Raw genomic sequence first — 72,089 nt, forward strand, 5'->3', positions numbered from 1 at the left:
ATATAATCGTCCTTCTTTAAGGGTCCCTTTCAAATCGATGATACTATATCTCTGTGTGTGTGTGAAACATATATATCTATCCATATCAATAGCTGGATGGCTCTTTGTCAGGAGGGCTTTGATTACGTTTTCCTGCCCTGGTGAAGGGAGTTGGACTAGATAGCCTTAAGTATGGTGGTTCTGTGTGGGAAGTTTGCCCCAATTCTGTCGTTGGTGGGGGTCGGCGTACTCTTTGATTGTAGGTGAACTATAAATCCCAGAAATTACAACTCCCAAATGTCAAGGTCAATTTCCCCCAAACTCCATCTGTGTTTATATTTGGGCATATGGAGTATTCGTGACAAGTTTTGTCCAGATCCGTCATTGTTTGAGTCCAAAGTGCTCTCTGGATGTAGGTGAGCTACAACTCCCAAACTCAAGGTCAATGCCCACCAAACCCTTCTAGTATTTTCTGTTGGTCATGCGAGTCATGTGTCCCAAGATTGGTTCAATTCCATCATTGGTGAAATTCAGAATGCTCTTTGTTTGCAGGTGTACTATAAATCCCAGCAACTACAACTCCCAAATGACAAAATCATTTTTTTTTTTAGTGAAGGACATACATTGGTACAGTGTATCGTGTCCAAATTTGATGTCAATTCGTCCAGTGGTTTCTGAGTTCTGTTAATCCCACAAACGGACATTACATTTTTATTTATATAGATTAAGGTATGAAAAGGTAATCTGTATGATGTAGCATCATCTCTCCAACTCTGTGAGTATGAATGACATACCCACTGGCTATAGTATGCAGCGACTAGCATCCAATTCATTCTTACTTCTCCATGTACCTTGTGGACTGACATTCCCTGACTGATGGCCTTTCCACACAGTCATATAAACCAGAATATCAAGGCAGATAATGCACAAAATCTGCTTTGAACTGGGTTATCTGAGTCCACATTGCCATATAATCCAGTTCAATGTGGATTTTATACATCTCATTGACAACTTAGCCACTGTGTCATCTCTACAGCCATTATATACCTTATAGGGACAATTTATGTATGTGTCAAAGAAGTATCTGACTAGGAACCTTATCACACAAATTTCCTAAAACAGGTTCTGCCATGGTAAATGTGTCATGGCTGAGATAGGATCATGCCTGTCAGCCCCTCCGCTTATCACACAAATCATTTCTGGACACACTTTGAAAAAGTTCAAAGTACATTGACCTTTTTGCAGTTGCAGGGATGTAACTCTTCCCAGTCCATTTGTTCATTGTCACAAATACTGGGGTTCGTTCCTGGTGTGCCAACTCCAATGTTTTCCAATTAAGACGTACAGAGATAAGGACAGAATCAGAAGTGTATTTCTTCATTGATCAAAGAAGGAAGCTAGGGAATAATCCCAGATCTGACATGCATCCCATTTACAGACATTCAGGATAGTAGACATTGGGTTGTTATAGGTTTTTTTCAGACAATATGGCAATGTTCTAGAGGCATTCTCTCCTGACATTTCGCCTGCATCTATGGCAAGCATCCTCAGAAGTAGTGAGGTCTGTTGGAACTAGAAAAATGGATTTATATATTTGTGAAAACCCATTTTCCTAGTTCCAACAGACCTCACTACCTCTGAGGATGCTTGCCATAGATGCAAGCGAAACGTCAGGAGAGAATGCCTCTAGAACATCGCCATATAGCCCGAAGAAACCTGCAACAACCCAGTGATTCTGGCCATGAAAGCCTTCGACAATACATAGCAGACATTGTTCAGTTTGGTACAAATTATAATCTGTTGCCTCATTGATTTGATGGCCAGGCTTTAGCACAGCTGGTTAATCACCAGCAGCAATAGATCACACCAATCGAAAGGTTGGCAGTTCGAAGCCCAAGTCAGGGTGAGTACCCAGCCTTCAGCCCAGCTCACTGTCTATCTAAGCAGCTCAAAAACAGCTTTGAAAAGAGAAATTAGGCACTGCTTAAACAGGGAGATATTTTATGGCACCATAAAAAGGAAATACCAGAAAATGCCAGCGATCAAAGAAATAGAGAAAGTCTGTGATCAAGGGCTTTTCGTCATAGAAGATGGAGCAACAGCACCCCCCTGTGGCTGGAATCAAGCACAACCTCCAGAATACCAAAGTTGGGGGGAAAGCCAACATATACTTCTATCTGTTGTCTGTCCTGTCTTTTTAATTGAATCTTCCTAGACTTGGATTTGGTTTTACCGGTATGTTTAATTTACTGTCTAATGTATTGTATAATGTGTTTTTAATTATTTTTAATGTTTTAGTCATATTTTGGATTGTTTTACATGTTAATAGCATCATATGGTGCTTTGGGGGGAGAAGGGTGGGGTAGAAATGTATGAAATAAAAAAATAATAATAAATAAGGGCATTGAATGTTTGGCATGTTTGTGTTCTGTGATCTGCCTTGAGTCCCCTTCGCAGTGAGAAGGACAGAATATAAATGCTGCAAATAAATAAACAAACAAACAATACATCCATTGTTGTCATAGAATCATAGAATCATAGAGTTGGAAGAGACTTCATGGACCATCCAGTCCAACTCTCTGTCAAGTTTGACACCAGTTTAACTGCCATGCCTCAATGTTGTGGAATCCTGGGTGTTGTAGTTTTACAAGGCCCTTAGCCTTCTCTGCCAAAGATGCCTGGTGTTTCACCAAACTACACACCCCAGGATTCCATAGCATTGAGCCATGGCAGTTAAAGTGGTATCAAACCACATTAATTCTTCAGTGGAGAAGCATCTGAGGCCCCTTCTATACTGGCATATAAAAAAATATCTGCTTTGAACAGATTATATGGCAGTTTAGACTCATATAATCCAGTTCAAAGCAGGTCATGTGGATTGTCGGTTTTGAATATCTGGATTATATGACAGTGTAGGCCTCTTCTACATCCCCATGTACAATCCAGATTATCTGTTTTGAACTGGATTATATGGCAGTATAGACTCATACAATCCAGTTCAAAGCAGATAATGTGGATTAGCTGCTTTGATAATCTGGATTATATGTCAATGTAGAAGGGGCTTATGATGGTGACTACTTTGGTGCAGTGTTTAAACAGTGATTACTTTTTCAAAGTAAATGTTTGGGCTATTTCCTAGAGTCGAATGTAGATCTGACTATATTTACAAACAAGATTCTTTATACATATTTTCTAAAACCAACAACCTGCTGCGGTAGTTCCAAACTGCTTTCGGTCTGGTTTATATTTATAAACAACATTCAGAGTAATTTTATATCATGAATGGAAAGAAAAGTATCACTGGGTGCATCTACAATATAGGATTAATGCAGTTTGACGCCACTTTAAGTGCCACAGCTCAGTGCTATGGAATCAGGGGAGCTGTACTTTGGTGAGGCCACAGCACTCTCTGACAGGGAAAGCTAAAGACCTTATAAAACTACAACTCCCAGGATTCTATAACACTGAGTCATGGAATGAATCTCCTCTTGAAAGAGAAGCCTGCATGATTCTGAATTGCAAGTACTGTAATAGAAGGCAGTTTGGAAGAATGAAAAACATGAGCATATGAAAATACGTGCTCTTGCTCACCACCTAGTGGCTGCAAAGTGTATTGTTGTTCATTCGTTCAGTCGTCTCCGACTCTTCGTGACCTCATGGACCAGCCTACGCCAGAGCTCCCTGTCGGCCGTTACCACCCCCAGCTCCTTCAAGGTCAGTCCAGTCACTTCAAGGATGCCATCCATCCATCTTGCCCTTGGTCGGCCCCTCTTCCTTTTGCCTTCCACTTTCCCCAGCATAATTGTCTTCTCTAGGCTTTCCTGTCTCCTCATGATGTGGCCAAAGTACTTCAACTTTGTCTCTAGTATCTTTCCCTCCAGTGAGCAGTCGGGCTTTATTTCCTGGAGGATGGACTGGTTGGATCTTCTCGCAGTCCAAGGCACTCTCAGCACTTTCCTCCAGCACCACAGCTCAAAAGCATCGATCTTCCTTCGCTCAGCCTTCCCTAAGGTCCAGCTCTCACATCCGTAGGTTACTACAGGGAATACCATGGCTTTGACTAGGTGGATCTTTGTTGCCAGTCTGATGTCTCTACTCTTCACTATTTTATCGAGACTGGACATTGCTCTCCTCCCAAGAAGTAAGCGTCTTCTGATTTCCTGGCTACAGTCTGCATCTGCAGTAATCTTTGCACCTAGAAATACAAAGTCTGTCACGGCCTCCACGGTTTCTCCCTCTATTTTCCAGTTGTCAATCATTCTTGTTGCCATAATCTTGGTTTTTTTGACGTTTAGCTGCAACCCGGCTTTTGCGCTTTCTTCTTTCACCTTGATTAGAAGGCTCCTCAGCTCCTCCTCGCTTTCGGCCATCAGAGTGGTGTCATCTGCATATCTGAGGTTGTTAATGTTTCTTCCAGCAATTTTCACCCCAGCTTTGCATTCATCCAGCCCCGCACATCGCATGATGTGTTCTGCGTACAAGTTAAAAAGGTTGGGTGAGAGGATGCAGCCTTGCCGTACGCCTTTTCCAATCTTGAACCAGTCTGTTGTTCCGTGGTCAGTTCTGACTGTTGCTACTTGGTCCTTGTACAGATTCCTCAGGAGAGAGACAAGGTGGCTTGGGATGCCCATCCCACCAAGAACTTGCCACAATTTATTATGATCCACACAGTCAAAGGCTTTAGAATAGTCAATGAAGCAGAAGTAGATGTTTTTCTGAAACTCCCTGCCTTTCTCCATTATCCAGCGGATATTGGCAATCTGGTCTCTGGTTCCTCTGCCTTTTCTAAACCCAGCTTGAACATCTGGCAACTCTCGCTCCATCACTAAAAAAAATTGTAAAGCAGGAGGCAAGGCTGTGTTTGTGGCCCCAAAAGCCATCCAGGGATTTTTAAAAAATGGTTTGAAAAAGTTTGGGAAAACTGCATTTTAACAGCCTTTTTAAAAACTAGAAGTTACTTCTGTTCATTTTCTGAGCCTAAAATGTCCCCTACAAATGGCAAAAACATTCTCCGCTTCTAGAGGGCATCAGAGAGCTTGGGACAAGAAATTGGATTTTTCTCTCTATTTTGCTGTGGGATGTATGCAGCCCCACAAACAAAAGTTGCCCAAAGGGCTAATATAGCCCTCTAACTTTCTACAATTTCCTACCCTGTAATGGAGAGTACAGTGTTATTTGTAAAGCATTTCAATATTATATAATAGAACTAAGACCCAACTCTTTTGGTCAGCATACCCAGTAAATGTTATTGTTATGCATGATTTTGATGTGATGTACTCTTAGGACTATGTCTTTTTAATATATGCTTTTCAATGGTCTTCTGTTTCTACATATTTCTTTTAACTATGATTTACCCTGCCTCAAGCCTTGAAGAGAGGTGGGTAACATTATTATTATTATTATTATTATTATTATTATTATTATTTTGCTGACACAAAAGCACAGTATATCACAGCAAACGAGATCTATATGCTGGATTTCGTATCACAAAATCACAAGTCGAACACTTCCCAAGCGTCTAGGACTGTGTGATGTATTTTCGGATGATGCGCACAGATCCAAGTAAGGTGGCCTTTTGCAGTTGACAGATTGTGATTTTGTCAATATTTATTGTTTCCAAATGCTGGCTGAGATCTTTTGGCACGACACTCAGTGTGCCGATGACCACTGGGACCACCCGTACTGGTTTATGCCAGAGTCTTTGCAGTTCGATTTTGAGGTCCTGATAATGGATGAGTTTTTCCTGTTGTCTTTCTTCAATGCGACTCTCACCTGGTATGGTGATATCAATAAATCTTTTTTTTTTTCTTTTCCACTATCCTGATGTCTAGTGTATTGTGTTCCAAAACTTTGTCAGTCTGGATTCGAAAGTCCCACTGTAATTTTGCATGTTCATTTTCCACTACCTTTGCAGGTTTATGATCCCACCAATTCTTTACTGCTGGCAGGTGGTACTTGTGACATAAGTTCCAGTTATTATTATTATTATTAATAATAATAATAATAATAATAATAATAACTGGAACGTATGTCACAAGTTATTAGGAGTGGCGCAGTGGGTTAAACCCCTGTGCTGGCAGGACTGACAGGTCGCAGGTTTGAATCCAGGGAGAGGCGGATGAGCTCCCTCTATCAGCTCCAGCCAGGCCCGTAGCCAGGATTTCGTTTCGAGGGGGGCTAAAAAAATTTCGGGAGGGGGTTGGGGGGGGCTGAGTTTCGGGGGGGGCTGAGTCTGAGTGAAAGAGGGTCTAGCCTAGCAAACCTTTTGTATCATTACCCCAATACCCCCATGCATATGGGATATATTGAGTATGGTGATCAGATCATGATATGAATAAACATGACAGTTTAAATAATGCACCAGTAAGGCCTTTTCGTGAACCACCATGAGAATGCCTGGCTCCAGCTCCTTATGTGGGGACATGAAAGAAGCCTCCCACAAGGATGCTAAAAACATCAATTCATCTGGGCATCCCCTGGGCAACATCCTTGCAGACGGCCAATTCTCTCACACCAGAAGCGACTTGCAATTTCTCAAGTCTCTCCTGACATGACAAAAAAAACCAGACCCATATGTAATTTTTGAGGTTTTTATCACACTGAGAGTAAAAGGGGCTACAAAGCTCTGCTTGGTAAGGGTCACTCGCGGAAGCCAGGCACAGTTGGTACCGGGTGCAGGGGCTCCACGCCAACAGAGGCAAAGGCAGACTGCCCAGATTAGAAGTTAAGGATTTCCCTATTAGCTAAAATACAGTTTATGAAGATAGTGCCTGTTCCTGTGGACAAGATTGATAGAGAGCCAATAGACTGTTAAGAAAGCATTAAAGTACTTGTTTGTTTTCATGAATAAAGAAATTGTTGAACCTTTAAGCAATCTAAAGACTCTGTTTAAGGAAATCCAAAGGCCTTTAATCTGAGGCAGCCCCGGCGTCCCGTTGGGCACACAGAATTTATGTCCTGTCTACAGTCTTATGCACAGGCCCAGCGTGCGACAGCATATATACAGTTGTTGTTGTGTTCATTCGTTCAGTCGTCTCCGACTCTTCGTGACCTCATGGACCAGCCCATGCCAGAGCTCCCTGTCGGCCGTCACCACCCCCAGTTCCTTCAAGGTCAAGCCAGTCACTTCAAGGATGCCATCCATCCACCTTGCCCTTGGTTGGCCCCTCTTCCTTTTTCCTTCCACTTTCCCCAGCATAATTGTCTTCTCTAGGCTTTGCTGTCTCCTCATGATGTGGCCAAAGTACTTCATCTTGGCCTCTAGTATCCTTCCCTCCAGTGAGCAGCCGGGCTTTATTTCCTGGAGGATGGACTGGCTGGATCTTCTCGCAGTCCAAGGCACTCTCAGAACTTTCCTCCAACACCACAGCTCAAAAGCATCGATCTTCCTTCGCTCAGCCTTCCCCAAGGTCCAGCTCTCACATCCGTAGGTTACTACAGGGAATACCATGGCTTTGACTAGGCGGATCTTTGTTGCCAGTCTGATGTCTCTACTCTTTACTATTTTATCGAGATTGGACATTGCTCTCCTCCCAAGAAGTAAGCGTCTTCTGATTTCCTGGCCACAGTCTGCATCTGCAGTAATCTTTGCACCTAGAAATACAAAGTCTGTCACGGCCTCCACATTTTCTCCCTCTATTTTCCAGTTGTCAATCATTCTTGTTGCCATAATCTTGGTTTTTTTGACGTTTAGCTGCAACCCGGCTTTTGCGCTTTCTTCTTTCACCTTGATTAGAAGGCTCCTCAGCTCCTCCCCGCTTTCGGCCATCAGAGTGGTGTCATCTGCATATCTGAGGTTGTTGATGTTTCTTCCAGCAATTTTCACCCCAGCTTTGCATTCATCCAGCCCCGCACATCGCATGATGTGTTCTGCATACAAGTTAAAAAGGTTGGGTGAGAGGATGCAGCCTTGCCGTACGCCTTTCCCAATCTTGAACCAGTCTGTTGTTCCGTGGTCAGTTCTGACTGTTGCTACTTGGTCCTTGTACAGATTCCTCAGGAGAGAGACAAGGTGGCTTGGAATGCCCATCCCACCAAGAACTTGCCACAATTTATTATGATCCACACAGTCAAGGGCTTTAGAATAGTCAATGAAGCAGAAATAGATGTTTTTCTGAAACTCCCTGCCTTTCTCCATTATCCAGCGGATATTGGCAATCTGGTCTCTCGTTCCTCTGCCTTTTCTAAACCCAGCTTGAACATCTGGCAACTCTTGCTCCATGTATTGCTGGAGTCTTCCTTGCAGGATCTTGAGCATTACCTTACTGGCATGAGAAATAAGGGCCACTGTACGGAAGTTGGAGCAGTCTTTCGCATTTCCATATACAGTATATGTCTGTAACTAAAGGACTGCCTGTATACAGCTTTGCCTTGGGGGGGGGGGGAATCCCCTTGGAGGGTGCAATATGAGGAAGCGGCCAGCAGGTGGCGCGGCGCCTGGGCTTGCATTGACTCTCATAGCTGAGTATTGGGAACATGGGAAGGGGAAGGTAACGGGGCCGAGGGCTGATGGGAAAGCCTTGGTGTCAGAGACGGGAAGGGAGTGTCTTCTCAGAGCAGGAAGAAACACACCGAAGAGGAGGAGGAAGAGGAGGAGGAGGGCCATCGAGGGATCTTACGGCTTCGGGTACAGAGTAAGTGGGGAGGGGGTGAGTGGGAAATATAATATAAATAATGGGGGCCAATGAGCAAGGGCTTTGCCTGTTTCCAAATTGCACAGTGTCTGCTTGCATTGCAAACCTATTGCTTCCTCCTCTTTGCAACCTTCTGGAGCTGCCTCTAAGGAGAACAGGGCTAGTGCTTTGGCACTGATTTATCCTGGGCTGCATCTAGGATAGAAGCAATACCCTGGCTCAATACTATGGGATCCTGGGATGTGTAGTTTTCACAAGGTCTTGAGCCTTCCCTGCATCAGCAAACTACAAATCCCAGGGGTTCCAAGAGCAATGAGTCATGGCAATTGGAAGTGATGCCAAGCAGTGTAGAGATGCACCTTCAGGCCCCTTCTACACTACATTATCAAAGCAGATAATCCACATTATCTGCTTTGAACTGGATTATGTGAGTCCACACTGCCATAAAATCCAGTTCAAATCAGATAATCTGGATTTTATACTGCAGTGTAGAAGGGGAATCCGAGTTTCCCTCCATGTTCTATATTTGTGCATCCACACTATGCATTTAATCCAGTTTGGGACCCTGGGATCTGTAGTTTTCCCTTTTGGGCAGAGGTTAAATACCTTTAAAACTACACTTCCCAGGATAATATAGTGCCCTGTTCAGTTAAGATTGGTGTCAAACTGTATTAATTCTACAGTGTAGATGCACCCTATACTGTAAAATCTGTAGTTTGTAGTTTGGTGAGGCACAAGCCCTCTTTGGCTGAGAAGGTTAAAGAACTACATTTCCCATGATAATATTGAGCCCTGTTCAGTTAAGATTGGTGTCAAACTGTATTAATTCTACAGTGTAGATGCACCCTGTGCTATGAAATCTTAGGATCTGTAGTTTGGTGAGGCACAAACCCTCTTTGGCTGAGAAGGTTAAAGACCTTTGAAAACTACACTTCCCAGGATAATATTGAGCCCTGGCAGTTAAGATTGGTGTCAAACTGTATTAATTCTAGTGTAGATGCACCCTATACTGTGAAATCTTGGGATCTGTAGTTTGGTGAGGCACAAGCCCTCTGTAACAGAAAAGGTTAAAGACCTTTGAAAACTACACTTCCCAGGATAACATGGAATCATGGCACATACAATCGGCATCAAACTATGCTAATTCGACAGTTCATATGCACCCTGTACTATGAAATCTTAGGATCTGTAGTGTGGTGAGGCGCAAGGCCTTTCTGGCAGAGATGGTTAAAGACCTTTGAAAACTACACTTCCCAGGATAATACTAAGCCATGGCAGTTAAGATTGGTGTCAAACTATGTTAATTTGACAGTGCAGATGCACACTGTACTATGAAATCTTGGGATTTGTAGTTTGGCAAGTTTCTTGTATCTTACTTAAGACCAGAAATTGATCTACACTAAGCAAAGAATACAGTTTGCACCACTTTAATGCTATGGGATCCTGGGATTTGTAGTTTGGTGAGGCACCAGCACTCTTTGGCAGAGGAGGCTCAAGACCTTGTAGAACTACAACTCCTATTATTCCATAGCATTGAGCCATGGCAGTCAAAGCAGTATCATACTGAATTCATTCTCCATTGCAGGGAGTGCTCATTTCATAGAATTGAAATGAGATAAGAGATAGGAGGGGTCCCCAAAGGCCATCCAGTCCAACCCGATTCTGCCATGCAGGAGAACACAATCAAAGCACTCCCGAAAGATGGCTATCCTGCCTTTGTTTAAAATCCTCCAGAGAAGGGGACTCCACCACATTTGAAAACTAGCTGGGGAGGTAAATAATAGGTTGTGCAGGATTTCAATGTGCCGAGCATTGATCCACAAGTAAGGTTACTAAATGCCCCTTAGTACGTATATAAATGATGCCTCTTATTAGATAGCCATAAAAGTTGTCTTTTTTAAAAGACTGAAAAGCGTACTTTCGTATTGTCGAAGGCTTTAATGGCGGAAATCACAGGGTTGTTGTAAGTTTTTCAGGCTACATTTCGGTAGCATTCTCTCCTGATGTTGCTCCTGCATCTGTGGCAGGCATCTCACAACCTCTGAGGATGCCTGCCATAGATGCAGGTGAAACGTCAGGAGAGAATGCTTCTGGGACATAGCCATACAGCCCAAAAAACTTACAACTAAAGTGTTCTTTCATTGGGTGCTCACTGAAGAGGTAAACAATGAGTTGTAGGGGGTTTCTGTGCCCTATAGGGAAACACAAGTGCCAAGCTCTGATCCATAAGTTCCTTCATATATAAGAGATTGGCCAGAAAGCTTGTCCTTTTATAGGACTTGCAAGTAAAAACACGCCTTTGGGTGGGAACTAGCTGGAGAGATAAACAACAGGAATTTCTACGCCCCGAAGGGAAACATGCATGTGCTGAGCATTCTCCATTAGCAGGACTGCCAGATGTCTCTTGGTACATATAAACAAATGCCCAGGAAGGTTTCCTTTTATTAGTAGGACTGACAGTTGTAATGCACTGAGTGTGATGCTGAGTATTGAGCCACAAGTAGAGTTACTCGATGTCCTTTATTATAAAAGATCACCCTTATTTGGGGTTGGAAAAGCTTATCCCTTTATAGGACTGACAATTGTAACATGCATTTAAGTGGGGAGGTAAATAATGTGGATTGCAAAGAATATGTTACACGGGCCAAGCATTGATTGACAAGTAGGGTTGCTAGAGGTCCCATAGTATAAGATATGTAACTTATTTGACACTAGCCATCCCCTGTCACGCGTTACTGTGGCCCAGTCTGTGTATATGAGTTTTGTGTGTGTATATTTGTGTATATGTGTATATGTGTGTTTGCGTGTGTGTGTGTCTATATAAATAAAAATGTAATGCTCGTTTGTGGGATTAGCATAACTCAAAAATTTGGACACAATACACCTATCATGCTAACGAGTGATCATCACTCATAAAAACATTGAAAAACACAGCGAAAGATACTTAAAAAACCAACAAACAAAAATACATTTAAACACATGCGCAAAACCGTGTGTGTGTGTGTGTGGTTTTGCGCATGTGTTGTAATGTAATTTTTGTTTGTTGGCTTTTTTAAGTCTCTTTCACTGTGTTTTTCAGTGTTTTTATGAGTGATGGTCACTTGTTGGCCTGATAGGTGTATTGTGTCCAAATTTGGTGTCAATTCGTCCAGTGGTTTTTGAGTTATGTTAATCCCACAAACTAACATTACGCTTTTATTTATATCGATTCAGAAGGTTTGTTCTTTTATAGGATTGGCAGTTGTAACATATATTTTGGGTGGGAACTAGCTGACGCTGCACGCGACAAGTACTGATATGCAAATATATCCACTCACAATTATTTAATTGTAATTTTTTAATGTTTATTTATAGTGTCAGAAGCAAATTTAGAATACAGTTATAATGTAACTAAAAGCACAAAGTTAAAAAACTTGGGATTATGCTAAATGTTGTTTGACCAGTAGCTGGCCACTTGGAGTGCCTCTGGTGTCGCTATGAGAATGTCCTCCATTGTGCATGTAGCAGGGCTCAGGTTGCATTGTTGTAGGTGGTCTGTGGTTTCCTCTTTTCCCCACTTGTATGTTGTGGACACCACTTTGTGGTGCCAGAGCGCAGTTTGTTCAGCACCTTCAAAGTCACCAAGTTTTGTGTGTGTCTAGGAGGGATTTTCTCATCCAGTATCGGCCACTGATTTATCTTCAAAGTTTTAACCTGCCACTTTTGGACTCTCGCTTGCTGAGGTGTTCCTGCTAGTATCTCTGTAGATCTTAGGAAGCTATTTCTTGATTTAAGGTGTTGGCCGGAGATGTCAATGCCTTGGTTCTTTCATTACAGGTGCAATACTGACTAAACAATATAATTTCTGCAGTGGTGTGGGGCGTAGACATTCTGTGATAATGTGGTGTGTCTCATTAAGAGCTACATCCACTGTTTTAACATGGTGAGATGTAATCCACACTGGGCATGCGTACTCAGAAGCAGAGTTGCAAAGCGCAAAGTCAGATGTCTTCACTGTGTCTGATTGTAATCCTCAGGTTGTGCCAGTCAGCTTTCGTATGGTATTATTTCTAGTGCCCATTTTTGCTTGATATTCAAGCAGTACTACTTATAAGTCGGAGCACGGTCCAGAGTAACTCCCAGGTTTTTGGTGTGCTGTAATGCTCCAGTGGGATTCCTTCCCAGTTAATCTTCAGAGCCTGAGATGCTTGTCAGATCTTAAGATTAAAAGCACACATCTGCATTTTGATGGATTAGGAATCAGCTGGTTTCCCCCGTAATAGGCAGTAAGAGCACCTAAAGTTTCAGGAAGCTTCTCCAACCATTTCAAAGCTCGCTGCTTAAGCGATGATGGCACGATTGTCAGCATAGATGACACTTTTAAATGTCTGTATTCATCTTATTTTAAATTACTAGTAGGTTGTGTTACATTATTGTTAGCTACCTTGAGTCCCTATGGGGAGAAAGGCAGGATATAAAGTGAATTATAACAACAACAACAACAACAACAACAACAACTAGATAATATTGTTTGACAAAGTTGTTAGCCTCATCAAAATAAAGCTCTCTTGTATCCGTAGTATCAAACCATGACTGTTAAAGTGGTGTCAAACTGCATTAATTCTACAGTGTAGATGAACCCTTAGTATAAAATATTTCCTTTATTTGAAGTCCAGAAAGGTTGTCCTTTTATAGGACTGAGGTGTCTCCTCTTTGAGAGTTTGAAACTTTTTCCTTTTCTTAAGTCTAAACAAGATGCTAAAAAAATACCCATATTTTGAAATGTGGGCCCTTTATAAATACAGAAATGTGTGCGTCATACGACTTGCAAAAGCAGACAATATTTTAATTTTACAGAGAAACGCATGACTAAGTGCAACAAAATGGTTATTTTCATTTAGAAAACATGTTAATAGCTTCATCCTGATTGTCAACCTTGCATGGTATTTGTCGACTTAGTCTGTCCCTTATCGCTGTCTTGGAAACCTGGCATACTATTATTATTGTTGTTATTACTATTTTATTGACACAGTATGTCACAGCAAATGAGATCTATATGCTGGATTTCGTATCACAAAATCACAAGTCGAACACTTCCCAAGCGTCTAGGACTGTGTGATGTATTTTGAATGATGCGCGCAGATCCAAGTAATTGACAGATAGTGATTTTGTCGATGTTTATTGTTTCCAAATGCCGGCTGAGATATTTTGGCACGGCACCTTGTGTGCTGATGACCACTGGGACCACCTGTACTGGTTTATGCCAGAGCCTTTGCAGTTCGATTTTGAGATCTTGATAGCGGCTGAGTTTTTCCTGTTGTTTTTCCTCAATAGGAAAAACTCAGCCGCTATCAAGACCTCAAAATCGAACTGCAAAGGCTCTGGTTGTTGTTGTTATTATTATTATTATGCTTTCATCTCTTAAATGAGATTCAAAGTGTACCACGTAAGGTCGGAATTATGTGCCACATACATCTCCTTGTAAGCAGGGGAAATAGAAGTTTGGCGACTACTTGGGGCGCTTCTACACTGTCAAATTAATGCTGTTTGAAGCCACTTTCACTGCCTTGGTTCAATGCTGTGGAATCCTGGGAGCTGTCATTTGTCAGTCACCCACAATCTTTTGCAGAGAAGGCTAATGATCTTGTCAAACTACAACTCTCATGTATCCGTAGCATTGAGTCATGGCAGTTAAAGTAGGGTCAAACTGCATTACTTCTACGTTGTGGAGGCACCCTTGGTTGTTATGGCACTGTAATCACTTTAGTGCATTGTAGGCAGGGCTGCCTTGAAGACTGCAGATAGGGGAAACTGCAAGTGAATTCAGCTGGGAGAGGCCAACCAGTGATGTGTTTACACTGCACAATTACAGCAGTTTGCTGTTACTTTAATTCCTTCGCCTTACATAATGCTGGCAATTACTCAGCTCTCCACATTTGCTGGTTTCACTTTTGCGGATGTAATTAATATGCTCTCTCTGGGAAACTTTTAAGTTCTCCAGCACAACTCTGTGCTCAATTTCCATTGCAAGTTGACCTAGAGATACCTAGATATAGTGGTACCAAACTGTTGTAATTGTGCAGTATGGATACACTTCTGGCTAATATTTAAACAGCAGTACTGGCACCTTGTTTATTGCTAGGCATGGTTCAAGGTGCTGAGCTGCAAAGCCTGGTATAGCTTAAGGCGGTGGTTTTCAACCTTCCTAATGCTGAGACCCATTCATACAGTTCCTCATGCTGTGGTGACCCCCCATAATCCATTGTTAAAATCCCATAATCCATTGTTTTTTAGAGTTTATACTAAAAGCCTGGAACAGAGAAAGCCATGTCTTAATAGAAGTAAATACAGAGTATCATTGAAGTAAATACAGAGTATCATTGAAAATGGAAAAGGGAAAGCTTTGGACTAGGATTCTGGAAGACCAGCATTCAAATCCTTGCTTGGTGTGGAAACTCATTGCGTATCTTTTGCAAAGTAATGGTAGCTCAGGGGGTTAATCTGCTAGCTGCAGAATACTTGCTGACCGGAAGGTTGGCATGGCAGTTCGAAGCTGCAGGTCGAGGTGAGCTTCCATTGTCAGCCCTAGCTTCTGCCTACCTAGCAACTTACAAACGTGTAATGTGAGTAGATAATTCGGTACCGCTGAGGCGGGAAGTTAAAAGGCACCTTGCAGCCATGCCAGCAAAACACAACCAGAGGGTCTACAGATAACAGGCTACTTGGAATAGAAAATAAAACAAAAGCACCTCCCCATAACCAAAGTTGAGCATTGTCTCCAGATGCTGAAGATGGAAAGGAAAACCTTTGCCTTTGTTTGTGTATTGTATGCACAAACAAAAGACATTGATTGTTTGCCTGTATATGTGTATACTGTAATACCCTCAGGGAGATAGAGCGGAATATAAATAAAGTGCATTATTATTTGAAACACAACAAGATGAGTCCACAGCAAACAAGATCACTCTGCTAGCAGTTGTATTGGATCACACGTCGGACACTTTCCAAGTGTTTAGGACTGTGTGATGTCTTGGCAAATAATGTGTGCAGATCTGAGTAGGGTGGTCTTTTGCAGCTGGCAGATGGTAATCTTGTCGGCGTGCAGGCCAAGGTCTTTAGGCACTGTATCCAGTGTGCCGATCACCACTGGGACCACCTTGACTGGCTTGTGCCAGAGTCTTTGCAGTTCGATCTTTAAATCTTCATATCGTATCAGCTTTTCCAGGTGATTCTCTTCAATCCTGCTGTCGCCTGGGATTGCAACATCGACGATCCATACTTTGTGCCAGAGTCTTTGCAGTTCGATCTTTAAATTTATTATTATTATTGTTGTTGTCATTCTTTTAGCCACAAGAATGGCAAGGGTAAGGCCTCTCTGAACAACTCTTGCCTAGAAAATGCTGGTATAGTGTTTCCGTAAGCTTGAAATGTCTTGAAGCTGATTGTTATGACTCTTAAGATGTGTGTTTCCTATACTTTTCCAGGTCCTCCTGGCATCAAGATGTTCTTTACCTGTGGCCCCAATGAGGCCATGGTGGTCTCAGGTAAGTGTCGCATTTTCTTTTTTTCAACTAAATAAGTGTTAACAACTTACAACAGAGTGTAAAGTTGTTAACAGAGTGTAGAAGGCTTTTTCAACGCTCCAGCCAGCCCTATCTTCTTTCAGCATGCCCCACTCTGTTCCTTCTCCCCTTTGTTGTTATCTGTCTTTGGCCTCAACAGGCACTCTGTATTCTGTTATTAATTTCTTTTCCTTAGAAGATTGTCTGTGTAGACGTGAGTTCTTTAAAGGGGAAATTCCTGATGTAACAAACTTTGCAAAAAAAATAATAATCTGTTCCTGGTTTGAAAGTGTTATTTCCTGTTTAATTGTGCAATACATACTTTGAAAGTAGTGGTAATACTTCAGTAATTTCGTTTTCGTGGCTGCCACAAACTAGGTTGAATTTGTTGAGACTTGATGAGATATTTGTTGAAAAACGATAGCAAAATATGCTGCAGGATGTCCTTTAAAAACAAAGTTGTTGCAGTTTAATAAACATTTTCCATGTTTTGATGATAGAGAAAATAAGAAATGACATTTGTAACCCAGGAACAATCATATTACATTGTGTTATTTCTGTGCTGCCCCATCTATCTATAAACATCTACTATATATCTGCTATACACATAATAAAAGTGAAAATGTTTATGTAGTGAAAATGTATATGTGTGTATGTGTCCATTCAAACAGCCTCCACCTCCACAAACAGCTATAACCCACTGTGCTGAGGAGCCACCAAAAGCACTCCCTCCAATGACATTGCAGGTTGTAGCGAGTGCCATGAACATGTAGCCCAACCCCTACCAATTTCCTCCACAAATGCCATACAACCCAAGTGAAGGCTTTCATATAGGGAACATTTCATCATAGATGTTCTATTTTTCCTCCATAATGGACATCCCAAGGTTCCTTACTCTCCATTGGTGTGGAATTTGCATGACCCCACCCACTGCCTCTCCCTTAACCCCTTCCTATTCTTTCCTATGGCACACAGCAAACAGAGAAATTGATCAGTAACTGAACAAGAGTTTTGGGGAGAATTCACCATGATTTATAAGAGTTGTAGTTCATCTACATCCAGAGAGCACTGTGAACCCAACCAATGATGGCTCTGGACAGCACTTGCCACCAATGATGGGCCTTGTATGCATTTTCTAATGGGAGCATTCATAAAGGAAATACTGTATTTTCTAAGTAATAGAGCTACAAATTGGGTTGCTGTAAGTTTTCCAGGCTATATGGCCATGTTCTAGAAGCATTCTCTCCTGACGTTTCGCCTGCATCTATGGCAGGCATCCTCAGAGGTTGTGAGGTCTGTTGGAAACTAGGCAAGTGATATTTATATATCTGTGGAATATCCAGGATAAACCAATTTTTCCTAGTTTCCAACAGACCTCACAACCTCTGAGGATGCTTGCCATAGATGCAGGCGAAACGTCAGGAGAGAATGCTTCTAGAACATGGCCATACAGCTCGAAAACTAACAGCAGCCCAGTGATTCCAACCATAAAAACCTTTGATAACACAAAGCTAGAAACTACCAAACTGATATTGTCAAAGGCTTTCATGGCTGGAATCACTAAGTTCTTATGGGTTTTTTCGGGCTATATGGCCATGTTCTAGAGGCATTTCTCCTGACGTGCTTGCCATAGATGCAGGTGAAACATCAGGAGAAATGCCTCTAGAACATGGCCATATAGCCCGAAAAAACCCACAAGAACTTACCAAACTGATATTTTCCAACACCCCAAAACAAACAATGCCTTTTTCAAATAACCTGGACATTGTCGGTTCCCCAAGATAGTTTCAAAATAAATGTGACTACATCCTTAGCCATTGTAAGTCAAGCTTCTAAACTTGCCAATAGGATAGACAAGTGAGAACTGCAATAACATTTTGCATTATGGAATGTTCTTTATCATCCAAATCTTTATCTTTATCAGTGATTTGGATGACAGAATAGAAGGCATGCTTATCAAATCTGCAGGTGACACCAAATTGGGAGGGATCGCTAATTCCCCAGAGGACAGGATCAGAATCCAAAAATGGCCTTAACTGATTAGAGAGCAGGGCCAAAACTAACAAAATGAATTTCAACAGGGAGAAATGTACAGTACTATAGTTGGGTAATAAAAAAGAAATGTACAGATACAGGATGGGTGGCCCCTGGCTTGAAAACACTACATGTGAATTGCATCTGGGAGTCTTAGTAAACCATGAGCTGAATGTGAGTCAGAAGTGTGATGCAGAAGCTAAAAAAGCGAATGTGATTTTAGATTCCATCAATAGGAGTAAGGTGTCCAAACAAGAAAAGTTGCTTTGATTGTGCTTTTCCTGCATGCAGGGGTTGGACTGGATGACCTTTGTGGTCTCTTTGAACTCTGTGATTCTAGTATGCAACCAATGGAAAGCAGAGTTGTTGAATTGTCAAATCTTGAATGTTTGAAAATGCTGGTGAACAGGAAACACACAAACCTACACGCATCCTGTTTCCTGCAATTCTCGCCACTATTGCAAGCGAAACACTGGCATTTTTCCAACATGGAGTTGAATGAGTACAACCTACAAAAGAAGGGAGGGGTGAGTGAGGAGTGTCTCCATATGCGTGGAGATGATCAAAATGATTTCCTCTCTCTTTATTTATTTTCCATATTTATATACCGCCTTTCTCAGACCAAAGGCGACTCAGGGCGATTTACAAACGGCAAAATTCAATGCCCCCAATAACATAAAATATAATTTATATAAATAAAAATGTACTGTTCGTTTGTGGGATTAACAGGACTCAAAAACCAGTGGACGAATTGACACCAAATTTGGACAGCATGCACCTAACAACCCAATGTATATCCTTCACTCATTTTTTTATTTTGTCATTTGGAAGTTGTAGTTCTTGGGATTTATAGTTCGCCTACAATCAAAGAGCATTCTGAACTCCACCAATGATGGAATTGAACCAAATGTGACACACAGACTCCCATGACCAAAAGAAAAGATTAGAAGGGTTTGGTGGGCATTGACCTTTAGTTCGGGAGTTGTAGTTCACCTACATCCAGAGAGCACTGTGGACTCAAACAATGATGGATCTGGACCAAACTTGGCACAAATATTCCATATGCCCAAATATGAACACAGATGGAGTTTGAGGAAAATAGACCTTGACATTTGGGAGTTGTAGTTACTGGGATTTATAGTTCACCTACAATCAAAGAGCATTCTGAACCCCGCAAACGACAGAATTGGGGCAAATTTCCCACACAGAACCCCCATGACTAACAGAAAATACTTAAGGCCATACTGTTTACCCACAAGCATAAAGAAATTACATATATTAGAAACCATTATTTTCCAGATCAGCAGACTGGGCTACAGCAGTGTGTGGCAGAGGATGGCTAGTCTATATAAATAAAAATGTAATGTTCGTTTGTGGGATTAACATAACTCAAAAACCACTGGACGAATTGACACCAAATTTGGACACAAGACACCTATCAGTCCAATGAGTGACCATCACTCATAAAAAACACTGAAAAACACAGCAGAAGAGACTCAAAAAGCCAAAAAAAATTAAAAAATACATTACAACGCATGCGCAAAACCACATATATACACATATACACAAATATACACATACATATACACAGACTGGGCCACAGCAACACGTGGCAGGGGACGGTTAGTTATATATAATTAACATATAATATAAACTATATAAAAACAATAAATACAATAAAACACAAGTCCTCAACGTCTCATTAATAAAATCATTTTCCAAGTGCATAGTCCAATCATTACAGGGATCTAAAATAGCCTATTACACTGCATCTGCAAATGCTTGCTCCAAAAGCCAGGTTGTGACTCTTTTTCAAAATGTTAAGAGGGAGGTGGCCAATCTAATATCCCTAGGGAAGGTGTTCCATAGCCGAGGGGCCACCGCTGAGAAGGCCCTGTCTCTTGTTCCCACCAGTCACATCTGCGAAGGAGGTGAGAACGAGAGCAGGGGCCCTTCTTCCTGACCAAACTGCATTTTTAGTGTAGAGATTGAGTATCCTTTATCCAAAATTATTTGGAACAGAAATATTTTGGATTTCAGGTTTTTTTCAGATTTTGAAATACCACCCTATCTCACCGAAGGGATTCAGGAAATACCTGTCCTGGCATATATGTGCACAAGGAGATGTCTTGAAGATGTGACCCAGATTTAAAAATGAAATTCATTTATGATTAATATGCATCTTATACCCCAGGGAGTGATTTTATAATAATTATTTTCAATAATTTTGTGCATGACCACGTCTTCAGAAAGGAGATATGTCCCTATCTCATTCATATGGACCTTTTGAGATTTTGGATTTCAGAATTCTGGATGAGAGATGCTCAGCCCATATTAATTCCTAGTCTTCTCTAGCATCTCTTTTGTAGGATGAGAATTGAGCAGACCTCTAGATGTTATTGGATACAACTCCTATTCTCTCTAGCCAGCACACATCACTGTGAGCAATGATCAAGAGTTTTGGGAGTTGCTGTTCTGCAGCAAGAGCTATATGATTCCCACCCATTGCTCTCCCTAACATTTCTGAAATATCTTCTTTTCTTGCTCCTACCTTGGCTGTCACTGAGTACAAAGAAGAGGACAAGATCTAATCAATCCAATCTGATCACTTTGTGCAGCAAGGTTGCTGCTTCCTAAGTGTAGCCTAATTTTCTTTAATACTTCTCTGAGAACCATATATCCCATCCAAACATACAGCCTCCGATTTCTGATGCCTTGACATGCTATATTAATTCTATCCCCTTTCCCCATAGGTTTCTGCCGCAGTCCCCCGGTCATGATAGCTGGAGGCCGGGTGTTTGTGGTGCCATGTATCCAACAGATCCAGAGGTGAGTTGCGCCACGGCCTCATTATTGCAAATTATGGGGAGACCTTTCACTGAAAGCTTCTGCTTTGTACTGTTAGCTTGAACAGAGATGGCTAGTAATGCTCTGTGTCTGCTAGTGTGCACAGAAAGTAACTTACAGTATATACTCCAGTATAATCTGCGTTTTTCAGCCCTTTTTTAAGGCTGAAACCCCCCCCCCCCCCTCGACTTATACTTGCGCCAAAGTTATTTATTATTTTATTCTGTTGTTATTATTACTAGCCCCCCCCCCCGCCAAACGTTGCTGTGGTCCAGTCTGTGTATATGTGTTTCGTGTGTGTGTATATATTCGTGTATATGTGTATATATGTGGTTTTGTGCATGCATTATAATGTATTTTTATTTTTTTGGCTTTTAAAGTCTCTTCCACTGTGTTTTTCAGTGTTTTTATGAGTGATAGTCACTTGTTGGCCTGATGGGTATATTGTGTCCAAATTTGGTGTCCGTTTGCCCAGTGGTAATCCCACAAACAAACATTACATTTTTATTTATATAGATTATTATTATTATTATTAACTTTATTTGTACCCCGCTAGCATCTCCCGAAGGACTCGATGCGGCTTACACGGGCCGAAGCCTCAAAACACAATACAATAGAAAACATAACACAACAATAAACAAAGCAAATCAAAACAATTAAGCAAAATAACCACAATGACAATACATCAATACATCAAGACACTATTAAAACTGGTTCGGCCGGCGCAATGGGGTACAGGGTTAAAAGTGCTGATATGGCAGGAGGAACGTAGGATTAAAAGTGCGGTGTGCAGCAACATTGGTTGTGCTAAAGTGCTTCTAGGATTTGGGATGGGGATTCCTAATCTGCGAAGGCACATCGGAACAGCCACGTTTTTAGGTTCCTTCTGAAAACTGCTAGAGTAGGGGCCTGACGAAGCTCTTTTGGAAGGGCATTCCAAAGTCGGGGGGCCACCACAGAGAAGGCCCTGTCCCGTGTCCCCACCAAGCGCGCTTGCGACGTAGGTGGGATCACGAGCAGGGCCTCCCCAGATGACCAGAGTGAGCGTGTGGGTTCGTAGATGGAGATGCGGTCACGCAGGTAGGGTGGTCCCAAACCGTTCAGGGCTTTGTAGGTGAGCACCTGCACCTTGAATTGGGCTCGGAAAATAAATGGCAGCCAGTGGAGCTCCTTAAACAGAGGGGTAGACCTCGCTTGATAATGAGCTCCAGTTAGCATCCTAGCTGCTGCCCGCTGGACCAATTGAAGTTTCCGAGCCGTCTTCAAGGGCAGCCCCACATAGAGCGCATATATTTATTATATTTATTATATATAGATTATATTTATTATTTTACTCTATTATTATTATTATTATTATTATTATTATTATGACATTTCCATTATTTTACTCTATTATTATTGCACTTATTATTTTACTCTATTATTATTACTTTTTTGTTATTTTATTATATTATTACTGTTATTATTACATTTCCATTATTTTACTCTATTATTTTTATTTTTATTGCATTTATTGTTTTACTCTATTATTATTGGAAGGATATGTGAGGACATTTACATTGAAGAAGGTTATAACAATGGTTAATCAGAGTTTGACACAGTCTTCTCTTAAATTACAGTTTTATGTAAATATTCAAAAACATTTAACCTACTGATGTAATTTTATTGGTATCTATTTTTATTTGGAAATTTACCAGTATCTGCTGCACTTCCCACCTTCGCCTTATACTCGAGTCAATACGTTCTCTCCGTTTTTTTGTGGTAAAATTAGGTGCCTCGGCTTATATTTGGGTCAGCTTGTACTCAAGTATATACAGTAGTTTCCTTCTGATTTTATCATGGAAATGTATCCATTTATATCCAACTTTTTATTGCAAAGGTGGTAGTTAAAGTGGCTTATGAAAATTAAAACAAATACGGAAAAAATGTATGCAGGTAGATTTTTTTACATAGGAAAAATCTACAGAAATTTCATTGTTAAACTTTGGTAAACAATATACAAAAATTAAAAGCATTTAAATCAAAACCATTAGGAAGATTAAAATAAGTAAAACGGTATTTTCAATCAGATTTGGAATAGAAATGCTTTTTTTTTGCTGACAAAAGGATCGTAAGGAGGGTAAAGAATTCCAAAACCTGGTAAGAGCCACCAAGAAAGTCTGTTGTTGTGATGGTGGTGGTGGTGTTCGTTTAAGAGTGTTATCATTGTACATGGTATATACTTAATTTCCAAAAGCTCTCTGCTAGTATTGAATTCAAGCCTCCAAGGGTTTGTGGTGGATGGTGGTGATGGAAGAGGAACTGTCAAAACTTCTTGTTGTATGCCTCCAAGTCCTTCTGCCTCATGGTGAGCCTATCATGGGATTTTCTTGGCAAGGTTTGTTCAGAGCATGGTTGCCACATTCTTCCTCAGGGGTTGAAGGAGCGTGACTTGCGTCAGAGAGAAGAAAAAGAAGCTTTAAGATAGGAGAGACCTGTTGGCATACCCACTTTTTGTCTGTTTCTGCCTTTGTTGAGGCACCAACGCTCTTTGACAAAGAAGACTAAAGACCTTGTAAAACCACAACACCTGTGATCCCATAGGAATGAGCCATGGAAATTCAAGTGGAATCAAACTGCATTCGTTCCACAGTGTAGATGCTCCCTAAGATCCTCTGAGGAGGGCCTTCTCTCTGTTCCACCACATTCTCGAGTGAGAACAAGGGGGAGGACCCAGATACTGAAGCCCCTTCTACGCTGCCATATAAAATCCAGATTATCTAATTTGAACTGGATTATAAGTGGCACAGCGGGTTAAACCACAGAGCTGCTGAACTTGATGACCTAAAGATCAGCCGTTCAAATCTGGGGAGCGGGGTGAGCTCCCACTGTTAGCCCCAGCTTCCGCCAACCTAGCAGTTCGAAAACATGCAATATGAGTAGATCCATAGCTACCACTTTGGCAGAAAATAATGGCCCTCCATGCAGTCATGCTGGCCACATGATCTTGGAGGTGTCTATGAACAACATCAGCTCTTCAGCTTAGAAATTGAGATGAGCACCCCCCCCCCGAGTCGGACTAAAGACATTGTGGAGCTGCTGAACTTGCTGACCGAAAGGTCTGCAGTTCGAATCTGGAGAGTGGGGTGAGTTCCCACTGTTAGCCCCAGCTTCCGCCAACCTAGCATTTCGAAAACATACAAATGTGAGTAGATCAATAGCTACCACTTCAGCGGAAGGTAATGGCCCTCCATGCAGTCATGCTGTCCACATGATCTTGGAGGTGTCTATGAACAACATCAGCTCTTCGGCTTAGAAAGGGAGATGAGCACCACCCCCTGAGTCAGACTAAAGACATTGTGGAGCTGCTGAACTTGCTGACCGAAAGGTCTGCAGTTCGAATCTGGGGAGTGGGGTGAGTTCCCACTGTTAGCCCCAACTTCCACCAACCTAGCAGTTCAAAAACATGCAATATGAGTAGATCCATAGCTACCACTTTGGCGGAAAGTAATAGCCCTCCATGCAGTCATGCTGGCCACATGATCTTGGAGGTGTCTATGGACAACATCAGCTCTTCGGCTTAGAAATGTAGATGAGCACCCACCCCCTGAGTTGGACAATAACAAAAACATCAACAATCCCCATGATTCTATAGCATTGATCCAAAGCAGCTAAAGTGGTATCAAACTATATTAATTCTATAGTGTAGGTGCACCCACAGTGAGCTTGTGGATTTCCTAGGATTTCCTTAGGCAAGAAGTACGCAGTGTCAGTTCCTTCCTCTGAAATATAGTCTACAATCTCATTTTTTAATTTGTTTTTTTTATAAATGTTATCTCAAATATCTTGATTCTGTGAAACTGCATCTTATTCATGGCAGGAAAATGAACCTCCCTCCTTGTATGTCCCACAGCCAATTCTGTTGAAATTAAAATGCATTAAGCCAAGAATATTCTTAGGCCTCCTGCCAAATGCATCCGGGAAGAATGTGGCTGATGCAAGAGGAAATGGTAGGAGAGGAATCGTAGCAGCCCAAGCAAACTAGGCATTCAATCCATGTCTTTACTCTCAGTTCCTTGGACTGAACTGTTTCAATGCAGGGCATGTTCAGTCGAACCCTGCGCTTGTTAACTTGGGAATTCAGTGGGATTTACTCCTAAGAAAATGAGTCAAAATTGCCACCTCCTTGGAGATAAGGTAGGAATAGATGAATAGGGAGATAAAGGCGGGCCCCAAGTTGAACAACGTCAAGTTGAAATGTAAGTTGAAACAGGTACATTTTAAGTGCAACTCCAGCCACACACACACACACACAGAATACTAGCCGTCCCCTGCCATGTGTTGCTGTGGCCCTCATGGGGGTTCTGTGTGGGAGATTTGGCCTAATTCTATCGTTGGTGTGGTTCAGAATGCTCTGTGATTGTTGGTGAACTACAAATCCCAGCAACTACAACTCCCAAATGTCAAGATTCTATTTTCCCCAAACTCCACCAGTGTTCACATTTGGGCATATTGAGTAGTCGTGTAGAGTTTGGTCCAGAGCCATCATTGTTTGAGTCCACAGTGATTTCTGGCTGTAGGTGAACTACAACTCCAAAACCAAAGGACACTGCCCACCAAACAATTTCAGTATTTTCTGTTGCTCATGAGAGAACTGTTTGCCAAGTTTGGTTCAATTCCATCGTTGGTGGGGTTCAGAATGTTCTTTGATTGTAGGTGAACTATAAATCCCAGGAACTACAACTCCCAAATGACAAAATCATTTTTTTTTTGAGTGAAGGACATACATTGGGTTGTTAGGTGTCTTGTGTCCAAATTTGGTGTCAATTCATCCACTGGTTTTTGAGTTCTGTTAATCCCACAAACGAACATTACATTTTTATTTATATAGACTAGCCATCCTCTGCCACACACTGCTTTATTTATATAGATATATATATATTCTAAGGCTTTCATGGCCAGAATCACTGGGTTGCTGTGAGTTTCCCAGCTGTATGGCTGTGAGTTTTCCGGGCTATATGGCTTTCATGGCCGGAATCATTGGGTTCTTGTAGGCTTTTTGGCCCGTATGGCCATATTCCAGAAGCATTCTCTCCTGCTGTTTCGCCCACATCTATGGCAGGCATCTTCAGAGGTTGTGACTTCACAACTTCACAGCCATTGATGTGGATGCAACATCAGGAGAAAATGCTTCTGGAACATTTTATTTATTTATTTACAGCATTTTTACCCCGCCCTTCTCAACCCCCGTGGGGGGGGGGGGGGGGGGGCTCAGAGCGGCTAACAAAGGCAGCAATTCAATGCCACCAATCAATAACACAGTATAAAACCATAAATACATACAGAGATAAAACAATAGCAATTAATTATAACCAAATTATCATAACCGTCATTAAAACAATACTCAGTCCACAAACCCATTGATAGAACAATAAAACCGTATCCTCATATATATCGTCTTGCCAATCCATTTCCAGTCAAAGTGCTGCTTTATATTTATTGTCCGAAAGCCTGGTCCCGAAACCAAGATTTTAATTTCTTCCTGAACGCCAGGAGGAGTGGGGTCGATTGTATTTCATTTGGAAGCGTGTTCCAAATGATCCTACAGCCCGGAAAACTCACAGCAACCCTATATATATAACCCTAAGGTAAAGGTTGTCCCCTGACATTAAGTCCAGTCATGTCTGACTCTGGGGTGTGGTGCTCATCTCCATTTCTAAGCCAAAGAGCCAGCATTGTCCATAGACACCTCCAAAGTCATGTGGCCGGCATGACTGCATGGAGTGCCGTTATATATATATTGTTTAGGTTTGGAAAGCATAGGGAAGGGTTAACATTCCTGTGCTGTTTGTTTTGTTTGTGCCCCTGTTCAGAAGATTTAACTGAACTTTCTGTTGTGTGATCATTGGAATTTGAAACATTTGGCTTGTTGTGGAAACAAGGATTGGTGATAAGGCTTCAGCGGACACACCTTTTCCCCATGATCACTCTTCTAGGAGTGGATTTCCCTTCCGAGGGGTAGATTTCTCTCACTTCATGTTGTCTCAGCCCTATTCTTAACTATGAGTCGTTTGTAAGTCGAGTTTTTGTAACACAGAGACTGACTCTATAATGCTCTGAAAGATTATAGTTCCAATATTTCTCATAATTCATTTATTTATTTATCATATCAGGAACAAACCAAGGGTCCAGATGTAATGTATTTCAAAAAGAAGCAAACAAAAAAAGAACCCCACAAAGTTTGAAAACTTGGCATTATATTAAATGTCCTTTGACCAGAAGCTAGCCGCTTGGAGTGCCTCTGGTGTTGCTACAAGAAGGTCCCCCATTGTTCATGTGGCAGGGTTCAGACTGCATTGTAATAGGTCGTCTGTGATTTGCTCTTCTCCACACTCGCATGTCATGGACTCAACTTTGTGGCCCCATTTCTTAAGGTTGACTCTGCATCTCGTGGTGCCACAGTGCAATCTGTTCAGTGCCTTCCAAGTTGCCCAGTCTTCTGTGTGCCCATGAGGGAGTCTCTCATTTAGTATTAGCCATGGCTTGAGGTTCTGCATTTTAGCCTGCCACTTTTGGACTCTCGCTTGCTGAGGTGTTCCTGCAAGTGTCTCTGTAGATCTTAGAAAACTATTTATTGATTTAAGGTGTTGGCATGCTGGCCGATATCCGAACAGGGAATGGGCCAGAGATGTTACTGCCTTGGTCCTTTCACTGTTGGCTGCTACTTCCCGGCAGATGTCAGGTGGTGCAATACCGACTAAGAAGTGTAATTTCTTCAGTGGTGTAGGGTACAGACATCCAGTGAGAATGCAGCATGTTTAATTGAGAACCACATCCACTATTTTAGCGTGGCAAGAAGTGTTCTGCACTGGACATGCGTACTCATTGTGTGTTGTTAATGTTATTGCTTTGCTTCGTTTTTGATTTATTTTGCTGTATTGTTGTTGTTTTATTGTCTAATGTTTATTGTTATTGTTTTAATGTTTATTGCTTGTTTTATGAGTTTATTTATTGTTGTATTTGTTATGCTGCTGTTTTATTGATGTGTTGGGCCTCGGCCTCTTGTAAGCCGCACCGAGTCCTTCGGGAGATGGTAGCGGGGTATAAATAAAGGTTTATTATTATTATTCTTGTTATTATTGTTGTATTTGGGCTCGGCCTCTTGTAAGCTGCACCGAGTCCTTCGGGAGATGGTAGCGGGGTACAAATAAAGGTTTATTATTATTATTATTATTATTATTATTACTACTCAGTAGCAGAGTAGCAAAGTGCAAGGGCAGATGTCTTCACTGTGTCTGGTTGTGATCCCCAGGTTGTGCCAGTCAGCTGTCGTATGATATTGTTTCTAGTGCCCACTTTTTGCTTGATATTCAGGCAGTGCTTCTTGTAGGTCAGGGAATGGTCCAGGGTAACTCCTCGTTGGTTAATGCTGGTTAAAGTTGTAGTGCAATATCTGGAGGCCACCGTGTTATATACCCCTATTTGCGGAGATCAGCAGAAAACAGTTTCCCTGTCTCCCAAACTGAACAGTTTAAAATTAGACTAGACTGAGAGGACAATAGTAGGAAACACTGGTGATGAGTGGCTATGGTTGAATGCATCTTTATAAATAGTCTTGGGGCTTGTTTCAGGTCAAGATAGGCTCTCAGAAGTTGTGCTGACTGCTTTGCTATCTAGTCACTCGCGTCCAGAGCTCACTCTTTTGCATCTTGCCCTATATCTGGCAAGCAACATTTGAAAATAGGCCAAGCTCAGTTGTACCTTTCTGTCTGCCAAGTTCTTCACACTGAGGCACGTATTTGCAGGCAGAAGGAAATGAAATCTGAATGGCTCATCCTCTTAGTAATAAAGTCATTACTTTTCCCTTTCTTTTTTTTTAAATTGTGGGTGCTGCTTCCTGCTATTGTGCTATAGTAGATTCTCAGTTAACTGGCTCCTATGGGGATTGATGGACACTGGGTAAATGTTGTTTCTGGTTGCTTAAGGGTTACTATTAAAAATAGGCCTAACCAATGCTTTACCCCATATGATACCATACCATAAAACTCTGTATAATCTTGCTATTCATATTGAATAATTAATTAAAAACAAATTAACACAAAGATAAACCTAACATAATGTACTTTGTTGTTGTTCATTCGTTCAGTCGTTTCTGACTCTTTGTGACCTCATGGACAAGCCCGCGTGAGAGCTCCCTGTCAGCCGTCACCACCCCCAGCTCCTTCAAGGTCAATTCAGTCACTTCAAGGATGCCATCCATCCATCTTGTCCTTGGTCAGCCCCTCTTCCTTTTTCCTTCCATTTCCCCCAGCATCATTGTCTTCTCTAATCTTTCCTGTCTTCTCATTATGTGGCCAAAATACTTCATCTTTGCCTCTAATATCCTTCCCTCCAATGAGCAGTCGGGCTTTATTTCCTGGAGGATGGACTGGTTGGATCTTCTCGCACTCCAAGGCACTCTCAGGACTTTCCTCCAACACCACAGTTCAAAAGCATCTATCTTCCTTTGCTCAGCCTTCCCTATGGTCCAGCTCTCACATCCGTAGGTGACTACGGGGAATATCAACGTATTAGATTTATTATAAAACAGCTTTTTTATTTAAAGTACTAGCCATCCCTTGCCATGTATTGCTGTGGCCCGGTCTGGTGATCTGGAAAATAAAGTAATGAGAAAGTGTTGGTTTCAAATATATGTAATTTCTTTATGCTTGTGGGTAAACAGTATTTCTTGTTGTTTCTTTGTCAGTATTGATGTAGAGGTTGTCTGGTTTGCCTACTCTGGAATATGCAACATATAATTGTCCTTCTGTAGGAGTCCCTTTCAAATCTATGATACTATATCTGTCATATACATATATCTCTGTGTGTGTTTGTGAATCATATATATCTATCTATATCTAAGGCTGGATGCCTCTTTGTCAGGAGGGCTTTGTTTATGTTTTCTTGCCCTGGTGAAGGGAGTTGGACTGGATGGCCTTAAGGCAGCATTTTTCAACCTGGGGGGGGGGGGGGTGGTCGCAAGGAGTGTCAGAAGGGTCTCCAAAGACCACCAGAAAACACAACATGATCACCAGCAGTTTCATGCCCAGTGGTTACTGCTAAGCTGAGGAAATAGTGGGGATGATAAGGATGGCTGTCCAGCATTGCCAAAATGAGTTTGGCACTGCTGGACCATGCAGACTCCTTCCTGCTGCCAGGAAAATGAGTTTGGCACCGTATACAGCTGCCAGCTGTTGAGCCAGCTTTAGGTCAGCCCTCAACTCCCCCAGGGCTGATCTGGAATACCCCGCTCTGGATCTGCCTTGTCACATATGGCTCATGTAGATGAGCCCCTAATCAAAAACTAGCTGCTGTACCACACTGCCTCTAAAATAGTTTACCTCTCTTCCCTTTCTGACAACACTATGCAACATGATTTTTGTTCCTGTTTTGAAAATGTCACTTCCTAATTGGTTCTTGTCAGAAATATTAAATATTAACTAGGTATTTTTAATTACAAAAATGTGAGTCAAGCACTGAAAGGGTTAAATAGATGCAACGAATCAGCAAAAGCTGCAGTTCAATATAAGCAGGTGTACCTGTAGCTTAGTACATCTCAGTGTTAATTGCCCACCATCACAAAGCTTATGATCATCAGGAGAGGCCCTGCTCTTGATCCCACCACTCTCGCAAACACAGTTGGTGGGGACGAGAGACAGGGCCTTCTCGGCAGTGGCCCCCCATCGGTGGAACTCTCTCCCTAAGGATATCAGGTTATCCTTAGGATATCCCTCCTGTCCTTCAGAAGACAACTGAAGATCTGGCTCTGGGGCCAGGCGTTCGATTAGAGGCCAGCGGCAATAGGAAAAGGAAATTTGGATTTTACGATATGGATTCTCCCTGCTTGGCTTGGTTTTACTGGCACGTTAATCTATTAATTTATTGTCAAAGGCTTTCATGGCCGGAATCACTGGGTTGTTGTAAGTTTTTTCGGGCTGTATGGCCATGGTCTAGAGGCATTCTCTCCTGACGTTTTGCCTGCATCTATGGCAAGCATCCTTTGAGGATGCTTGCCATAGATGCAGGCGAAACATCAAGAGAGAATGCCTCGTCTAGACCATGGCCATACAGCCCGAAAAAACCTACAACAACCTATTAATTTATTGTTAAATTTTACTGATTTTTTTATTTGTCGTGTCAGGGCAACCAGTCAATTGTATTACATTTCTAACAGAACAAAACAAACAAACAAACAAAATACAAAATTTGCAAGTTTGATAATTGATTAAATGTCTTTTGACCATTGCAGCAGGTGGTCAGTGGTTTGCTCTTCTTCACACTCGCATGTCGTGGATTCCACTTTGTGACCCCTTTTCTTAAGGTTGGCTCTGCATCTCGTGGTGCCAGAGCGCAGACTGTTCAGCGCCTTCCAAGTTGCCCAGTCTTCTGTTTGCCCAGGAGGGCGTCTCTCATTTGGTATCAGCCATTGGTTGAGGTTCTGGGTTTGAGCCTGCCACTTTTGGACTCTCACTTGCTGAGGTGTTCTTTTTATCACTTTCGGCTACTCGTGTTAGGTGACGCTGCTAATAAGTTACTCTTCTGTGCATTTATGAGGATGGTCTTTTGTCAATAAGCCCAGTTGCCCCATAGGTCCATCATAATAATATGGGAAAAGTTTATTAATATGCACAGGGAGGAACATTCTGCAGCACATTTTGCTATAGTTTTTCATTGAATAAATCTCATAGAGTCTCAACCCATTCAATATAGTTTGTGGCAACCACAAAAATGAGGTTTCCGGAATAGAACAAGTATTTTCAAAGTAATTGCCACACAACTAAACAGGAAATAACACCGTCAAACCAGGACCAGAACATTTTTAAAAAATTGTTACATAGTGTAATTATTTTTTCAGTACGTGCCTAAATTCATTTGACATTAATTCAGTGCCCGAAAGCCACTGATGATAAGTAACTGAATGGAGTTACTGTGTCCAATTCCAAAGCCACATGATCTCGCAAAACCGATACATATTTCTAGAAGTCCCCAGAGTTTGTTGGAGAGGAGATCTAAACAAATAACACCATTAAGACCAAGGAGCTGCCAGGAGAATAAATAAGACCCCAAAATAGCATCTGAAGGGCATATCATCTAAGGACATTCCCTCCACCAGTCTCAATTTGGCACGGACAACCCCCGATTAATCCCCTGTGTCTGATTTCTCATATGCTTTTAAACTGTCACAGACAGTTTAGTCAATTGCTGCAAACTGCATTTGAAGCATAAAAGTAATTTGCATACAGTCAATGTATTGTCGAAGGCTTTCATGGCCGGAATCACTGGGTTGTTGTAGGTTTTTTGGGCTGTATAGCCATGTTCTCGAAGCATTCTCTCCTGACGTTTCGCCTGCATCTATGGCAGGCATCCTCAGAGGCTGTGAGATCTGTTGGAAACCTCTGAGGATGCCTGCCATAGATGCAGGTGGAACGTCAGGAGAGAATGCATCTAGAACATGGCCATACAGCCCGAAAAACCTACAACAACCCATTGCATACAGTCAATTCAGCTAGAAGTAAGAATTAAACTGACTCTGTATGTGTGCCTTTCATTAAATCTTTCCTGTCTCTTTCCACTTTCCTCAGGATCTCACTGAATACTCTGACCCTGAATGTGAAGAGCGAGAAAGTGTACACGCGGCATGGAGTCCCCATCTCAGTCACTGGCATTGCCCAGGTAACACTTTCCTAGTAGTACAGTGAGAATTAATTCAAGGATGGGAGAACATCAAACTGTCTCTCTTCTATTGGTCTGTAAATTAATCCAGAAACTTCTGTTCTCTGTATTATAGGGACTATTTTTGGCATGTCAGGAGCAACTTGAGAAACTGCAAGTCACTTCTGGTGTGAGAGAATTGGCCGTCTGCAAGGACGTTGCCCAGGGGATGCCCGAATGTTGTGATGTTTTAACATCTTTGTGAGTGAGCCCTCGATGGCACAGTGGGTTAAACCCCTGTGCCGGCAGGACTGAAGACCGACAGGTCGCAGGTTTGAATCCGGGGAGAGGCGGATGAGCTCCCTCTATCAGCTCCAGCTCCTCATGCGGGGACATGAGAGAAGCCTCCCACAAGGATGATAAAAACATCAAATCATCCAGGCATCCCCTGGGCAACGTCCTTGCAGACGGCCAATTCTCTCACACTAGAAGCGACTTGCTTCTGACACGACAAAAAAAAATCTTTGTGGGGGGCTTATGTCATGTCCCAGCATGAGTAGCTGGAGCTGATAGAGAGAGCTCATCCATGCTCTCCCCAGATTTGATCCTGCGGCCTGTTGGTCTTCAGTCCTGCAGGCACAAGGGTTTAACCCACTGCGCTACCAGGGCCACTATATTTCCCTACTTCCCTGGATGACACCACCTATGCTTTCTTTTCTCCTGCCCCCATGCTCAGTTTTATTTCCTCCCCTCTTTTTCTCGTTTGTCACAGCTCTGTCCTCCTCACTCCCCTCAATGTTTACAAGTGCAATATTACAATGTTTACTGATTCTAGTTGAATTGTATTTGCTCTAATGTAACAGGTAGTGAAGCATGGGTTTGCACCTTAGAACAGTGTCTATATCAGGCATGGGCAAACTTCAGTCCTCCATGTGTTTTGGAATTCAACTTCCACAATTACTCACAGCCTATCGGCTGTGAGGAATTGTGGAAGTTGAAGTCCAAAACACCTGGAGGGCCAAAGTTTGCCCATGCCTGGTGTATACCACATCACCAGGGGAAAGACACTGCAACGACTCCTGCCCTGTCCTCCAAGGAAGAGAAGAAGAAACAGGCATCACATTGCTCCATCATGCCTAGATCCAGAAGTCTTCCCTCCCTCCCTCTTCCAGCTGCCACTCCCTTGGCTTTAGGGGGAGAAAAGAGCATTGAGGTCTAGTTGCATCACTTGAAGTACCGACCTATAGGTACTTTCCAACTGAGTGTTCATGGCCGGAAAACAATAGACTAAAGTTGTGCCATTGTTAAGATCCCACGTGTGCCTTCCTGCCTGTTGGAATTTATTTATTTATCGTGTCAGGAGCAAAAATGTGAGAAAACACAAAGTTTAAAAACTTGGCATTTTATTAAATATCCTTTGACTAGTAGCTGGCCATTTGGAGTGGCTCTGGTGTTACTATAAGAAGGTCCTCCATTGTGCATGTGGCAGGGCTCAGGTTGCATTGTAGTAGGTGGTCTATGGTTTGCTCTTCTCAGCACTTGCATGTTGTGGATTCCACTTTGTAGCCCCATTTCTTAAGATTGGTTCTGCATCTCGTGGTGCCTGAGCACAGTCTGTTCAGTGACTTCCAAGTTGCCCAGACATCTCTGGCCCATCTCCTGTTCGGATATCAGCCAGCACCCAACGCCTTAAATCAAAAAATAGTTTTCTAACATCCACAGAGATACTCGCAGAAATACCTCACCAAGCGAGAGTCCAAAAATGGCAGGCTAAAACCCAGCACCTCAATCCATGGCTGATACCAAATGAGAGACTTCCCCCTGGGCACACAGAAGACTGGGCCTGTTAGAATTATAGAGTGCCAATGAAAATCTGTACAGCCCCAGCTTAGACCAATGAGATAATTGATTGCTGTAGACCAGGGGTCCTCAAACTAAGGCCCAGGGGCCTGATGTAGTCCTCCAAGGTCATTTACCCAGCCCTCGCTCAGGGTCAACCTAAGTCTGAAACGACTTGAAAGCACACAGCAACAACAACAACAACAACAACAACAACAACAACAATCCTATCTCATCAGCCAAAACCAGCCCCACACTTTCCATTGAAATACTAATAAGTTTATATTTGGTAAAATTGTTCTTCATTTTAATTATTATATTGTTTTTAAGTTATTTTGCAGTACAAATAAAATATGTGCAGTGTACATAGGAATTCATTTTTTTTCCAAATTATAATCCGGCCCTCCAACGGTCTGAGGGACTGTGACCTGGCCCTCTGTTTAAAAAGTTTGTGGGCCCCTGCTGTAGACCAATGAGAATGTGTCTTTAATTCTCTGTCAAAGTGACAAAAGAGTTGCAACCCATTTGGGCGCACTCCAGATCCTTTTATACTCCATGCATTTTGTCCCTATTGCTTTGGCCCACAATAAACAGCTTCTGCAGTTGGAAATCAGCTTGTGGTGTCTTCCATTGCACAGAGATCTTTGGATATAGGGCTGCACATAAATGTTTCAATAAATAAACATTTGCAAGCTGATGCTTCCATCAAATGTGAAATAGGCTTCTTCGACCACTTGGAGACTTCTGGTCTTTTATTCATTTCTTTCTCTCTTCCCCCTGCCCCTTTGCAAAGGTCAAGATCCAGGGCCAGAACAAGGAGATGCTGGCAGCTGCTTGCCAGATGTTCCTGGGCAAATCAGAGCCTGAAATTGCCCATATCTCCCTGGAAACGCTTGAAGGACATCAGAGAGCCATCATGGCTCATATGACTGTGGAGGTGAGCAGGGCTGTGTGTATGTTTTTGTGGATGTGCAAATCTTTACTGCCTCCTGCTGGAGAAGGTTGGGTTTCAGCCATGCCGTAGCATTTGACATTGCACATTTAATGGTGTAATAATGTCATGTGCAAATAGGAAACATCCTAAGGATTCCTGGGTTTATAGCAGGTATGGACACACTTTGGCCCTCCGGGTGTTTTGGACTTTAACGCCCACAATTCCTAACAGCTGTTAGATTGCTTGCAGATTGTATTTTTGCTTGCAGATTGAATTCTACAGAAGTATAATATTTTGTACTTTTACTTGTCATATAAACATTGCATTTTATGCAATAGCTTTTTTATACTAAAAAAAACTCTTTGCAAAAAAAGTTCCAAACAGGAGGAAAACTGTGTCGAAATTGTGCAAAATCATACATGACATAATGTGATAATAATGGAAATGTTTCTGCAGAGATTTACACCTTTCTTCCTGGTGCCCTCGGGTGTCTTTCTTCGCCCAACAGGAAATATACAAGGACCGGCAGAAGTTTTCTGAGCAAGTTTTCAAAGTCGCTTCTTCTGATCTGGTCAATATGGGGATCAGTGTAGTCAGCTACACTCTCAAGGACATCCATGATGACCAGGTAGGAACAAGGGAAACGATTGGATAATGCGTCAGATCACAGAATCATAGAGTTGGAAGAGACCTCATGCGCCATCCAGTCCAACCCCATTCTGCCAAGAAGCAGGAATATTTCATTCAAAGCACCCCTGACAGATGACCATCCAGCCTCTGTTTAAAAGCTTCCAAAGAAGGAGCTTCCACCACACTCCAGGGCAGAGAGTTCCACTGCTGAACAGCTCTCACAGTCAGGAAGTTCTTCCTCATATTCAGATGGAAACTCCTTTTTTGTAGTTTGAAGCCATTGCTCCGCGTCCTAGTCTCCAGGGAAGCAGAAAACAAGCTTGCTCCCTCCTGGGGTTTTGTAATGCAATCAATAATAATAGAGTAAATAATAAATGTAATGAAAATAATAATAGAGTAATAACATAAATATAATAAAAATAATACTAATAACAGAGTAAAATAATAAATAACCTTGACTCAAGTATAAGCCGAGGGGAGCTTTTTCAGCCTAAAAAGGGGGCTGAAAAACTAGGCTTATACTCGAGTATATACAGTAAGTAAGACTGCCACATTTGGGAGGAGAGGAGAACATGCGTCTCTACTAATTGTTGAGATCCTTGACTTCTTGCCAACCTCTCCAATTAATCAGACTGCAAGTTCCTAATCTGCAGGTTTAAAGCTTTCCTTCATTTGCCCTTGCTGATTGCTTCAAAGCTTGTAGGGCTGGTTCCTTGCCACTGCCTTACACCAACTAATCCGTCCACGTGGAGCTTTTCACCTTTGGAAATATCCAGAGGGAATCCTCTCAAGATATTTCAGTGCCCAATCAGTTTGTCCCAATCCTGTGATACGTCACCAACTTTGTTTTCCAAGTTGCAGGATGTCATAATTATGTGTCTTTTTTCCCCCAGTAAGTTTTGTTCTTGTATATGTCTGAAATATGGTCATTCTGGCATCCAGGTTTGAATTATTTACAGTATTTATATTCCACCCTTCTCACCCCGCAGGGGACTCAGGGCGGATTACAATATATATATGGCAAACATTCAATGCCAAAGACACACAACAGATACAGACAGACGTCAGAGGCAATTTAATTTTTCTGGCCGCCAGGGGAGCTGTCGCTTTCATCCTCCATCTGGGACACTGATGAAGTACTTCTGCATTCCCCGCATGCTTTTGCTGGAGTGCTTTGCTGGAGTCTTTTTTATGGCCTCATAGGTGGTACCTAATTTTCCTACTTGACAGATGCAACTGTCTTTCAGATTGCAAAGGTCGACAACAAGCTCCACAATTGGTCAGAAGCTCACTCCTACCTGGGCTGGCTTCGAACTCATGACCTTTTGGTCAGAAGTGATCTTAATGCAGCTGACACTCAGACAGCTGCGCCACAGTCCCAATTTGCTCTAGGACCCGTTTATTTGTCTTTATAGTGTCCATAATCTCCATCAGTCTCCCTTCTAGTCCCACATTTTGAATTAGTTGATTCTGTTTATTATCAGCTTTCTCTGTTGTCTCGCTTTCACATCTGTACATAGAGCTGGTTCCTTGCCACTGCCTTACACCAGCTAATCCATCCACGTGGAGCTTTTCACCTTTGGAAATATATCTACTGTACATAGATATATCACCAGTACATCATTACAGTTGGGGATCTTACTCTCGTACCTTGTCCTTCCAAGTCTTAGCTTTTTTTCATATTTTTGGCTATAGTCTTCATTTTCATTGATGACTTCTCGGCCTTTGTCTGCAAAAAATTGCTTTTCTCAGTACTTATTATCATTTCGTATCAAAAGCATTGCATAAATTAGTATAAAACTGATAAAAATAGGCAGCTAAATATCTTTTGACCAAAAACGGGCAACAGCAACGGCATTGTCTGTAGCCTCCAACAATTCTTCCTCTGTACATGAGGCAGGGCATAGTGGACAAGCATAAAGATGCAGAGTTGTCTGTTCTGCTCCACAGTCACACAAGGTGTGGTAGTGCCATTTTGCCAGATTGTGTTTTGATCTGCCCACTCCACTTCTGAGTCTGTTCAGGGACTTCCAAGATGCCCATTCTTGGTTTGCCCCTGGAGGAAGACCCTCACAAGGGATCATCCAGTTGGGATTTCCTGGTTTAACTGCCCAGAGGGATACCCTTTCTGTTACTGGGGGGATGCCAAGAGGAGTGGTAGTTGTCATAAAGCTTTTCCTTGATTTGAGTCTACTGGGAGGAGGCTGGTAGCCATGTAGTGGGTGACTTTCACAGTGTTCAACCTTATTTCTCCCACATTTAGCAGCAGGATTCTTTTAGGTATGCCATTTGCCAGGTTGACTTTAGATCTGCCCACTCCACTTCTGAGTCTGTTCAGGGATTTCCAAGTAGCCCATTCTTGGTTTGCCTCTGGAGGAAGATCCTTGCAGGAGGCCATCCAGTTCTCAGTGCTGAGTTGTTGGGATGTTTACTTTAGAGCCACAATTGTCTACCTCCCCAACATAATCTTCTCTTGACAACTACAGGACTATCTGCACTCTCTGGGGAAAGCCCGAACAGCACAGGTTCAGAAGGATGCCAGGATCGGGGAAGCCGAAGCCAAGAGGGATGCTGGCATTAAGGTACGTTTTAGCCACATAGTTGATTATGGTGACAATGATGGATACTTATTTTGTACCTCATAGACGTGGCAAAGGAATTGAGTACAATGTTGCATCAGAAATACACTTGTAGGATTTGTTTTTCCTGACAAAGTTGCATAATGTACCTGAGCTATGTTCTTTTTCTCAGCCATATTGTTTTGATATTGTTTACAATTGTGTGTGTTTTTTATTTTATCAGATGTTTTTAATCGGTGTGTTTCACTTGTAATTTTGGTAGTTACCAAATCACAAATTACCAAATCAACTACCAAATCACAAATTTTGTATTTTGTCTGTCTGTTTGTTTGCTTTGTTCTGTTAGAAATGTAATATAATTGACTGGTTGCTCTGACACAACAAATAAACTTGTAATTTTGGGCTTGTCCCTTGTAAGCCGCCCCAAGTGCCCTAGAGGAGATGGTTGGCGGAGTATAAAAATAAAATTATTATTATTATTATTATTATTATTATTAAATAATAATAATTATTATTATTATGCTGTTCCACTCCAGGCTACAAAATGGCTTGCGATGTGCTGCTGAATTCTCGTTCCTTTTTGCCTGTAGGAAGCCAATGCCAAGCAGGAGAAATTGTCCGCTCAGTTCTTGAATGATATTGAAATGGCCAAAGCCCAGCGGGACTTTGAGCTGAAGAAGGCTATGTATGACATTGAGGTGAACACGCGGAAAGCAGAGTCGGACCTGGCCTATCAGCTACAGGTGAGGCAACCATCATTATTGGGGTGGGAGGGAAGCATGGATTGGATAGATGTGTTCCTTATTTTTCTCCCTCTGAGAACAGGGAAGATGGAAGGAGGGCCTTCCATTTGCTTCTTAGCCTAGACATGATGGAGCTACCTCTTCTTCTTTCCCTCCGAAGCCAGGGCAGTGGTAGCTGGGATATCAAAAATGTCCGGAATTACCACCACTGGCTGTTTTGACAGTTGGACCATTTGTGCTTCACTGGATATGGACACTGACTGCCTCACTGTGCCTTTTACATGCTCCAGGTAGCCAAGACAAAGCAGATGATTGAGGAGCAGAAGATGCAGGTACTGGTGGTGGAACGAACCCAACAGATTCAGATACAGGAGCAGGAGATGATTCGGAAGGAGCGCGAGCTGGAGGCCAAGGTCAAGAAGCCCGCGGAAGCCGAACGCTACCGGCTGGAGAAACTGGCCGAGGCTGAAAGGTAGGAGCAGGCCCTTTCCTGTGGTGTGTCCTCGTCCTTTTCTGTGTCAAGGCTACTTTGAGAATAGAAATGCTAGAAGAGGTTCAAGGCCAGGCTACGCCACTTCAGACTGAAAGTGGGAAAGTGAATCACTGGGCATTTCTATGAAGCAGAAACTATTGAGATTTCCAGAGTGAAATCCAGAGGGGATTCTTGTATTTTTAGTGGTGGGGTAGAAAGGGGACTAACCATAGGTGTTGCTTGTAATAGTCATTAAAAGTACAAGAGTCCTTTCCAGCTTTCCTTCTGGAAACTCTAGTAGTGATACTAGCATGTCAGAGGAAAGTCTTGTCCATTTTTTTTTTTCGTGTCAGGAGCAACTTGAGAAACTGCAAGTCATTTCTGGTGTGAGAGAATTGGCCATGTGCAAGGACGTTGCTCAGGGGACGCCCAGATGTTTTGATGTTTTACTATTCTCGTTGGAGGCTTCTCTCATGTCCCCGCATGAGGTGCTGGAGCTGACAGAGGGAGCTCATCCGCACTCTCCCTGGATTCAAACCTCCAGTCTGTTGGTCATCAATCCTGCCTGTGCAGTGCCAGCAATTGCCCCTCAGCTGCTGATCGAGAGGTCAGTGGTTTGAATCCGGGGAGAGCGTGGATGAGCTCCCTCTGTCAGCTCCAATTCCCCATGGGGAGACATGATAGATGCCTCCACAAGGATGGTAAAACATCAAACATCTGGGCATCCCCTAGGCAACATCTTTGCAGACGGCCAATTCTCTCACACCACTATTGTCCATGAAAAAAAGAGAGACAAGGCCAATGCATTTTGACCTGTAAATATTATTTAAAAGAAGTTCAGGAAGGAAGGCCTATATAAAACTGAAATCTGAAAAGGACAACAGCTAAATATTTATTTATTTAAAGCATTTATATTTTGCCCTTCTCACCCCGAAGGAGACTCAGGGCCACAACATATAAACGGCAAACTTTCAATGCGGAAACATATTAGACCATACATATACAAAAACATTAAAATCACTAGTTAAAATCCACTAGTTAAAACTGTCTCAACAACCATATCGAATTTGGTTGGCATACTAAGGGTTCCTATCGCTGTCTCATTGCACAGTCCCAAAGGCTCGGTCCCACAGCCACGTTTTTATCATCCTTCTAAAGGACAAGAGGGAGGGGGCTGACCTAATCTGATTAGGAAGGGAGTTCCATAGCCGAGGGGCAATTACCGGGAAGGCCCTGTCTCTTGTCCTTGCCAAACGCACCTGTGATGGTGGTGAGACGGAGAGCAGGGCCTCCCCAGAAGATCTTAATCTCCGCAGTGGTTCATAAGGGTAGATGCATTCGGAATACATAAATACATAGCATCCAATTACATAATAACATTAATATATTTATATCTTGTTTATAAGCTGTATAAACCAATTTGAACACCAAAAGGAGAAACAACTAAGCTGAAAAAGGAAGTCGAGTGGATACTGGTTCTGCGTATACGGGAGTTGTACAGGTAGAGCGTCCAATCTCATTAGCAAATACAAGCATTCCTATGTCCTTCAAAATCCATAATAATAATAATAATAATAATAATAATAATAATAATAATAATACTTTATTTTTACCCCATCACCATGTCTCATAGGGACTCAGGGCGGTTTACCAAATAGCACACAAAATGCCATGCATAAAATATACAATACATAGAATAAAATACAACAAGATGAAAACAATAATATTACATAAACCAGGTATATGAATTGGGGGAAAAGCAACCTCTATTAAAACAGAATCAGTTAAAAGCTCCATCTAATCAATATAGCAGCCCAGCTGAATGCACATAGGATGTAGATATAAAGTGCCAAGTAATTGACAGTTCTGGTTACTGTCAAAACACTTCTAGTTCCAAGTATTTTGCATAAGGGATACTTGATCTGTCCTGTGTAATGTCCAGTATTTGATACTAAGTTTGCTTCAGCCTTTTTCCAGTGTCTCGTCCTCCCTGCCCCTCTATTTTGAGAGACAAAAAAGTTGGGAAAAGAGTTGAAAACTCAGCTTTTGGAAAACTGTTAAGAGCGTAAGAGTAACCATTCTTCCTTCTTTCGTTCCCTGTCAGGACACAGCTTATCATGCAGGCGGAGGCAGAAGCTGAGGCGGTCAGGGTGAGTGTGGACCTATATTTTGGAACCAATTTAAGGGGAAATATGGGTGGACCAAATTGCACTCACTGACCAATTCCATCTTCAATCCTCTTGCCTTTAGGTGAAGGGTGAAGCGGAGGCTTTCGCTATTGAAGCCAAGGCCCGGGCTGATGCTGAGCAGATGATGAAGAAAGCAGATGCCTTCAAGCAGTACCAAGAGGTGGCCATGGTTGACATGCTTCTGGAGAGGCTTCCAGAGGTGAGCACTTTGTTGCTACTAGGGGTTTACAACTGGCTTTTTCTAAGTACCAGAGAGGATCAGAACCTTTTATGTTACAGCTGCCACAAGTTAATTGGGTGTGTTATCAGCTCCTGCATATAACAAGGCACTAAGTTGGCATTTTGGCTTAGCTTAATGGCTCATTTTGAGCTGAAAAAACCTTTGGCTGTTGCTGGGAGTGGTTATGCAGCATCCTGAAGCTGAAGACTGAAGCAGTTTGGAGTGCCAGAGAAACTGGTTGTTTATGGCAAGATAAGGACATTCTACTGATAACTAAGTAGAGAGACTGTATTATTTTGCTATATGTTTGCATATTATTGTGTAAAGAAGAAGATTCACCGGAGATATTGTTTGTTGTATATTGGTGAGAACAATTCTTCTGATTTGCTTTGTGTTTTTGATTTACAGTGAATAGAACTATATTTTTGTTTCTACTTAAAGCAACAGCTCCCGGTGGTGCAGTGGGTTTAAACCCCTGTGCCGGCAGGACTGAAGACCGACAGGTCGCAGGTTCGAATCCGGGGAGAGGTGGATGAGCTCCCTCTATCAGTTCCAGCTCCTCATGCGGGGACATGAGAGAAGCCTCCCACAAGGATGATAAAAACATCAATTCATCCAGGCGTCCTCTGGGCAACGTCCTTGCAGACAGCCAATTCTCTCACACCAGAAGCAACTTGCAGTTTCTCAAGTCGCTCCTGACATGACCAACAAAAAAAACCAGGCTCATATGTAATTTTTGAGGTTTTTATCACACTGAGAGTAAAAGGGGCTAAGGCTTCAAACTGTCAGCCTTTCAGTTGGTAAGATTTACTGCAGCTGGCAATTAACCTACTGTGCTAAAGCCAGCCCTGATATCTGAACCCACCAATATCTGAACCCACCTTTTATTTTGACTATACTTGGGCTGGAAGCATACCACAGAATTACATTAGAGGACCTACAGAGGGTTTACAAACACTTTGGGGGTAGGGAGATATATTATTTGGAGCACGGAGTTAATAAAAACAGGGGTATCAAATCTGTGAATAAGACAGTCACACTATAAATATATGTGTACAACTTCAGCTAAGTTTTTAGCTCCTGGGGAAAACCAACACTGATTTTTGCAAAGTGTGTAGCAGTCCCTAAGTGTATTCATATCCATTTTCCTTCTGTGTGTAGATGGCTGAACAAATCACCAAACCCATGGCCTCGGTGAACAAGATCACGATGGTGTCAAGTGGGGCTGGAGACGTCGGGGCGGCCAAGATGACTGGGGAAGTCCTGGAAATCATGAACAGGTTGCCGGACACAGTGGAGAAACTGACTGGCATTAGCATCTCTCAGGTACTACTGGCAGAAGTGCCACAATTGGGTGGGTAAAAGACATATGTAGTCCTAGCTTTCAGCAAATGGTCATCCAGCAACATGCAGGAGCTTTGCTGTGCCATTGTGGTGAGGAATGAGGGGAGAGCAGGGATGCCATTAGTGTTTAAGACACAACTATGTGTGTGGGAGGGAAAAGGAGATTGAGAAGCAAGCAAAGACCAAGAGCTCCTGAATACAGCTTTCCAGCAGGCGAGGGAGCATTCCTCTCCCCAAAGATCCTTTCCCCAATTTATTTATTTATTTAATATCCAAAGCATAGCATAAATTAGTATAAAACTGATAAAATAGAAGGAGCACAAGCGGCTAAGTATCTTTTGACCAAAAACATGCAGCCGCGTCCGCACTATCAAACAATTCTTCCTCTATACTTGAGGCAACAAGATACGGAGTTGTCTGTTCTCCCACAAGGATGGTAACACATCAAAACATCCGGGCATCCCCTGGGTAACGTCCTTGCAGACGACCAATTCTCTCACACCAGAAGCGACTTGCAGTTTCTCAAGTCACTCCTGACACGACTATATATATAATGGTGTGCTCATTCTGTCTGCCTGCTTGCTACAGATGACTTTGCTTTTTTCTTCTTTTGTCTCTCCAGCAGATGAACCAGAAGAAGCCAGGAAGAATGAACTAAAGGCAGAAGATTTGAGGGGTGCGGTTGGAGGGAGAGAGATCTTCCTAAGCATGAACTCCCATTATCCTTAGCTGTGTATCTCCATATATAGCCTTCTTCTCCACCCAGAACCCTCCTGTAATTGCCAAACCTTTCTGGACTGAACTGTTGCATGTTGGCCAACGTTATTCAAAACTGCTGAGGTCTGTTGTGCAGCTGTTGTGTCCCAGTTACAACCCAAAGTGAACCTTAGAAAATGCTGGTATCCACCGTCATTTGTAACACATGGTTTTGTTGCTCCCGTCTCTGGCAAACCCATTGTGACTCATAACCACTATATGTTTCCTGGGTTCTCTCAGCCACCATGTTCATCCCTCTTGGATTTTTCTTCAACAAATTATGATTGGATCTGCTTTCGGAATTGCTGGGAAGACGAGAAAGTTGTTCAGTGGATGACTTTGAAATCTGAGCACTTTCTTCCCTATCGGAAGTTAGTTGCTGCTTGATGCTTTGCAATGAGCAGCTTATAAATGTTTGAGATTATGTTAGACTGATTTAGCATTTTCCTTAAGGAAAGTTGCTGTCTCTCTGTGAAGATACTTCAGAAAGATATGCTTGCAGACCACTGAGTTTCTGTGAGTTTTCTGGGCTGTATGGCCATGTCCCAGAAGCATTCTCTCCTGACGTTTCGCCTGCATCTATGGCAGGCATCCTCAGAGATTGTGAGGTCTGTTGGAAACTAGGAAAGTGAGGTTTATATATCTGTGGAATGTCCAGGATGGGAGAAAGAACTCTTGTCTGTTGGTGGCAAGTGTGAATGTTGCAATTGGCCACCTTCATTCACCCACAACCTCTGAGGATGCCTGCCATAGATGTGGGTGAAACGTCAGGAGAGAATGCTTCTGGAACGTGCCATACAGCCCGAAAAACTCACAGCAACCCAGTGATTCCGTCCATGAAAGTCTTTGACAACATATGACCACTGTTCAGAAAATCTCATATAGCCTTTCTTTGCACCGGGTAGCTGATGCAGTCTATTTTTTATGTACATAGTCCTCTGCCAAGTCCTCCAATTCTCACTTTTGTGCCATAGTTGCTACACTCTGCTACACTTTGTCCACTTAGAAAAGCTTTATTTCTTTTTCCCTACTGTCTCCACACACACGTGCACTTGATCTTAGCCAGAAGGAGTGGCTTTCCTTACTCTCATTTTCTAATATATGTTTTTACATAGGAAGCCTGAGTTTACTGAGTTTACCAAAGGCACCCTCCAGAAAGCTGGGTGAAGGGGGCTCTCACGGTGGTACAGTGCAGAGATTGCATATCTATCCTCTCTTTTAAAAATACATATCTGGCGGTGCCTTATTATCCATTTTGCCATCTAGAACAGTTATGGATTGTGGCTCAAAGAGGTGCAGAGATAGATGTACGGACTTCTAGGCATTAACATTAACAATGGAATCACTCAACACATTTTTATTTTTTCAAACCTGTGCTGTGGGTGGTTCCATAGCCATCTTAAGTCTCCACAGGGAGAAAGGTGGGGTATAAATAAAGTAAATAATAATTATACCAGTCATCATTTTGATTGCTAGTTTAACTGTTGTGGCTCCTGCTTGCAGAATCCTGGAATTGATAATGTTTACACTTTTCTAGGGATCTCCCATGAACTACAGGATTAGTGCTTTTGGCTGAGAGTTCTAGATGTTCCTGCCTAAACTACAAATCTCAGGATTCAGTAGGATGGATCTGTGGCAGTTAAAAGTGTTACTAAAGCACTATAACTGTAATGTGGATATACCATGGCATAGGCAATGGGAAACCTGAGAGTTGCGCATTCATTATCTATTACTTCTGTAGGAAATTACTTTAACCTAGCGCAAGGATGGGCAAGCTTCAGCCCTGCAGGCATATTGGACTTCAACCCCCAGAAATCCCAGCCATCTTACCGGCTATTAGGAATTGTTGGGAGTTGAAGTCCAAAATACCTGAAGGGCTGAAGTTTGCCCTGGCCTGGCCTAGCCTTTTGCTGTGGCAGTAAAAAGAATACAGGGAAATCACTCCACTGTAGCCTCAAACTATTGCTGTGAATTTTGTAATTCATTTCCATGTATTGACACAATAAAATTGATCCTGAGGCATGGTTTCCCCAAGCAGCGACAATCAGCCGTTGCCTGGGAAGAGCGCTATTTGAAAACTATAGGTCCCAGATTCCCTGGATGATATTGGGCATTCTCGTTCTCAAAAGTAACTTTCCCAAGATCTGTTCATGATCCTTCCTCTACTCAGTCATGGGACATGAAAGTCTTAACACCTCTTTGCTGCTGCTTTGCTATGGTTGCGATCCATTTTGTTTAGGACTGCTGTTGTGAGCCATACCTATCTTTCCCAGTCCGAGGTGTGCATGGCCAGATCTCACAGTGCTGCTCATATCTCTGTCCCAAACTGTGACCTGCAGCTGCTGCTGAGTTCCTCCGGTGAAGACGACGTGGTCTCGGTGTAGCGGGGGCTTAAATGCCATCTCTGTTTAACCATGGTGGTGAAATCCCAGCTCTTGCTTTGCTTGCTGTGTAGTGGAGCCTCAGCCCAGTGCCTTGTCTGACTCTTACCAAGCAAGACATACTCTGCCCTGAATGCTACTGAGATATTTGGTCTATAATAAAAACCTCAGATTACTGCCTGTGGCTGTTGTATATGTGTGTCAGTGAGTGAAAGAAAGAGTGAAGATGTGTGAGACAGATCCTTGGTGAATAACTGCATGTGTCTCCATTCTTAGAATCTTAGCTCTGTCCAGGAAAGCCTTCAAAAACACAGCCATGTGAGTCTGGATCGATGCACAATGCACCTTTGAGACCAGCAGAGAGAAAGAAGTTCGTGGTGTATGCCTTCATAGACATAGCTCTTTTTCATCAGATGCCTGGAGTGAAGTGCATGGTCAAGATGATGTGGAAGTCTGCAAGAAGTTACATTACTAACATTTTGCTCTCAGGGTGTAGCTACATTGTAGAATTAATGTAGTTTGACACTACTTTCACTGCCATAGCTCAACGTTAACCAAAGTTTTACAGGGATTTTAGCCTTCTCTGCCAAAGGTTTGCTGGTGCTTTGTCAAACTATAAACCCCATGTGGTATTGAGTCATGGTGGGTAATGTGGTGTCAAACTGCATTGATTATATAGCATAAATGCACCTGTGGTCTCAAATATACAACAAGGTCCCTTTGTGGTCCAGAAAAGCTTTGTTATGGATGAAAGAGATTGGTGAACAGCTCAGAATATATTCCTGTGATCCTAATTTCCATATATTATTGGTGAAATTCAGATTGTTGGTTCATTGGTAGGAGGCAGGGAAGCAGACTTATCGTTTGAAAAAAAAACCATGAACACATTCCTATGTACACTGCACATATCTTATTTGTAATGCAAAAAGAATGAAAATACAATATTTAAAATGAAGAGCAATTTTAACCAACATAGACTTATCAGTATTTCAGTGGGAAGTGTGGGCCTGCTTTAGGCTGATGCGATAGTGAAGTTAATTAGGATTGTTGTGTGCCTTAAAATTTATTTATTTTATTTACTTTATATACCGCTTTTCTCAGCTGTTCGGTGACTCTAAGCGGTGAAAAAGCATTGCAGACTTAAGGTAAAAGTTTCCCCTTGACACTAAGTCTAGTTGAGTCTGACTCTGGGGGGCGTGCTCATCACCATTTCTAAACCGAAGAACTGGCGTTATCCGTAGATGCCTCCTAGATCATGTGGCTGGCATGACTACATGGAGCACAGTTACCTTCCCGCCAAAGTGACACCTATTGATCTACTCACATTTATATGTTTTCGAACTGCTAGGTTGGCAGAAGTTGGGGCTAACAGCAGGAGCTCACCCTGTCCTGTGGATTTGAACCTGTGACCTTTCAGTCAACAAGTTCTGCAGCTTAGCTGTTTAACCTGCAACGCCACCATGGTCCCTGTTTCTAAGATTTAGAGTAAATTACCTTGGAGGTCTACATGCAGCCTGTGAGCATTAGTTTGGGGGGGGGGGGGGGGGGAGCTGGTCTAAACTCTCCCAATAGACAGCCACATTCACTGTCTTCTACATCTCATGTCCAGAGGAAGGCGGCATTCCCAAGAGTTTTCTCCTTCCTCCTGTTTGTTTTGGTCAAATTGTATCCTTGTCTTTCAAAATGTTTCTGCTTGTTTCCATGTGCATAAAAAATGTCTGACTATACTTTTTGCCAATGCAATTGGTTCCAGCGCTGCAGCAAACATATGGAAATCAGGAGCTGAGAGGTGGCAATGCTCATTCCATCCTGTGATTGGGAAATTTCCAAAAGATGACTATTCTCAGAATGCGTTATAGGCAACCTTAAACCATGAAACATAAAAAGGGAACTAGAAGGTAAAGCCAATGCATTGGAAGAGCAATAGAGTGCCGGCTCTTCAGCTTAGAAACCCAGAATCGGACACAACTAGACTTAATGTCAAGGGGAAACCTTTATCTTTTACCTGCAGCACATTTTGCAATAGTTTTTCAATGAATATCTCATCGAGTCTTAACCAATTCGACATAGTTTGTGGCAGCCACAAAAATGAAGTTTCTGGAGTAGAACAACTAAGGTACTTCCAAAGTAAGGTCTGCACAATTAAACAAGAAAGAAGACTCAAACTAGGAACAGAAACATTTTCAATTTTTGTTACTCAGTGCTATTAATGTGGACATTTGCCACTGTTTAGCATTGCCTTCACTGAACTCTGGCTCCCTTAGAATGGCACAAGAGTGTCATTTTGTTGCTTAGTCAACAAAAATATATGCATCTGCACAATGGAGTTGTGTTTTTATAGCTGCTCTTGCCAATTGTTTCTCCAGATTGTCCAATAGTAACAGCAGCTGTGGAGTTCAGCAGCCGCCGCCACGTTTCATCTTGAATGACGGGGTTGCGCTTGTGTTTTCCTCACCAGGGCCTCCCTCTCTCTGCATGCAGAGGGGTGCATGATGTGTCCGTCCATCTGGAGCCGTGCGGCTGGGCTTGTGGCTGTTGCAAGCCCAGCTCAGCGATTTAGCCGCCAGCTGGACGGAGAGACCAATTTCACAGCAGCCCCAAATGGGAGGGACGTGACAGATGTGGCCTTGGACACCAGTAAACAAAGGAGGGATTCTTCCCTGGGGCCTCCAAGGCTCTGAGTCACCAAAGCTCTCCGCTTCCTACTCTGGCCCTGTTTCGTTGCACTTTTACTTGCAAAGCACCATATATTGTCATGGCAGGACATAAACAAATGATGATAATGAGGACAATAACAACAATATTGTTCTGATGCCAACTCAAATCACAGCTTCTTCATAGGGAGCTAGGTATGTTTAGCTTGGAGAAAAGAAGGCCGAGAAAGGACATGATAGCCATGTTTAAATATTTGAAAAGATGTCACATTGAGGAAGGGGCGAGCTTGTTTTCTGCTGCTTTGGAGGCTAAGGCCCCTTCTACACTGCCATATAATCCAAATTACCAATGCAGATAATCCACATTATCTGCTTTGAACTGGATTGTACGAGTCTACACTGCCATATAATTCAGTTCAAAGCATATATAATCTGGATTTTATATGGCAGTGAAGAAGGGGCCTAAGACATGGAGGAATGGACTCAAAGTGCAGAAAGGGATAGTTCTTGATGGTAAAAGGAGTTTTGCAATGGACATACTGTCTCGGAGTATGGTAAAGTCTCAATCTCTGGAGGTTTTTAAACAGAAGCTGGCTAGCCATCTGTCAGGAGTGCTTGGATTGGGTGTTCCTACATGGAAGTTTGAGCCCTTTGTGGCGCAGTGGGTTAAAATGCTGAGCTGCTGAACTTGCTGACCAGCAGGTTGCAGATTCAAATCCATGGAGTGGCATGAGCTCCTGCTTCTACCAATCTAGCAGTTCAAAAGCATGCAAATGTGAGAAGATCAATAGGTATCACTCCGTTGGGAAGGTAACAGTGCTCCATGCAGTCATGCCAGCCACGTGACCTTGAAGGCATCTTTGGCTTGGAAATGGAGATGAGCACCAACCCCCAGAGTCAGACACAACTGGACTTAATGTCAGGGGAAAACCTACATGGAAGTTGGATGTGGCCCTTGTGACCTCTTCCAACTCTATGAGCTTTGGGGAACATTGTAAACACCCATATGGTTGCCTTCAAAGAGGTATTAATAATACACTTTAATAATAATACACTTTATTTATATCCCACCACCATCTCCCCAAAGGGACTCAGGGCAACTTAAAACGCACTCCAGGGCACACATACAACAGGTAAAAACGGTACAAAAGTATAAAACAAGTCACATAACATTATAGCAACAACCCCCGTCAACACATGTAGCATAAAATCAGAATAATACAATTTTAAAACAACAGATCAAACTAACTGCTGTCAATTCACAAGGTGCCAAGTGTCAGCTTCATATGGGCTCATTCAGCCTACTCAAGGTCAAAGGCTTGTCTGAACATTCATGTTTTTATGTTGGAATGGAAGTATTAAAAGGTGGGGGATGATCTAATCTCTTTTGGGAGGGTATTCCAGACCAGGGGGGCCACCACATAGAAGGCCCTCTTTCTTGTCCCCACCAACCACGCTTGAGACAGTGGTGGGACCGAGAGGAGGGCCTCCCCTGTGAATCTCAGAGCCCGTGCCAGTTCGTAGAAAGAGATGCGGTCTCGAAGATAGGTTGGACCTGAAGCGTATAGGGCTTTATAGGTTACCTGTGTGAGGATTTGAAAAAGGACACTGTAAAGAGGCGTTAATCCCACCGCTTGTCAACAAAAATGTAAAGAAGCAGCGCTAATCTCACTAGATGCCACCAAAATTATGTGAGGAAGTATTAATCTTCTTTAATGCCACCAATATTCTGTGAGGAACCTTCTTTTCTATATCAATTAAGCTGCCACCAATATGTTTAGAGACGCTGGTTTAGGTCTCTGTTTATCTTTAGTTGTGTTGTGAGGTGACTTTGGTAGTGTGGAATGCACCAAGCATAAAAACAATGGAGGAGGCAGGTTTGAAATACAAAGAGAACAAGATTTATTGTGAACAGAACGTAATTGTTGCAGTTTTGAGAATTTGAACTTGGCACAAGGCTTGATGTTACAAAATGGCTGGTTTGAGATACATGTTTCTGATGATACAATTCTACAAACTTCTTCTTTAGTGAAGTGCTTATACTACTTCAGAGTTCCCTATTGTGAATGTCCACACTGTTTGCCCTATACTTGGAACAAACCACTGATCACCAGTCTTTCCTTACTGGCAATCCTGAAAACCCCCTCTGTTAGATTCTTTTAACCTAAGCAATCTAACAAGGTAACACCTTCAGCTCTCTTGCTGAAGAAATATTCACAAATTCTAGGAACTACTGAATTCTCACAGCTTCACAACAGAGCCCTAACTGGCTCTCCTCTTCCCCGGGTCTCAATCACCGGACAGAACTACTTTTCCCAGAGTCCTTTCTTGACTCTGCTATTTCCCAGAGCCCTTAACTGGCTCTGCTCTTTTCCGGGTCTCCTCCACCGGACTGGAGCTTAACTGCCACTTTCAAACCTTTTACTCCTTTAGCTCCGCCCACCTCCTCTGCTGCCTTGTCTTGTCACCATGGCAACCTATCCCTCACAGCTAGGCCATGGCAACAAATGTAAACCACAAATACAGTTTTAAACACATTATAAATAACACTTTATAATAAACACATCTCTACAACACCATGATGTAATGGGTTAACTGGAAAGACGTATGGCCAGCTGATTGGCTGAGCATGCAAGAAGACAGAGTTCTGATTGGCTGCTCTCTCTGGCTTGCTGCTGAGACCAATGGTTCTGTCACTTTCTTTTTGGACAGTGAAGAGAGTGCTGGCTGCCAACTATCTTGAAGCCTGATCATTTTAAGGCATACGGCATGTTTTAAAGACTATTTAAAAAGACTGTTTTATTCCCTATATTCTCTGTGAATTCAAAAGGACTGTATATATTGCCCTGTTTTTGAACTGAATTAAAGATGCTGTTACTCGCTGCACAAGTCTGAGTGACATTTTATGATACTGCAGGGTAAATCTTGGTTGAAATACTGTGGTAAAGCTTCTGTTTATTTACATTTACCAACCCTCACAACCTGCACCATGAATTTGGCCTGTAAACTTTGGGCTGCTTCAGCATGGGCCTGGTATGTTTCCTGCAACTAGCTCCAGTTAGTAATCTGGCAGCCGACCTTTGCACTAGCTGCAGTTTCCAAACCGTCTTCAAATGCAGCCCCACGTAGAGTGCATTACAGTAGTCCATTCTGGATGTAACTAAGGCATGGCCCATCATGGCCAAGTCAAATCCATGGATGAAGAAATCTTTGGATACGAAGGGCCATGAAGAATGAATGTGGTTTGACAACACTTTAATTGCCATGATTCCTGGGAGATATAGTTTCACGAGGCCTTGAGCCTTTTCCGATATCTTCTTATTCTTCTTCTTAGGCGATCCCTCATTGGACGGGGATAATCTTCCATGATCTGTAGTCTTGTGGATCCATAGGTGGCTGTGGAGCCCTATTCTTGACCTGCATCTTCTCCCACAGTGAGCACATTGGTTTCCAGGTGGAAGACGGTCTCGGTCAGGGTTGGCTAGACGTGCCTTCCTCTTGGCACGTTTCTCTCTTTCACCCTCCATTCATGCCTCTTCAAATTCTGCAGCACTGCTGGTCACAGCTGACCTCCAGCTGGAGTGCTCAAGGGCCAGGGCTTCCCAGTTCTCAGTGTCTATGCCAGGGATTTTAAGGTTGGCTTTGAGCCCATCTTTAAATCTCTTTTCCTGCCCACTAATAAAGAGCATCACCACTACAGCCACAACACTATCAAACTATATTTATTCTGCATCTCCTGTACTGCCTCTCTCCCTTTTATACCAGACTGGGACTGTATCATTTCAGACTATAAAGGGGGGGTCACTGCATTTATATCCTAAAAGCTCCCTAAAGGGAGTAAAACTCGGATCGAATAGGTGCACGAAACACTTTTTATCCACGAGGTTCCTTGATACATGAGTGTGTCCGTAAAGAATTCATAGTACGGCAGGAAAGGGCAGAATCTTGTTTCCCTCTCCCCCTTCGGCTGACATGGTACAGTCCCACAAGTCTTTTGTGCTGGAACGGCAACGAAGCCTTCCTTTGAAGGGAAGAAAATGGCGGTCGAAAGGGGGCGGAGCTACTTAAAGCCCCGCCTCCTTTCTGGCGGCCATTTTCTCCCTTTGTATCCAGGCAACGTGGTCAAGCACATACTGCTCCCTTTCAATGTATTGGCTAGGCCTTTTCCCCCTTCTCTTTTAGTTATAGAATCATAGAATCAAAGAGTTGGAAGAGACCTCAAGGGCCATCCAGTCCAACCCCCTGCCAAGAAGCAGGAATATTGCATTCAAATCACCCCTGACAGATGGCCATCCAGCCTCTGCTTAAAAGCTTCCAAAGAAGGAGCCTCCACCACACTACGGGGCAGAGAGTTCCACTGCTGAACAGCAGTTGGGACAAATGAGTAGAAGACAAGGATTGGAGAAATGTTTCAGGACTGGGACATTTCTTCTTCTCTTTCTTCTCCCTTCAGTGCCTCTGAGCATGTACAAAGCGCAATATATATATACACACACACACACACACACACACACACACACACAAGCCATCCCCTGCCACGCGTTTCTGTGGCCCAGTCTGTGTATATATTTGTGCTTGTGTATATATGTGGTTTTGCACATGGGCTGTAATTTATTTTTGGGGTTTTTTGGCTTTTAAAGTCTCTTCTGCTGTGTTTTTCAGTGTTTTTATGGATGAATTGACTCCTGGTGTGAGAGAATTGGCTGTCTGCAAGGATGTTGCCCAGGGGATGCCCGGATGATTTTGATGTTTTTATCATCCTTGTGGGAGGCTTCTCTCACGTCCCTGCATGAGGAGCTGGAGCTGATAGAGGGAGCTCATCCGCCTCTCCCCAGATTCGAACCTGTGACCTGTTGGTCTTCAGTCCTGCCGGCACAGGGGTTTAACCCACTGTGCTAACGGGGGCTCTGTTTTTAGGGTTTTTATGAGTGATGGTCACTCGTTGGCCTGAGAGGTGTATTGTGTCCAAATTTGGTGTCAATTCATCCAGTGGTTTTTGAGTTATGTTAACCCCACAAATGAACATTACATTTTTATTCATATATAGATGGGATGTGTATATATGGAGTGTATGTGTACAAACACATATACACACACACAACATATATATATATACACACACACCGATATACACACACCATATATGTGTGTGAAAGAGAGACCTGTTCAGCAGTGGAACTCACTGCCCCGTAGTGTGGTGGAGGCTCCTTCTTTGGAAGCTTTTAAGCAGAGGCTGGATGGCCATCTGTCAGGGGTGATTTGAATGCAATATTCCTGCTTCTTGGCAGGGGGTTGGACTGGATGGCCCTTGAGGTCTCTTCCAACTCTTTGATTCTATGATTCACGGCCGAAATTGCTGGGGCATTGTGTGGTTTCTGGGCTGTATGGCCGCTTTCTAGCAGCATTTTCTCCTGACCTTTTGCCTGCATCTGTGGCTGGCATTTTCAGGGGATCCTCTGAAGATGCCGGCCTGTTTGAGGCAAGTGTGAATGTTGCAATTGCCAACCTTGATTAGCATTGAATGACCTTGCAGCCTCAATGCCTGGCTGCTTCCTGCCCAGAGGCAGTTTGTTAGGAGGTGTTAGCTGACCCTGATTGTTTCCCGGCTGGAATTCCTGAGTGTTGCTCTTTATTTACCATTACTTTTGTATGCTCCCTTTGTTGTTATGGTTGTTTTATACAAAACACTTTGCATATATATTTAGTGTTGTTACCCCTCAAAATTTGCCACCTAAAGTAATTGACCATTCTTCCTGATGGTAGGAACTGCCCTATTTCAGTCCCGTTTCTTACGTAATAAGAATCAACACTGCGTAAGACTTAGTATGTTATCTAAATATAGTATTATAAGATTCTATGCTCTCTTTGTGGATACAATTTGTTTTGCATATTCTTCTAAATCCTCATCCATATATATATTTTTATTGTGTCAGAAGTATTACCATCTTGTGGGAGGCTTCTCTCATGTCCCCGCATCAAAAGCTGGGGCTGACAGACAGGAGTTCACCCTGTCTGTGAATTTGAACCACCAACCTTCAGGTCAGCAGTTCAGCCGGCACAAGGGTTAAACCATAACCCATAATAAGGTCAAGGTTTTCCCATGACATTAAGTCCAGTCATGTCTGACTCCGGGGGTCATGCTCATCTCCATTTCTAAGCTGAAGAGCCAGCATTGTCCGTAGACACTTCCAAAGTCATGTGGCCAGCATGACTTCATGGAGCATGGTTATCTTCCCGCTGGTGCAGTACCTATTGATGTACTCACATTTGCATGTTTTTGAACTACTAGGTTGGCAGAAGCTGGGTCTGACAGCAGGAGCTCACCCACTCCCCAGATTCGAACCTGCAACCTTTCGGCCAGCAAGTTTAGCAGCTCAGCGCTTTAACCCACTGTGCCACCGGGGCTCCTTTTAACCCATAATAAATTCCCATAACAAACCAATTGTTATAAGAAGCCTCAGCTGATGGAAGAACTATCTACTTTGGTTCTCCGGTGGGAGAGTGACAACACTCAACACAAACAGAAAACATAAAAACCATTTTATTTGTTGACAAGACATCTTTTCAATATGAAAAAGCTGGGTTGTTGTTTTTTTAAAAAAGGTGAAGGGGAAAAGAGTGATAAAAAAGATGTAATGAGAAACGCAGACAGATGGAAGGGCAGCATGAAAAAGCAAGTGTTTTAGAGGAATAGACAAATGAGTGGCCAAAAAACCCCGAGATAACAAGCAAGAGACAGAAATAGGCAAGACAAGAGGAAGGGGACGTGAAGTCTTTGAAAACGGCACCCATTTGGGGCTGATGTAGGAACTATTGTCTTGTTCCACATTTCTTCTATGACAAATTTTCTGTACTGCTATCTGACTGTTTTCTACTTTAGGCTGGCACATCTTTTAAGAGGCAACTCTATAAAGTAGAGCAAAAAATAACTGGAAGGCAGAAAGTTGCTGCCATCTCTGAGCACCGATACGGTCTGGAATGAAGAGATAGAAAATGGCAATATTCCTCTTGTTGTGTGCCTTCAAGTTATTTCTGACTTATTGCAACCATAAGGTGAGCCTGTCAGCGTCTTCTTGGCCATGTTTGCTCAGAAGAGGGTTTTTGCCCTTCCCTTCTTCTGTGGCTGTGGCAGTATGACTTGCTCAAGTGGGTTTCAATGGGGATTCGAACCCTGGTCTTCCAGAGTTTTTGTCCAGGCTCTCACAAGGTCAAAAGCTGCCTCCTTCGGGGCTTTTAAAAAGGCAAGATAGAGAGCACAAGTTTTAAATAGTAATGATTTGACACATGTTTTGGCAGTGTCGGAAGTGGCAATGTCACCACTCCTCTCCCATTCTGTTGTGAGTTCAGATTTAAGAACAGACCAAAGGTATTTAGAGGGACAGATTCAAGTGGGAAATCGAGAGTGAAAGGAGCAAAGCAGAAGACACACACCATTTCTCCTAGTTTTCAGAAGTATTCAAAACACAGCTGTTGTCTCCTGGTTCCAGTAAATCCTGGAAAGAGATAACAAATTCTGCTTCTTCTATCCTGTAAGGCAGTGGTTCTCAACCTGTGTGTCCCCAGGTGTTTTTGGTCTACAACTTCCAGAAATCCCAGCCAGTTTACCAGCTGTTAAGGATTTCTGGGAGTTGAAGGCCAAAACATCTGGGGACCCACAGCTTGAGAACCATTGCTGTAAGGACTTTGGCTACAAACCTTAGTAACCTTCAAGTTGATCATGCCCATTATCCTATTCCTGACCAAGGATGACATACCTGACAGGTTCTGGGTTGAGAAAGGCTGATTAAAGGTCTTTACCGTATTACCTTTCAATTCCATTCACAATTAAGTACTCTTACACCCTTGTTCCCTCTTTAATAGCTCATGAATCAGATGTGCGGAAAGAGCAGAATGAGTAAAGAAGCTTCTCAAGTGTTGCAGAAACAGATTAAAATTAGCAAGAGGACACAGAAGAAAAGAGCCCAGGCCTTTCTAGATGTCAACTAAACCCTTGCCTCACCACTGACAACAGTGGCAAAAACTTATGGAAGTTTGAAGTCCAACAAAACCTGGAGCTGCTCTTCCAGGGAACCTTTCCTCACACACTAATCCCACTTAGCTACTGCAAAACACTGATCAGGATTAAATCTGTAGCAGGTGTAAGTTACACCAAGGAATATGTACACAAGAGCTAGGGCAACCCTCACTTGGTTTTGACATGGAGACTTCCCCTGCCTGCAAAAAGAGAAGGAAGGAGACAGTACAAGCTAGAGTAAAAGGAAAAAGGAACAGAACTTGGGAGATGCAATTTTTGTTTAATTTTTATTTTGTGCGGATTTATTTATTTAACTTTTAATTCATGAAATGATAGCAGGGTTAACCTCAAGCTTCCTCCTCAGCCTCTTCACCGAAATCCTCTTCTTCCTCAGCTGTGGCGTCCTGGTACTGCTGGTATTCGGAGACCAGGTCGTTCATGTTGCTCTCGGCCTCTGTGAACTCCATCTCGTCCATGCCCTCACCTGTGTACCAGTGGAGGAAGGCCTTGCGGCGGAACATAGCGGTGAACTGCTCGGAGATGCGCTTGAACAGCTCTTGGATAGCTGTGCTGTTGCCGATGAAGGTGACTGCCATTTTGAGACCTCGAGGAGGGATGTCGCACACGGCTGTTTTGACGTTGTTGGGGATCCATTCCACAAAGTAGCTGCTGTTCTTGTTCTGGACATTCAACATCTGCTCATCTACTTCTTTCATGGACATGCGTCCCCGGAATACAGCGGCCACAGTCAGGTAGCGCCCGTGACGGGGGTCGCAGGCTGCCATCATGTTCTTGGCATCGAATACTTGCTGGGTCAGCTCTGGTACTGTCAGGGCCCGATACTGTTGGCTTCCACGGCTGGTCAAGGGGGCAAAGCCAGGCATGAAGAAGTGGAGGCGAGGGAAGGGGACCATGTTGACCGCCAGCTTGCGGAGGTCGGCATTCAGCTGTCCAGGGAAACGGAGGCAGGTGGTCACACCGCTCATGGTGGCAGATACCAGGTGGTTCAGGTCGCCGTAGGTAGGAGTGGTAAGCTTGAGGGTCCGGAAGCAGATGTCGTAAAGGGCTTCGTTGTCAATGCAGTAGGTTTCATCTGTGTTCTCCACCAGTTGGTGCACTGAGAGGGTGGCATTGTATGGCTCTACCACTGTGTCGGAGACCTTGGGAGATGGCACCACACTGAAGGTGTTCATTATGCGGTCAGGGTACTCTTCCCGGATCTTGCTGATCAGTAAGGTGCCCATTCCTGAACCGGTTCCACCACCCAGAGAGTGGGTCAGCTGGAAACCTTGCAGACAGTCACAGCTCTCTGCTTCCTTCCTCACCACATCCAGGACTGAATCCACCAGCTCAGCACCTTCTGTATAATGCCCTTTGGCCCAGTTGTTACCAGCTCCACTCTGGCCTGGATGAGGCAGGAGAAGGTGAGAGAGAAAGCATGAGGCTTGGGCTATTGTAACTTCCTTAGATATAATATAGTTAGCTCCCATGCTAATCATTTTCCCATTCTACTAGCCTCTTAAAGCAATGAATTGGGGGAGGGACTGACTGATACTGCTCCCCACTTTCATGCTTTCTTAGCGGCTTCTGGGAATGAAGTCCAAACTATTTGGATAGCCTCAAAGTTTCCCATTCTCATATAAGGGGACTGCCCAATATGCGCTGGGACACTCACATGGCTAAGCCCTTTCATCATGGTAGCTCATCCCATCTAAAGGGTGCAAACACAGACAATTCTGAATGTTGCAATGAATAGCTTAACAGACACCCCATAATCCAGACATTCTCACAATTTGCTGGTACTTCAGTCTCCCTTGCACACATTTTGAAGCATAACACTTCATACTTGCTAAACCCAACATTTAGCTGTTTAGGCAACCTTAGACCATTTTACCTCTTCTGTCTCACAACAGCAGAGTTGATATGACTTAAAATGTCTTGGAAAGCAATCCTGTAAACTCCCCTCTCCCCCAAAATTTAACTATATGGCAGGAAAAGAGGGTGGGGTTCCATCTTACCAAATACGAAGTTGTCTGGTCGGAAAATCTGCCCAAAAGGTCCAGACCTCACGGAGTCCATAGTTCCTGGCTCCAAATCAACCAAAATGGCACGAGGGACATACTTGCCACCTGGACAGAAGAAGGGAGCACATTGTCTCAGATGTCACATTTTGAGCAACATAAAGCCCACCCCACCCCCAGCCCACTCCCAATTCCCAGCTCATCAGAAATTTGGATTGTGCTCCTGTTTTTTTGAATCCATACAAGGTTTTTAACTCTCTTGCCAAGTCCACCCAACATTCATTTATCCAATACCACTTGGCAAAAATGTTTAAAGGAGCGCAAGAATTCAACTTGTTGAGTTATTTTAGTAGTGCAGTCCCTATCCATGTACCAGTTTGATGCTGACCTTAATCCTATCTCTTTTATCTCTTCAACAGGACAGGTTTAAATACAAAGAGATAAGATCAAGGCTCTCAAGAAGCTGGTCATGGGCTTGAAATATTGAGATTACTAGTTATAATCCTGGAGAGTTTTCTTATTCTTTACACATAACTACAGCTGTCTACAATCAACAATAGACAGTAACTAATTCTAGAAGTGTTAGAAGACAAAGGAAGATGGCACTGAAAAGAAGATTATTAACCTAGGCAGCAAAACTATCAAGATGAAAATGTCAAAACAAGGGAAAGGCAAATGCTCACCAGTGGCTTCATTGTAGTAAACACTGATGCGATCAAGCTGTAGGTCACTGTCCCCATGGTAAGTCCCAGTGGGATCAATTCCATGTTCATCACTAATCACCTCCCAGAACTGCAGGGAAGAAAGAAAAACAAAACAAAAAAAGATGATTTTATGTTAGAAAGAGAGAATGCAGAACAGACATATCTAACAGCAGCTATGTAATTTAACTGTGAGGAGACACATCTGAACTATCACGTGGTTGGCTCATGTTCCCATTCATGGAAAGATCAGCTTCACCACAGTCAGAAGAAAATGTTGGTGTTGCAACTTCGTCCCCAAAAAGATTCTGAGAACAACTGCAAGTTTCACTTCTTTATGCTGTTTTTGTTGTAGCTCTGTGCCTTCAAGTTGTGGCAGCCCTATCATAGGGTTTTTTAAAAAATGTATTCAGACATTTGCCATAGACTTCCTCTGGGTGTATCAACCAGTGAGTTAGATGGCAGAGCAGGGATTCAATCCCTAGTCTCCAGAAAAACAGTCCTGCACTAAGCTACAATAACTCTCTCGACATCCCCAACTATACTGATAGCTAGCTTCAAACTGTGGTTGGCCAGACAACAAACTTCCACAAAATTGCTCAAAAGCCTTTAATATGCACCAATGTTCTGCTGTTTATATAATCACTATCTGGCCCTCAGGTTTGATCCAGGATTTCCTATGAAATGATCTACAGAGCAAAACCATTTTATTTAACATTGGTTTGAATCTGCATTAAATGGTCAGTGTAAATAGGTCCTAAGTTCTTTTACTTATGAGAAAATATGAGCCACATTTTTACATCAATAAGAGATAGCTCGCAGTCACCTGGTGCCCTCTAGATCAGGGATGGAAATGTTTCAACCCTCCAAATTGTTGCTGAACTGTTACTCCCAGCAGTATAAGCAAGAATACAAAAAGCCACATCTGCAGAACCACACAATTCCCATCCCACTTTCTGATGTCTGAAACTACAACTCTTTAATATTATCTACCACAGCTCAACAAAAAAGGACACTGTTCTCAGAATATGTGTATTTGCAGACTTTAGGCTACATAGGGAGTACACATGTGTCCAGAATGAATAACCCACCTCGTAAAAAGCACCAAATTATTCTTGCAAGTTCGTAGAACCCTGTTTTTATATTGCTTTTCCTAAATCTTTATCATTAGCCTGTCTTGAAGCAAACTTGTGCTACTACCTGGTACATTCAACATGCTCAGGATTTCAACCTCATGGCTCCCCCATGAGCCTTGGTAGCTGAGGATGATGGGAATTATCATCCAAATCCAGGCAGGAATTACCCCTCCCCCTCCCCACACACACACGGATACAAGGACCATCCTGTACTCCTGAGATCATTCAATGAAGATACTGCACCTAAAAACTTCTCTATCTCACCCAAGTTCTGTTATCTGGGGAGACCCCCTTTGTAGCATATCTCTTTGCATCTCCAATGCCCCCCTCCCCCATCCCAGCATACGTTTGGCCAGCTGCTTATATACAAGGCCTCTCCTTCCCCAGGCCTCTCCCTCTCACACAGCATGGCCTGGACAGATGGCAAGGGACTAAGGTTAAGCTGCTTGTATCCGGCCTCTGCCAATCAATTCTCCACGAGGGATTAGGGCTCCTTCTGGAAGCCCAAACTCCCAAGGCCCACACAGCAGGGGAGAAGAATCAGTTGCAGCAGGGCAGTATCCAACCAGGCCTGAAATGGCCATGTTTTTGCAGGGATATGAACACTCAGCCTCCTGGGAGGATTCAGTTCCAGAGATAGACCATATTGTCTCCTGGTCAGTCTCAAAGTGGCCAACTGCTTTTAATCCACAACAGGGCAAATATAGGGATGTTTCAAAGTTTACCAAAGAATCCTGAGGCTTCGTCTATGTGAAAGAAGAACAATGGGAGTCTTATTAAAATAGATAAAATGAAACCATGTTGTGGTGGTAATATGACTCATGATTTTTAAGAGGGTCAACAAATTGTAGTTCTCAAGGCTGCTTCTAAAATCTTTTTCCTCCTCAAAACTAGCAGTAGACAGCTTGCCCTGTTATTATTATGATGATTGCCACTTCTCAGATTTGTTTTTAGTTCTGGGAATTTTATGGCATCAAGTGTGGACTTTGTAGGGCCTCTCGCAGAGGAAAAAACTCCTACAGTTGCCCATCCCTGACCAAAGGCTATAGTTCTCAGAGAGGAGAAGAATTAGGCCCTGGGGCAGAGGTTCCTTTAAATACAAGGGCCATCCTATAAACAAAACAAGAGTAAAAGCAAAAAACATAGACACCCAGTCCATGTTTTCCCCAAGGATTGCAAGTTTTAATCCTTTCCAAAAAAAAATTCGTGTCAGAAGTGACTTGAGAAACCACAAGTCACTTCTGGTGTGAGGAAATGAAATTAAGAATTGGGCAAAGCTCTTCCTCTTTTGTGCTGCAACTACTCAAGACAAAACAGCAGACGTAGGCAGGGTTATATAGGATAAACACAGTCCAGTGTGCAAAGGGAGGCTGTGAATAAGATGGAATGGGATTGGAAAAGGTCCCCAAAAGTTAGACCTGAATCTCTATACAGCCAATTTTAATCTATATTCCTATCACTGGAATACTTCACTATGTATCTTGTATGTGTTTTAATAGTGTTTTATCTCTTGTTTTAATGATGTTGTGCCCAGCCTTGAGTCACAGGGAGAAGCAGGCAGTAAGTTTATTATATTATATTATGTTGTTATTATTATTATTATTATTATTATTATTATTATTCCACCAGGGGCCCATCCCTAATCCCATTACAGCTGTGAATTTGAAAATGGCCCTGGAGGTGAGTCTTCTGACTCACTTCCAGGTTATCCAGGACCAAAACAAAACCCCTTACTGTTGTCCTAGATTTATTTAGAAAGGATAATTATTTAGACGCTTAGAATATTTTTTTCCAAAAGCCAAGATGTTTTTTTGGGGGGTAGACTTAAAAAGAGGAGAGATGTGCAGGAATGGGGAAATTTTACACAGAAGAACTAGGTTTTCTTCTAATGCTGGAATGGATATAATTAAGGGCAAATGTGATCCTGAACATAATCTTTACTACTGTTATCAGGGGGCTACATACTTTCCTACACCAAGAAGCATCAAAAGCTATAGCAGCCCCACTTTAAAAAAATTCCTACACAATATCATGTCTAGAGCATGGCCCCAAATTCACAGGACTGGTATTTGTAACTTGGTTTCATGTATACACATCCAACAAAATATGGCCTCTCTAGACATTTTTTCAGGTCTTCCAGCATGACTGTATGATATTTCCAACCTGGAAGTCCTTCATTACAATAAGGCTTACTATTTTCCAAAGTTTGGGGGTATCCCCTTGGAAGTGCAGGATCTGGAGCTATACTGAATTTTGAGTCCCCCACTACCAATCCTAAAGCTAGAGAAGGGAAAGGTGTTCACTGAGGAAATGTGTGTTTGAGTTGAAACAAAACTACGTAAGGGCTATGTAACACCCTTGCATTTGTATCAACAATTCCCTCCTTCATTAACCACCCCACCCATCCAAATCCTTCATTACTTCATTTCCTTTAAGACGAATCCAGCAGGGAAGGAAGAGGACCATCTGTCCATACCCCATTGAGAACATGAATAGTGTTGGGGGGGGGGGGGGGGGAGGAAGGCGTTCCCTTCTTAAGATGCAGAACGATTTTATCACAAGGTTCAGGAAAACATAAGTCCCTCCCAACTCTGTTGCCTTGGCCTCCCCCCTTTAAGACCACAGCTGTGGGGACAAAATAAATTCCAAGCATTTTTCTATAGAAGGGTAATGGTTGACGAGAAGGACACAGGAGCCCGCTGGCCTCCCATCCACCCCTCTCTTATGCCCACAAAGGGACCTTGTTCAGAAGGAAAGAAGGCAGGATTGGAAAGGAGGAACACTAAGCAACTAAGCAGCATTGTCAAGCAAGATATTGATGTATCCTCTGTGAAATTTATTATCTTGCTGACAATGTCTGATCTCTTCTGACAAATCTAGCTTCCCAGGGTTTAGTAGATTTATTTTATTTTTCACTGCTCTAGAGACAGCAACTCAATTATCACTACCATAAAAAGGGTCAGGAACTTTTAGTTCCTGAGTGGTTTTAGTCTGTTCTGCAAATGTCATCTGCTAATAGTACTAACTATAGATGGATTTACACTGTAGAATTATTGCGGGCTGACACCCCTTTAACTCCCATGGTGCAACACAGTTGTCATTCAAGGTCTTTAGCCTTTTCTATCAAAGGAGTGTTGGTGCCTCACCAAACCACAAAATCTGGAATTCCATAGTATTAAGCCATGGCAGTTAAAGAGGTGTTAAAACTGCATTGCTTCAACAGTGTAGACCAGGCATGGGCAAACTTTGGCCCTCCAGGTTTTTCGGACTCCACTCCCTCAATTCCTAACAGCTGGTTGGCTGTTAGGAATTGTGGGAATGAAGTCCAAAACAATTGGAGAGCCAAAGTTTTCCCATGCCTGGTGTAGACACACCCTATGGAAGGTGTCTAGATACTGAAATCAAGCTACACTATCCAGGCAAGAAAGCCATCCTATTGACCAAAGATGTGCACTAGATTGATTTTCATGGTGATATACATGAAACCATGTTTGTGCGTTTTTTCACCAACCAGCCCTCTCATTCTCCCTTTAGAATTCTTCAGCTAAGTTGAGTTTAAGCCTGATATTGAGCCTAATATTAAGCCAGTTTGCCCGTACCTTGAGAAGTCAGACTTGGCCACAGTGGTCCACACTCTAGTTACATGTCATATAGATTACTGCAATGCGCTCTACATGGGGTTGCCTTTGAAGACTGTTTGGAATCTTCAATTGGTCCAACGGGTACAACCCCCCTGTTACGGCAGTTCCACTGGCTGCCAGTCTGCTACCGAGCACAATTCAGTGCTGGCTTTAGCCTATATAGCCCTAAACAGTTCCAGCCCAGTTTATCAGCCTGAATGTATCTTCCGCTATGAACTACTTTGGAGATTAAGATCATCTGGGGAAGCCCTGCTCTCGGTCCCACATCCCTCGCAAGCACAATTGATAGGGGCAAGGGCTTCTCAGTGGTGGCTCCTCAGCTGTGGAACTCTCTCCCTAGTGACATTAGATCAGCCCCCTCCCTCCTGGCCTTCCAAAGGAGAGTAAAAACCTGTCTCTGGGATCAGGATTTTGGAGAATAGCACAGTACAATAATATAATCGGAATATGATTACGGAACGGCCTTAGATTATGATTTTTGGGTGGTATGATTTTAATATTGAATGTAATTTTTAAATATTTAATATATATTGATTTAAATTCAATTGATTTTAAGCTTAATGTTTCTATGTGGTTAAGGTATTGAATCATTGCCATATGGAAGTCACTTTGAGTCTCCCTTGGGGTAGAGAAAGGCAGGGTATAAATAGGGTTAATCAGTAAACACTGGAAATGATCCATTAAAATATGAAGAGGTATCCTCAGGAAGAGGGTGATATGATAATGGCATCACACTGGTGGATCAATTGTGAACACTGTAAGAAAGGATATTAAAGAATGGGATTACGTCCAGAGAAGAATGAGTAAGATGATAAAAGACAGCTGGAAGCCAAATGCTATGATGAAGATATTAGGGAGTTTGGTAGGATTAGCTTGAGAAATGGAAGACCGAGAGATGACATGACAGCCATCTTCAAATATCTTGAAGGGATGCCCCGTAGAAGAAAGAGGAAACTTGTTTTCTGCTGCTCCAAAGACTAGAAGGGAGATCAATTGATTCAGTTGACAAGAAAAGAGACCCCACTTATACATTAGGAAAATGTTCTAGATACTAAGAGTTGTTTAAAAATGGGGGGAAATGCATTAAGATGTGATAAAGGTCCACTGGAGATATTTTAAAAGAGATGTTGAATTGCCATGTCTCAGTAGTGTTTGAGCTGTGTATGGCTGGGGGTTGGACTAGATGGCCACACACACACAAAGGAATCACATTTTTAATAGGTGCACTGGGGCAAAAAGACCTACCCCATGCCAGCATTATATCCTTCTTTCTTATCAGTTCAAGTATGTTTAAAGAACAAAGTGCAATGGAAATGTATCAACATAGTGACACCGCTAAAGCGTGTCTCCCCCGTTACTTAATAACAGACTATTTTGCTAAGAGGTAACTTTCTAACAAGTTAGCATGATAAACTTCTTTCCTTTCCAAGCTTCTAGTATTTGAATGGAAATGGTTAAAGCAGTGGTTCTCTACCTTTCTAAATCTGTGATCCCCAACCATAAAATTATTTTTGTTGCTACATCACAACTATTGTTATAAATTGTAATGCAAATATCTGATATGCAGAACGTATTTTCATTCACTGGACAAAATTTGGAACAAAATCCAATACACCCAAATTTGAATACTGGTGGGTCTGGGGGTTGGTTTTTGTCATTTGGGAGCTGTAGTTGGTGGGATTTATAGTCCACCTACAATCAAAAAGCATTCTGATCTCCACCAATGATGGAATTGAACCAAACTTGGCATACAGGACTCCCATGACCAAGAGGGTTTGGTGGGCATTGACCTTGAATTTTGGAGTTGTAGTTCACCTACATCCAAAGTGCACTGTGGACACAAACAATGATGGATCTGGACTAAACTTGGCATGAATACTCAATATGCCCAAATGTGAATACTGGTGGAGTTTGGAGAAAATGGACCTTGACATTTGGAAGTTGCAGACCTTGGCATTTGGGAGTTGTAGTTGCTGGGATTTATAGTTCACCTACAATCAAAGAGCATTCTGAATCCCTCCAACAATAGAATTGAGCCAAACTTCCCACACAGAACACCCATGACCAACAGAAAATACTGTGTTTTCTGGCAACCCCCCCCCCAGGGGTCCTGACCCCCAGGTTGAGTAACGCAAGGTTAAAGGGTCCTTTGTTTGGGGATCACAAGATAAACGGTGGGGGACGCAACTGGACTCAAGGCAATGCTGGTGCTTTCTCTGCAAAATAAACTGAGACCTAACCATGGCTCATATCAAGACTTGCCCTCAACCTATTTTTGAAGTTTTTTTGCACACAAGTATGTATGTCATTTCTCCAAAGCACGGAATTGCCCTAACCTACATACCAACCAGTTCTGTACATCTAACAGCATTGTTGCTTCTTCAGATTAATTCAGACTGGCATCTCAGCTAAGAAGCTGAGCGAAAAGCCATTTCGAGCTTCACCTATGCCATCAACTCGGTAGGTGGCATTGAGGGAGTTATAATCTTTCAGCCTCAACCCCGCCTCCCTCCAGCAATATGGGGATCAACCTACCGTTAAGTACTGCCAAGATAACGCAGGCGAGGCACCAAATAAACCTCAGGTATTACCCTGCACATGGGGATGATCTAATGTTTGCTGTAACCAGCATATGCACATGATCTCAAGAATGAGCTCATGGAGATTAATATTTAACATGCTGTAATTGCCATTTTGTTCTGGGAAACTTCAATTAAGGATTATGATCAGAGAAACATTTCATTTTTACTTACATCAGGTGACTTGGAAGATGCATGCAATCACACATTATAGATGCATTTAAACCCACAAGACCAAGGGTGTATCTAACACCAAGCATGGGCAAACTTTGGCCCTCTAAGTGTTTTGGACTTCAACTCCCACAATTCCTAACAGCCTACTGGCTGTTAGGAATTGTGAGAGTTGAAGTCCAAAACACTTAGAGGGCCAAAGTTTGCCCAGGCCAGATCTACATTATAGAATTAAGGCAGATTGACACCACTTTAGCTGCTATGGCTATGGCTTAATGCTATGAAACCCAAGAGTTGTAGTTTAGTGAGGCACCCACATTCTTTGGCAGAGGAAGCTAAATACCCTTTAAAACTGCAATTCCCATGTCTGCATAGCATTGAGCCATAGGAATTAATAGTGATGTCAAACTGCATTAATTCTGCCCCCATTTAATGCATGCAGACAGTCAAATTAATGCAGTTTGATATCACTTCCACTGGTGTGGCTTGATGCTATAGAATATTGGGAGTTCTAGTTTGGTGAGATGCCAGAACTCTTTGGCAGAGAAGGCTGAGGACCTTGTAAACCTACAACTCCCATGATTCCATATGCTTGAGCCATGGCAATTTAAAGTAGTATCAAACTGCATTAATTCTACAGTGCAGATGCACCCCTCGTTACATAGATTACCCTGTGCAGAAGAATAAAGAAGCTAATGTGCCCTTTTGGTAGAGAAGTGAAGATCTTTCTAGACCACTGCCTTGGCTTTAAATGGCTCCCTTGTTAGCCACAGAATCAATAGACTAGTTATAGCTGGCCAGCTCCAAGCATAATGGTCTCATCAATTATGGGAGCTCTGGGTGGGAGGATCGTTCAGGGAGGCATTAATCACACACAGCAAAGCTTTTCTCGTGACTTTCCTTGGATGTAATGCAAAATGAATCCTGGCGTTTGGTATTTAGAAAGCCTCCCTTCATATCATAAAGACTGGAATTACAAAGTGTTGCTTCTAGAAGCATGGAATAACTGATTGGACTTTAACAGCAATCCTCTTAGATGATTTATCCAAATGTAATGTAAGATCTTGCTTTTTAGCTACTTTGAAAAAGCATACCAGGCAGACTTGAGAGCAGACTAAGGACGGTCAGCCCTGGTTAGTCCTTTGATGGGAGACTACCAACCAGATGTTTTGGAACTAAAAATCCCATAAGCTCCAAATAGCACTGTGATTGGGAAAGCTGAATAGTTCCAAATATCTTGAGTGTATAATGATCTTAACAGATTAGAGAGATGGGCCAAAACTAACAAAATGAAGCTCAACAGGGACAAATGCAATGTACTTCACTTAGGCAGAAAAAATGCAAAGATACAGAATGGAGGATGCCTGCCTTGACAGCAGTATGTGTGAAAAAGATCTTGGGAGTCCTCATGGACAACAAGGTAACTATAAGCCAATAATGTCATGTGGCAGCAAAAACAGCCAATGGGATTTTGGCCTGCATAAATAGGAGTCTAGTGTCCAGATCCAGGGAAGTCATGCTACCCCTCATAGAATCATAGAATCAAAGAGTTGGAAGAGACCTCATGGGCCATCCAGTCCAACCCCCTGCCAAGAAGCAGGAATATTCTATTCTGACTTGATCAGACTACACATGGAATAACACTGTGTACAACTTTGGGTACTGCAATTGAAAGGAGATGTTGACAAGCTAGAATGTGTCCAGAGAAGGGCAACTAAAATTATCAAGGGTCTGGAGAACAAGCCCTATGAGGAGCAGCTTAAAGAGCTGGGCATTTTTAGCCTGCAGAAGAGAAGGTTGAGAGGAGACACTATGAAGGCCATGTATAAATATGTCAGGGGAAGTCATAGGGAGGAAGGAGAAGGCTTGTTTTCTGCTGTCCTGGAGGCTGGGATGCAGAACAATGGCTTCAAAGAAGATTCCACCTGAATGTTAGAAAGAATTTCTTAACTGTGAGAGCTGTTCAGTAGTGGAACTCTCTGCCTCGGAGTGTGGTGGAGGCTCCTTCTTTGGAGGCTATTAAGCAAAGGCTAGATGGTCATCTGTCAGGGGTGCTTTGAATGCGATTTTCCTGTTTCTTGGCAGGGGGTTGGGCTGGATGGCCCACGAGGCCTCTTCCAACTCAATGAGTCTATGAGTCTATGATTTGATTCTATACTGTGGAATGTGTACAGAAATACATCCAAATTCATCAATATTTTTTTTGAAAGAGTAATATTAAATGTCACTTTTTAAAAATGGGGATACATCTTTAATGGGGACTTTTACATAATGGAACAAAAAACCTCTCCAATAAAAATTTAGGTATTGTTTTCCCTCTCTGCTGTATACAGTTCAACTAAATTGGATTGAATGTGCTCGCTCAAAAAAAAAGGAATAAAAATGGGGGGGGGGGGTATTAAGGCAATGAACTAAAGATAAAATTTACATTAATATGAACCCTAGTTAAAATATAATTTTATTTAAAAGGTGGGGATAGAGCTTAGTTTTTTTTGTTTTAGTTGGTAGTGATGGGTGGGTGGGGCAAGGGGTAGAATATTAGGGGCACTTTTGTACCAAATTATTTTAATGTTTTTATTTTAGAGTATTTGCTGTTTCTAATGTATTGTGAAAATTTAGTAAAAATTGGGAGGAAAAGCTCAAAAGGCATGTGCGTAAAATCCAGCTGTCTCCAACGCCCTATGATTTTCCCCATTCAATGATTCTAATTTCTTTGTCTGCAAATCTGTGCCAACAAGAAAAAAATCCCTCTGGCTGGCTCAGTCGCACCAAACACACCCAAAGCTCTGCAGATCCATAAATTTTTAAATACACCAATGGATGTGGGGAAAAGAAAGCTCACCCCAATGCAGACCCAACCAGACAGGAAGCTGCAGAGACACACTCCAAAAAAAGAGTCAACCCAAGCATTTGTTAGGGTTGGCAGTGGCCAAGGATTCCACAGAAAGGGGTGGTATGCAGCTGTGGCTGGAATCCTTTGTTTCAAGAGAAAGAGGAGGGGAGGAAAGGGAGAGGATTCTTAAAATATGGGATGCTGATGCTGATTTAGTAGAAAGATCTGGTACCCAAGCAGATTCCCCTTCCTTATTGGGGCAGGGATCCTCTTTTTTATTCATCAGGTGCCAGATCTGCAGGGTGAACACACCCTCCTGCATACCAAAGCGAAGAGGATGAAGTGTGCCGCAATGTAGGTCATGCAGAGGTGAAGGAGGGTGGGGCAGATAGGAAATATCTATGAAGATCTCTCCTAGTCCTTGTCTGCAATGCAAAAAAACTCCTTTTCTAGAAGCCAGTGATGGAACAGTTATCTATAAGTACCAAAGATTAGGATGTATTTTACAGCCCATCCCAAAATTCTCACCATCCCAATCCCCACAAATCTTACAGATCGAAATCCTACAGATCTAAACTGATTGCCCCTATTCTGTAATTAATAATCCCGACATTTGTCTAATCAACTACTGTATTTCTTATATTCCAAGACACACCTTTTCTCCCATCTCTAAAAATGGGGTGTGGTCGTATGTATATTTTGGTTTGAGGTGGTACTTCAATTAAAAGGCGTCTTATAATCAATTGCATCTTGGAATTGAAGAAATATAGTAAAATATATTTCAAATCAAACAATAACCAGTTGCTAAACAACAAAATGCCACGCCTTCCTATATTCTATTACAGTCTAGTGTCATCAAAAAGATAGGGCTAATGCAGACAAGGTTTGGCCCCAAAAGTAGACAATGCTCCTTTAGATACAATCCCATAAATGTTTAAGATATTGTCCTATACGAAGGAATAGTTGTTAAGTTATTTAATGACAGTAATGTCCTCTGCCCATCACAATGACATACTCCTCTAATAGGATTCTGATAAAATAAAATACAGAATCATATATCCATACAAAAATAACTAAGTTGGCAAAGGAGCTATATTGAAACCCAATTCTATCAGTATCATCCTAACCCCCAAAATGATTTTTTTTTCCTAATAGGAATTTTGATGATTTTGTGTGATTCTAACAATTAATTTTATTTTGATATTTTTATGCTGTTGGTTGTTAATTGCATTTTTGGACATTTTGAGCAGCTATGGATTTAAATTAAGAGAGGCGAGACAGGATTATGATGATAATGATAATAGATGCTCACAAAAAGGATATCTGGAACATTAGTATGTAGGGAAAAAATCTCATCAGATTATTGTTGCATTCCTTCATTAAGAGAACAAAAAATAGAGAAAACACCCACCAATGCAATGCAGTTTGGGGTGTGGATTTCTGCAGACAATGCTTTGGAGCACTGCTGAATTGTTTGTGCCAAATGGGGAATTATTATGTGAATACTAAAATCTGTACCAGTCTTAAATGCCTGTATCTGCAATGGAT

General features: G+C 42.5%; 2 protein-coding genes across 3 annotated transcripts in view; one reads left to right on the top strand and one right to left on the bottom strand.

The window, feature by feature from the left end:
* The first annotated feature begins 8,534 nt into the window (after positions 1-8,534).
* FLOT1 (flotillin 1) lies at positions 8,535-46,971 on the top strand. Of its 2 annotated transcripts, none has more exons than XM_060759397.2 (13): positions 8,535-8,612; positions 16,076-16,135; positions 20,941-21,016; positions 32,635-32,725; positions 35,337-35,480; positions 35,986-36,105; positions 38,594-38,689; positions 39,277-39,429; positions 39,720-39,901; positions 42,006-42,051; positions 42,152-42,289; positions 43,472-43,636; positions 44,277-46,971. In XM_060759397.2, the coding sequence occupies exons 2-13, from the start codon at positions 16,093-16,095 to the stop codon at positions 44,310-44,312; spliced, it is 1,290 nt and encodes a 429-aa protein (XP_060615380.1). In that variant the 5' UTR covers positions 8,535-8,612; positions 16,076-16,092; the 3' UTR covers positions 44,313-46,971. The 2 variants fall into 2 exon arrangements, with proteins under 2 accessions (XP_060615380.1, XP_060615381.1); XM_060759398.2 differs by having other exon boundaries at positions 44,280-46,971.
* A 9,544-nt stretch (positions 46,972-56,515) lies between these two features.
* Positions 56,516-72,089, bottom strand: part of TUBB (tubulin beta class I) — a 22,532-nt gene continuing 6,958 nt past the window's right edge. The window contains exons 2-4 of the mRNA XM_060759396.2: positions 60,164-60,272; positions 59,478-59,588; positions 56,516-58,864 (exon numbers count right to left, since the gene is read on the bottom strand). Coding sequence (XP_060615379.1) covers positions 57,807-58,864; positions 59,478-59,588; positions 60,164-60,272 — 1,278 coding nt within the window. The 3' untranslated portion in view covers positions 56,516-57,806. The remainder of the gene's footprint in view (positions 58,865-59,477; positions 59,589-60,163; positions 60,273-72,089) is intronic.

This window comes from Anolis sagrei, chromosome 2, assembly GCF_037176765.1.
Source record: "Anolis sagrei isolate rAnoSag1 chromosome 2, rAnoSag1.mat, whole genome shotgun sequence".
Lineage (NCBI taxonomy): Eukaryota > Metazoa > Chordata > Lepidosauria > Squamata > Dactyloidae > Anolis > Anolis sagrei.

What these genes read in the sequence shown, in the direction of transcription:
- FLOT1 (XM_060759397.2), top strand. Translation starts at nt 16,093, where the DNA reads ATGTTCTTTACCTGTGGCCCCAATGAGGCCATGGTGGTCTCAG. An exon ending in AGGACATCCATGATGACCAG is followed by an intron (nt 36,106 to 38,593) that starts GTAGGAACAAGG and finishes TGACAACTACAG; the next exon opens with GACTATCTGCACTCTCTGGG. An exon ending in CTGGCATTAGCATCTCTCAG is followed by an intron (nt 43,637 to 44,276) that starts GTACTACTGGCA and finishes TTGTCTCTCCAG; the next exon opens with CAGATGAACCAGAAGAAGCC.